This window comes from Octopus sinensis, linkage group LG1 (genome assembly GCF_006345805.1).
Source record: "Octopus sinensis linkage group LG1, ASM634580v1, whole genome shotgun sequence".
Classification (NCBI taxonomy): domain Eukaryota; kingdom Metazoa; phylum Mollusca; class Cephalopoda; order Octopoda; family Octopodidae; genus Octopus; species Octopus sinensis.
In genome coordinates this window covers 197482876-197553027 of record NC_042997.1, presented here as the reverse complement: position 1 = coordinate 197553027, position 70152 = coordinate 197482876, and the positions used below count along the sequence as shown (strand labels likewise).

The 70152-nt window shown below is 39.3% G+C and overlaps 2 protein-coding genes across 2 annotated transcripts in view; both read left to right on the top strand.

Moving 5' to 3' along the window:
* Positions 1-11082, top strand: part of LOC115218310 (actin-related protein 8) — a 23046-nt gene extending 11964 nt beyond the window's left edge. The window contains exons 7-13 of the mRNA XM_029788064.2: positions 834-944; positions 2014-2129; positions 3184-3337; positions 5009-5248; positions 7508-7781; positions 9082-9245; positions 10823-11082. Coding sequence (XP_029643924.2) covers positions 834-944; positions 2014-2129; positions 3184-3337; positions 5009-5248; positions 7508-7781; positions 9082-9245; positions 10823-10966 — 1203 coding nt within the window. The 3' untranslated portion in view covers positions 10967-11082. The remainder of the gene's footprint in view (positions 1-833; positions 945-2013; positions 2130-3183; positions 3338-5008; positions 5249-7507; positions 7782-9081; positions 9246-10822) is intronic.
* Positions 11083-20132: 9050 nt separating this feature from the next.
* On the top strand, positions 20133-46574 carry LOC115217173 (mannose-1-phosphate guanyltransferase beta). Its single transcript, XM_029786803.2, has 10 exons — positions 20133-20328; positions 30804-30945; positions 31772-31852; positions 34912-34960; positions 35516-35658; positions 38113-38271; positions 40296-40374; positions 41778-41905; positions 42665-42847; positions 46033-46574. The coding sequence occupies exons 2-10, from the start codon at positions 30817-30819 to the stop codon at positions 46162-46164; spliced, it is 1083 nt and encodes a 360-aa protein (XP_029642663.1). The 5' UTR covers positions 20133-20328; positions 30804-30816; the 3' UTR covers positions 46165-46574.
* Positions 46575-70152: the final 23578 nt, after the last annotated feature.

Here is a 70152-nt window from a genome sequence, read left to right as displayed (position 1 = left end):
TCGTTGTCCTTGCTCCTCCTAGGAGGAGTTAACGGACATAAAAACGTAACAGACAGAAAAATAACTCAAATTTATAATATCATCAGTGTCGTCATTTGACGTCCACTTTCCATGCTGGCATGAGTTGGACGGTTTGACTGAGGGCTGGCGAGCCAGAAGGCTGCACCAGGCTCCAATCTGATCTGGTAGTTTCTACAGCAGGATGCCCTTCCTAACGCCAACCACTCTGCGAGTGTAGTGGGTGCTTTTTACGTGCCACCTGCACAGGTGCCAGGGGAGTCTGGCATCGGCCACGATCTGTTGGTGCTGTTAACGTGCCACCGGCACGGAAGCCAGCCAAGGCAGCACTGGCATCGACCACGTTCGGATGGTGCTTTTTATGTCCCACCGGCACAGAAGCCAGTCGAGGCAGCACTGGCATCGACCACGTTCGGATGGTGCTTTTTATGTCCCACCGGCACAGAAGCCAGTCGAGGCAGCACTGGCATCGACCACGTTCGGATGGTGCTTTTTATGTCCCACCGGCACAGAAGCCAGTCGAGGCGGCGCTGGCATCGGCCACGTTCGGATGGTGCCTTTTATGTGCCACCGGCACAGGTATCACAACTGCTATTTCCATTGATATTTATTTCGATGTTCATGTACTTGACTCAACAGGTCTCCTCAAGCACAGCGGGATGTTCTGGAATATATAGTTGCAGACTGAGATTGAAGCCTCTATCTCTACACAGGACTAGTAATTAAATTACCAACCCTTTTACCCATTGAGCCATCAAACCATGCATTAATTAAATTATAGTTCATTTTTGTTTTCTTTATTCTTTTTCCTCCAGGATTATAGAGTTGTGTTACTGATTCCAGACGTCTATGTCCATAAACACATAAAGGCATTGATGAATATTCTTCTCAACAATCTCGGTTTCTCTGCAGCTATTATTCACCAAGTAAGTAATCCGTAATTACACTCTGTCACCTTCTCACTACCATCATCATCATCTTCCTGGCTACTCCCATCCACACTTAAATAATGCTGGGCAGCCATGTGTTGCCTCTATTACAAGATACCTATTTCTTTACTACCCACAGGGGGCTAAACACAGAGGGGACAAACAAGGACAGACAAAGGGATTAAGTCGATTATATCAACCCCAGTGCGTAACTGGTACTTAATTTATCGACCCTGAAAGGATGTAAGGCAAAGTCGACCTCAGCGGAATTTGAACTCAGAACGTAACGGCAGACGAAATACGGCTACGCATTTCACCCGGCGTGCTAACGTTTCTGCCAGCTCGCCTATTACAAGATACCTGTTCTCGTCCTGCTTTTATACTTCATTCTCTCAATACCTGGCATAAAGCCAAATCACTCTCTATTACAATCTCACTCAGTCTGTCTTTTTTTTTTCTCCCTTGTGCTTGTGTCATGAAAAATACCCTTAATATATTCTTATTTCATTAAGTGGAGGCGCATGGTTTAGTGGTTAGGGTGTCAGCATCATGATCGTAAGATTGTGGTTTCGATTCCTGGACCAGGCGACACGTTGTGTTCTTGAGCAAAACACTTCATTTCAAAAATGAGTAACGCTGCGATGGACTGGCGTCCCATCCAGCTGTAAAAAGACCCATGGAGAAAAAAGTTCTGTCTTTAAGTAAATGGTGTAAAACAGTCATTTCAGAGTGCCCCCTATAAACTAACATAATCATTATCATCATCATCATTGTTTAAAGTCTGTTTTCCATGCTGGCATGGGTTGGATGGTTTGACAGGCTCTGGAGAATTGCTCCAGGATCCAATTATCTCTTTTTGCAAGGGTTCTACAACTGGATGCCCTACCTCACACGAACCATCTTACAGATTGTATTGGATACTTTTTTTACATGGCACGAGCACAGGTGCTCTTTGTGTGGCACCAGCACTGGTGACCTTTACATGACACCAGCACACTTTGCAAGCTCTTTATGCTCCCGTTAGTATTAGACACCAAAACAAAATTTTGTCTTAATTTATTTCCAGGAATCTGTTTGTGCCACGTTTGGTGCTGGTGTAAGTAGTGCCTGTGTGTTGGATGTTGGAGATCAGAAGACAAGTGTTTGTTGTGTAGAAGATGGATTATCTCATAGAAATACTAGGTAAGTAGGTATTACTTGAGAGAACATGGTTGCTTAATATGTTTGCTCTTCAGCCTCATTTTATGTTTTATCCCAGAGGCTCAATACGATATCTTAATTTTGACATGAGTAGTGTAATATTTCTACACTATACCATATGTGAGGCAAAGATCACATAGGTAGTGTTAGAGACTTATGTTCCACCATGATGATATATAAAGGGCACACGAGGTGCCTACCTGCTGGAAAGTGGAGTTAAAACCCTCAGCTAAACCACCAATAACACTGAAAACTTCAACAGATAACAACAGTGGTTGGGCAAACAGGTAAAGAATTTAAACAGACCATCACAGCTTAATGGTATATAGTTTGGCATTTGCATACACTTGCATCGTGATTTTCAGTTCTGGCAAAAATGTCTTAACTCTCTTCAGCAAGTTTTACCAAATGAAAAAATTCAGCTTGTCACGTTGAAGTCTGCCTGAATTCTGAATTGTGCCCTTATGATAAATACAAATTTTAATTCTATAACTATCTAATGCTATTTAATGCCTGCAGCCACCTATGTTATTGTCGTTGTTACTATCAATTATTTATATTTAAAGCAGATAATAGTAACAATAATAATATCTACTAGCACTATGACCCGGCAACGCCGGGTCATAGTGCTAGTGCATGCATATACAGCTGCATGCGTGCGCACGTACACGCGAGTACTATCCAAACCTCCAACCAATCACATACAGCTAGCTGGCATTCAATTGGCGTATCAAGTTTCGGGCATTTTGATTGGGTTTTGGATAGAAAATTCACAAAAAAGTCACTTCTATTGATCTTTTAATGGTTTTGCGGGGTGACTGGGAAAATGTAAAGATGTGTGCGAGCCCTCTAACTGAAACATTGTGGATTTGTATAAAGGATACACACACACAGACATTTTGCCGTTTATATATATATAGAGATATAAATATTCGCTTTTGAATATTTGCCCCTTGTGTGTGTGTATATTTGTTTGGTATAACACAATATAGCCAATTAATACTATCTTTCTTCCTCATCTCCCTTCTCTAATTAGAATTGTTATGGACTATGGAGGCAGTGATATTACAAGGTGCTTCCAGTGGTTACTTACAAAATCTGGATTCAACCCCCAACACCTGAAAATAACTGATATTGTTGATACAAGGCTCATACAGGAATTCAAAGAAACTTATTGTCACATGGATCAAGTAAGATTTTGTTATTTAGTTTCCAGTTATGTTGATCTAAGAAAGAGATTTTGAACTGTCTTTCCTCTTGTATAATTTATACAATCTGTCTTTAAACCATCTTTAAACCTATAATAGCTACAGTGATTATATTTCGTAATGTATGAAGGTGTCCTTCATTGAAGATAATTATTTGGAAACTTCCTCAATACATATATATATATATATATATATATATATATATATATATAAGTTAATCCAAACAAAAAAACACAACGCAAGGTCGTGGAACAAATAAGGTATTATTGGACGCTCAGGAAAGAAGAGAAGAAAGAGGGTTTAACGTTTCGAGCGGAGCTCTTCGTCGGAAACATAGAAGGAAAGATCCCGAGAAGGGAAGACGGAGGAAAAACAAATCGCCAGTGGTACTCACGAGGTCACATCATCAGGTCATCATTCATTATCATTTTAGCATCCGCTTTCCATGCTAGCATGGGTTATATATACACAGGGTGGACCAAAATGATCTGATACATTTGGAGGCTTAAAAGCACAAAATAAGAAATAATGAAAAGAAAAATTTTATTTTCTGAATGTACATATAATGCCATTTTATTTCATTAAGTTTTTAAAATTAAATCAGCTAAATGCTTCCCATCATTGTCAACACACTGTTGGAGACGTTCCTGAAAGTTATCGATAACTCTATGGATCATTTCTTCTGGAATGGTTGCTATTTCTACACAAATTGGCATGTTTTAATTCATGAATAGATCGAGGACGATGACTGAATACTTTTGATTTTAAATATCCCCACAAGAAGAAATCACACGGGTTCAAATCAGGAGATCTTGCAGGCCAACCAAGATCACCGTGCAAAGAAATCAAATGATAAGGATATTCTGAAAATAAATAAAAATAAAAATTTTTAAATATATAAATACATTTTGGTGTAAATAAAATAAAATGTATATATAATATATCGTTTTGGGATTTGGTTTGCAAGAGGCAAAACTATTGAAAAGGTTGCAAAACACAACGAAAATTTTAGAAAAATAAAAAAAGGGATAAGTGGAATTTTACCGGTGAGTGTGTTAAATTATAGTTGTAAATGAGTGTCACTGTTATATTAGCAGTGTCATTAATTCTCAATATTCTATGAAAATGTCTGGCCATTGGGAAAGATATTGGAATGTGCGGCAGCTGCTGCGACGGCCAGTATGCATTGGTCTCAGTCTAATATTTGCACCGCAACCAATGCGGAAGGCCGACCGTATCATCGCGACCGGAAGGCACGAGCACGGGTGCACCACCCCGGACTGGCCAAGCGAACGCCGGCCGCGCCGCCGCCGTTTTCGAGCCCGACGCCCGGGTGCGACCTGCGATCGCGGCTTCGGTTGCATGTATTAGCTCTAGAATTGCCACAGTTATCCACTCTCCTCGCGGTGGAAGAATAGGGTCCCGAGGATTAGGTCCGGTTCCTGAGCCATTCGCGGTTTCACCATTCGTTTACGGCATGAACTTACACTTGCATGGCTTGGAAACGGGTAAAGTTTGGCAACAAGAAGGGAAGCTAGTCATAGAAAATCTGCCTCAGTATATTCTGTCCAACTCATGCATGGAACATTAAATGTTAAAATGATGTTGATCTATAATTTTTTCTTTTTTTTTTTTTGTCTTTTGCCATTTTAGCAACAAGACGGTGTGTATGAATACAACATACACATTAAAAAACCACAAAGTTTGATCATCAAATATAATTCTGTGAAACTTGGAGATGAGTGTGTTCTAGCACCGTTGAGTTTGTTTTTCATTGATATGTTGGCGCTGCAAGGTTCCCAACTTTGTCACACACAGCAAAGGTATGAAGGAGATTCAGATGACCCTCATGATGATTTTTACTTATTACAGACCCAGAGTCAGCAACAACAAGTAAGGAAACAAATTTGTTGATAATACACTTCTGTATTTAAGGGATGAGGAATTAGGTACATTATTTACATTTGACACATATTTGTCCTCATCTTGTTTGTTGTTAACACGTTTTGGCTTATTATACCTTCCAGCCTTCATCAGGTGTTTTGGGGAAATTTTGAACCTGGGTTCTCATTCCTAAGGTAGTTTTCGATGTTATTGTTATTATTCAGGTCACTGCCTGGAATCGAACTTGGAATCTTGAGGTTAGCAGCCCACACTCTTAACCACTATGCCATATGCTCATGGGCATATGGCATAGTGGTTAAGAGAGCAGGTTACTAACCCCAAGAGTCCAAGTTCGATTCCAGGCAGTGACCTGAATAATAATAACAATAACATCGAAAACTACCTTAGGAATGAGAACCCAGGTTCAAAATTTCCCCAAAACACCTGATGAAGGCTGGAAGGTATATCAGCCGAAACGTTGTGTTAACAATAAATAAGATGAGGACAAATATCCATCAAATGTAAATAATGTACAAATTTGTTGTTTTTATTTCTTCTCCCTCTCTTTCAATTTTTCATTTCTCAACTTATGGTGGGTAAAAGGACAAATACGCACTACATTTTCTACTAATTAGAATTACATTTTTTTTTCTTTTTAAACCCTCATCTGTTCTTTAACCCTTTCGTTACTGTATTTATTTTGGGATGCTCTGTGTTTCTTTCAATTAATTTTAAATATAACAAAGAATTTAGTAAAATATCTTTGATATCGTTAAGCTAGTGTTAGGAACATAAAGTGTGACTAAGGTTTGATGGAAGATTTTAATTCAAAACTTTTTAAAACAAGACATTTGCACTCAGAGCCAGAGGCGGTTTCAGCCGGGTTGGTATCAAAAGGGTTAAGCAACATTGTCAAGATTTATTTAGAATTCTCTTGGCAGGGAATTTGTATCAGAGAACTAGGTTGATTATCAAAAGGGTTACACTTTTTTTTTTAAATTTTTAAGTAGGAGTTCCAACAATGTTTCGTGGTTTGCTACTTCAACAGCTTCTTTATAGGATCCAGTGGCTTAAAATATCATCAGGAGGAACCACATCCGGTTTCGGCCCCTACTCATCTACTGTTTTCACCGTGGTGCCCTCCTCTTTCAGCTCTGGTGTTGAGTGCGTTTCTTCTTTCTCCTTTTCTCTTTTGTTCTTTCATTTCTTTGATGCAATATCAACAAATGTCAGTGGGGCAAATGACCATCCTGCCACATTTCCCTTTAAATACCCACCGGTAGGCTCCAGCAGCCAGCACCAGCTAACTGTCACATGACACTGCTGAAGCTTCAACTGACCAATGGAGGGGAAGGGCGCATAGTTTTAGCCTTTGACTAACATTTTCCTGTGACCACTTGATATGATTGAGCAAAATTAGACTTCATGTACTGATGCGTACGGCCGTAAAAACTATGCCAAAACAGACCTTACTGGTACCATGTGAAAAGGACCAGTCCACTCTGTAAGGTGGTTTGCATTAGGAAGGGCATCCAGCTGTAAAAACCATACCAAAACAGACTGGAGCTTGGTGCAGTCCTCTGGCTTGCCAGCTTCTGTCAAGCCATCCAACCCATGCCAGTATGGAAAATGGACATTAAATGATGATGTATATATATGCACACCATACGACTGTGATCGTTGACAGAGCGGCTAACCGGCTTCCGTGCCAGTGGCTCATAAAAGGCACCATTCGAGTGTGATCATTACCAGCGTCGCCTTACTGGTACTTGTGCCTGTGCTAGTAGGGTGCCAAGAGCACCATCTGAGCATGATCGTTGCCAGAGCAGCCAACTGGCTTCCGTGCCGATGGCACGTAAAAGGGCACCATTAGAGCGTGATCGTTACCAACATCACCTTACTGGCACCTGTGCCAGTACTGCCTGACTGGCCCCCGTGCCGGTGGCACATAAAAAGCACCCACTACACTCTTGGAGTGGTTGGCATTAGAAAGGGCATCCAGCTGGAGAAACTCTGCCAAATTAAGATTAGAGCCTGGTGTAGCCATATGGTTCACCAACCCTCAGTCAAAATCATCCAACCCATGCTAGCATGGAAAGCGGATGTTAAACGATGATGATGATGATGACAAATCAGATATATATATGCACACTTGTACATACACACCCATTCACATGTGTGTATATATTTTTAAGCCAGTGATTGCTTTCTTTGTTCTGTAAGTCCTTATTTGATAACTGAAAATTTTTCTTCTTGTTTGTTCTACAGGCGGCTCGTTTGAATGCAGCTCGGAAGAAGGAGAATGTCGAAGCAAGTTTAAACCAGCTGGACACCTCGTTTAGTCAGTATGAAGACACTAACCTGAGCCATCCACAGCTGGTAGATGAAGACTCATATGATGGTCCGGACAATTTCTCTGGAAATGACACTTACAAAGGAGAGAGGAAACTAGATTTGGAAGAGGAGGAACCTCAAGACACTGGACCTTTATTACAACTTATGGGCATTGACCAAGCTATTTTACACAGCATTAATAAACTCAGTGAGTTACTCTTTCTTCCACAAGTCTGTAAAATGTCGTCCAATTTCCATGGGTTTAATTCTGTTTTATAGATTTTATAGTTGCATGTTTGGCTTGTTGGTTAAGAATATTCTTTAGGGATGGTGTTGCTGCATCACTCAGCAAGACCTTTGTCTGCCGTTCAAGAATTTGAACCTGGAGATCTCCATTTCCAGTGACTTCAAGGGCCACCTCCCAGTGGTGTTGGGCGTCAACAAAAGCCCTTGACTACAACAAGACGACCAAAGTTTTTTTTTTCCAAGGTCTGGGGTCTCCCACCCCTAAGCCCTAGACCATCACCTAATCACCCTTACCCGTCTTGTTGCTTAACATCAACAACAACAACAACAGACCTTTGTCAGCTGCTCTCCAGCTATCTATTTAAGGCTGTGTATGGCTATGGTGCGGCCACACTTGGAATTTGCATCACCAGGCTGGAATCCCTATCTTGCTCAGGGCATTGACCTTCTGGAAACTTCAGAGATGTGCAACCAAGCGAGTACCCTCCATCAGTCATCTACCATACTCTGAATGCCTTGTTTCCCTAGGCATAGATACATTGAAGCTCCAACGTCTGGCAGCTGACTTAGTAAACACCCACAAAATTATTAGCCATCACAACAATAACCACCCTGAGCACCTTTTTGAGCTCCATGTGTCTAACACACGTGGGCATACCTACAAAGTCAGAAAACAGCACAGCTCCCATGACTTTTGGGAACATTTTTTCACACTCTGAGTTGTTGAAGCATGGAACAAACTACCTGCATCAGTTGTTAGTTACTGAGACATTACATCCTTTAAAACCTTCATGCTTCCTGAAATTCGCCAACACTACACCTGATATCCTTCCTCCCTCCATACACACACACAAACATATACACACATATACATATATATATATATCATATATACGACGGGCTTCTTTCAGTTTCTTTCTACCATATCCACTCCCAAGGCTTTGGTCGACCTGAGGCTATAGTAGAAGACACTTGCCCAAGGTGTCGCACAGTGGGACTGACGCCGGAACCATGTGGTTGGTAAGCAAGCTATTTAACACACAGCCACTCCTGCACCTAAAAAAAAAAGAATTTAATATCACATTATTCAGGCTTCTATTTAGACTTGTTGGTCATGGAAGCAGTTGCTGTTATACTCAAATTACCCATGATGCCATCTGACTCAGAAATATCTTTTGTACACAAGTTTTCAGTTTCCAGTAAACTCAGCTTTTTGCTATGTTCATGAATATTTATTTTGAAGTTCTTTCATTTCATTTCAGGTAATGATGAAGTTAAAAAGAAAATGTATAGCTGTATTCTTGTAATTGGAGGAGGGTTAAACATACGTGGTGTCCAAGGCTGGATTCAGCATCGATTGTGGTCCCAAATGCCTGTTCAGTTCAGGTTTACTTTGGAAGGAATGGATGTTATTACTAGAGCTAAGGTATGAAGAATTCCCATTTTTTTCTCCATGACATCCCCTACTCTCCCTTAGAAATCTTGTGAACTTGCTCATCCACTCACCAAGCCCCAGCCCATTTTGCTCTATGCACTTCTCTATAATTTAAGTGTATGGCCCCTGCCTATCACATCTTCATTTTTCTCTCCTCCCTCTCACTTTCTCCTTACCTGAGGTAACCACGTTTCTCCTCTAATGCAAGACCCCTTTTCTGTCCCTTAATAATACCTATTTCTTTATTGCCCACAAGGGGCTAAACACAGAGAGGACAAACAAGGACAAAGGGATTAAGTCGATTATATCGACTCCAGTGCGTAACTGGTACTTATTTAATTGACCCCGAAAGGATGAAAGGCAAAGTCGACCTCGGTGGAATTTGAACTCAGAATGTAGTGGCAGACGAAATACTGCTAAACATTTTGCCCGGCGTGCTAACGTTTCTGCCAGCTCGCCGCCTTATCTGTCCCTTAATAATACCACCCCAAAAAAGACATTAGATATTGGCACAGTCCTTTGGTTTGCTAAATAATGTTTCCTCTCAATCATATAGAACAACACTTCACTGAATTTCATGTTGAATAACTTTGCAGTATTCCAGAACCAATGGGTGCTGCACTTGTTGCACACACAGAAAGAGCCCTGCAGTGCATCACATCCTGCTTTGCAGAGGCTGCCTATCGAGTCATCAGTTTGATTCTCATTGTTCACTTTGCATATAAAGATTTACTAAAAGTTACCAAAATCTACTAAAATCTACTAAAAGTTACCAAAAGTGAACTTGAGAATATGGTTAGCTTGATGTACTTCATTTTTGTAGTGTCTGGGGAGAGTCATTCTCTTTTAGTGCCTTATTATTTAACACACTCACCGGTAGAATTTCCACTTTTTTTTCTTATTTTTATTTTCTAAAATTTTCGTTGCGTCTTGCAACCTTTCCAATAGTTTTGACTCTCCCCAGACACAACAGAATATGCTTCAACACACAAACTCATATAAAGAATCTTGCAAACCAAATCCCAAAACGAAATATTTCATTTTTGTTTTGGTCTTATTATTATTATTATTATTATTAAGGTAGCAAGCTGGCAGAATTGTTTGCACACCGGGCAAAATGCTTAGCAGTATTTCGTCTGCCGTTCTAAGTTCTAAGTTCAAATTCCGCCGAGGTCGACTTTGCCTTTCATCCTTTCGGGGTCAATTAAATAAGTACCAGTTATGCACTGGGTCGATATAATCGACTTAATCCGTTTGTCCTCTCTGTATTTAGCGCCTTGTGGGTAATAAAGAAATAAGTATTTCGTCTGCTGCTATGTTCTGAGTTCAAATTCCCCTGAGGTCGACTTTTCCTTTCATACTTTCGGGGGATTAATAAATTAAGTACCAGTTAAACACTGGGATCGATGCAATCAACTTGTCCCCTCCCCTAAAACTGCTGCCTTTGTATCGAAATTTAAAGCCATTATTATTATTATTATTCTTTTGAGATTTTTTTTTCTTGAATTTGTTCATGTTATACTTGTGTAAATATAATGGCTGATATGAAGAATTTTATCCATTGTCAGGATATGGAACCAAATTTAATACCGTGGAAAGGTGCTTCTGTACTCTCCTGTTTAGACACAACACAGGAACTTTGGATCCGACAAAAAGAATGGCAGCAATGGAGTGTACGCATACTAAGAGAACGGGCACCATTTATATGGTAAATTTAGTTCTATTGGAAAGTAATCTCACTTCAAACCATATTGCTATAAATTTTTATTTTTTTATAGCTCTTTGTAAAATTTTCTCATGTCAAAATAAACATTTTTAAAAAAACCAACCCTGTTTTTCAAATGGTCTTTTTGTCATCATCATTGTTTAATGCCCACTTTCCATGCTGGCATGGGTTGGACGATTTGACTGAGGACTGGCAAACCAGATGGCTGCACCAGGCTCCAATCTTGATCTGGCAGAGTTTCTACAGCTGGATGCCCTTCCTCATGCCAACCACTCCAAGAGTGTAGTGGGTGCTTTTACTTGCCACCGGCACAAGGGCCAGTCAGGCGGTACTGGCAATGGCCATGCTCAAATGGTGTTTTTTACGTGCCACCTGTACAGGAGCCAGTCCAGCGGCACTGGCAACGACCTCGCTTGATTGTCTTTCATGTGCCAGTAAGGCGACACTGGTAATGATCACGCTCGAATGGTGCTTTTTACGTGCCACTGGCACAGAAGCCGGTTAGCTGCCCTGGCAATGATCACGCTTGGATGGTGCTCTTAGCGCTCCACTAGCACGGATAACAGTCACCGAATTTGATTTCAATTTCACTTGCCTCAACAGGTCTTCGCAAGCAGAGGTTAGTGTCCAATGAAGGAAAGGTATGCATAAGTGGGCTGGTTACACCCCTGGCATAGGCCACAAGGTTATGGTCTCAGTTGGGCTTGCCGAGTCTTCTCAAGCACAGCATATTTCCAAAAGTCTCGATGTTTTAATATTTTATTTAAAATGAAGCTTCACATTTTTCTTAGATAAACAAACATGGCTATGTAGTTAAGAAGTTTGTTCCACAGTCTGAAGGATTCAGGTTCAATCCCAATGCATAGCACACTGGGAAAGTGTCTTCTGCAATAGTCTTGGGTCAAACAAAGCCTTATGAGTAGATTTGGTAGAGGGAAACTGAAAGAAGCCTGTTGTGTGTGTGTGCATTTCTGTCTCCTTTTAGCTATTTCTCCACAGACTGAGAAAAAAAAAAAGATGAACAACCTTAATTATTTTCAAACCTTATTTGGTTCTCATCAGAGGCATCCGCATCACTTCCACAAATCTCCACAGAAACAAGGAGCCAAACTGTTTATATACTCAACAAATGCAGCAGTTACTCTATGAAGAGGTCCCTAATTTGCATAACAATAGTGTTTAATACTCCATAAATGGAAGCACTTCGTCGGTTACGATGACAAGGGTTCCGGTTGATCCGAATCAATGGAACAGCCTGCACGTGAAATTAACGTGTAAGTGGCTGAGCACTCCACAGACACGTGTACCCTTAACGTAGTTCTCGGGGATATTCAGCGTGACACAGAGAGTGACAAGGCCGGCCCTTTGAAATACAGGTACAACAGAAAAAAGAAGTAAGAGTGAGAGAAAGTTGTGGTGAAAGAGTACAGCAGGGATCACCACCATCCCCTGCCGGAGCTTCGTGGAGCTTTAGGTGTTTTCGCTCAATAAACACTCACAAAATACCAATGGCCTGTCAACAGGGATCATAGTCCACACAGTATAAAGGTATGATATAATAAATATGTAACATATGGTATTATTATAAACAGAGAAAAAAACAGTTAACTATTTCTGTTACTACAGCCATAAAAATTTATGGCCTTGTACTAAAATTGGAAATAACTACTATGTATTTCATATTTATAAAAATAATCTACAGTTAGGTGCAGAAGTGGCTGTGTGGTAAGTAACTTGCTAACCAACCACATGGTTCCGTGTTCAGTCCCACTGCGTGGCATCTTGGGCAAGTGTCTTCTGCTATAGCCCCGGGCCGACCAATGCCTTGTGAGTGGATTTGGTAGACGGAAACTGAAAGAAGCCTGTCGTATATATGTGTGTATATATATATATATATGTATGTTTGTCCCCCTAGCATTGCTTGACGACCGATGCTGGTGTGTTTACGTCCCCGTCACTTAGCGGTTCGGCAAAAGAGACCGATAGAATAAGTACTGGGCTTACAAAGAATAAGTCCCGGGGTCGATTTGCTCGACTAAAAAAAGGCGGTGCTCTAGCATGGCCGCAGTCAAATGACTGAAACAAGTAAAAGAGAAAAGAGTAAAAAGAGAGGGCAAATTTTAGCCATTTCTCTGCAGACTGAAAAAAGGAAGAACAGCCTTAATTGATTTTCAAACCTTATTGGGTTTTCGTCAGAGGTGTCCACATCATTCTGACACTCTCCAGAGAAACAAAGAACCAAACTGTTTATATACACATACACACAGTCATTTTTGATTTATTAGTATATGAAATCTCAGTATACTGTTAACAGCTTATTTATGCTGGTTGTAGAGGCGGCGAGCCGGTAGAAACGTTAGAACGCCGGGTGAAATGCGTAGCTGTATTTCATCTACCGGTACGTTCTGAGTTCAAATTCCGCCGAGGTCGACTTTGCCTTTCATCCTTTCGGGGTCGATAAATAAAGTACCAGTTACGCACTGGGGTTGATATATATTTCTTTACTGCTCACAAGGGGCTAAACATAGAGGGGACAAACAAGGACAGACAAAGGGATTAAGTCGATTACATCGACCCCAGTGCGTAACTGGTACTTTATTTATCGACCCCGAAAGGATGAAAGGCAAAGTCGACCTTGGCGGAATTTGAACTCAGAACGTAACTGCAGACGAAATACGGCTACACATTTTGCCCGGCGTGCTAACATTTCTGGGGTCGATATAATCAACTTAATCCGTTTGTCTGTCCTTGTTTTGTCCCCTCTGTGTTTAGCCCCTTGTGGGTAGTAAAGAAATATATTTTTATGCTGGTTGTGGGCTTATCTGTCCCCACTGGCTAACTGAGGTACTCCCAAGCACAATGTGAACTATCACAAAGTAATCTCCTCCAATGCTCCAACAATTCTACCAATCCTTTACCTGGATTAACATTTATTGATCTCAGAAGGCAAAGCTGACCTTAGTGGGATTTGAGTTCAAGAAGCCAAAACAAACAAGCATTCTGTCTAACCAATTCTCCACTGTTTATCTTACAACTTATATAAGTTTGAACTTGGCTGTTTGCCTGTGTGTAATGACAGTTGAAAGTGGGAGGAGTCAAGAGAGTAGGAGGAATGAGGAGTGGTAGTAAGAAAAACTTCTCCCTCTCTTTATTTGCTATATCATTTTCTTGGTCTCATATCTCTCCGTCACGTACACCTTTTCTTGCTCCCATATCACTTCTCCTCCTCTTCTTTTCTCACCCACGTATACATGGTTATGTCGACCATTGATTTTTAAGCCAAAGCTCTTCGGAGAGAGTCAAATCATTTCCATCTTTGCAATTCTGAGTAAATGACAAATTCTCACTAAGAAAATATTTAACAATTATAAAATAATTGTTCAGGTTTGTATTCGTTTCTTTATTACCCACAAGGGGCTAAACATAGAGGGGACAAACAAGGACAGACAAAGAGATTAAGTCGATTACATCGACCCCAGTGCGTAACTGGTACTTAATTTATCGACCCCGAAAGGATGAAAGGCAAAGTCGACCTCGGCAGAATTTGAACTCAGAAGTAACGTTTCTTATTTTTTTATTGCCCACAAGGGGGCTGAACATAGAGGGGACAAACAAGGACAGACAAAGAGATTAAGTCGATTACATCAACCCCAGTGTGTAACTGGTAACTTAATTTATTGACCCCAAAAGGATGAAAAGCAAAATAGACCTCGGCAGAACTTGAACTCAGAACGTAACGGCAGACAAAATACGGCTACGCATTTCACCTGGTGTGCTAACGTTTCTGCCAGCTTGCCGCCTTGTTCAGGTTTATATCATCATCATCATCATTTAGCATCCATTTTCCATGCTGGCATGGATTAGACAGTTTGATTGGAACTTGTAAGCTGGAGAGCTGTACCAGGCTCCAATCTGTTTTAACATAGTTTCTATAGCCGAGTGCTCTTCATAATGCCAACCACGCTAGAGAATATACTGGGTGCCTTTTATGTGTCACCAGCACTGGCCATGGTCATAATTTCACTTAAGTTGATGTGTCTTCTCAAGCACAGGAAATTGCAAGAGGTCTCCGTCCCTTGTCGGTCTCCTCCTTGAAACTCAACAACCAAAGACCATATTTCATGACCTCATCCCACATCTTGGGCATGTGCCCCGCTCAAGAAAAGAACTGTGCCCTTCTAAATATTATTATTAAGCCCTTTTCTCCCGGAATTGTATTCCCTTCTGACCTTGTGCCCTCCCTTCGAAAAATTCCTGGGACTATGCCTGGTGTATATATATATATATATATATATATATGTATGTATTTGTGCATTTGTATTTGTCCCCCCACTATTGCTTGACAACTGATGTTGGTGTGTTTACATCCCCTTAGCTTAGTGGTTCAGCAAAGGAGACCAATAGAATAAGTATTAGGCTTACAAAGAAAAAGTCCTGGGGTTGATTTGTTCAACTACTAAAGGTGGTGCTCCAGCATGGTCACAGTCAAATGACTGAAACAAGTAAAAGAATTGGCCCCCGTGCCGGTGACACGTAAAAGCACCATCCGTTTTGTGGCCGTTTGCCAGCTCTGTCTGGCCCCCGTGTTGGTGGCACGTAAAAGCACCATCCGTTCGTGTCCGTTGCCAGCCTCGCCTGGCCCCCGTGCCGGTGACACGTAAAAAGCATCCACTACACTCACGGAGTGGCTGGTGTTAGGAAGGGCATCCAGCCGTAGAAACACTGCCAGATCTGACTGGGCCTGATGAAGCCTTCCAGCTTCACAGACCCCAGTTGAACCGTCCAACCCATGCTAGCATGGAAAACGGACGCTAAATGATGATGATGATGATGATGATATACACACACACACAGTAGTACCTTGGTTTTCAAACAACTCTGATCTCGAATAAATCCGGCTTTATATATATTGGTATAGATATAGATAAAGCACAATTTATTCGTGATCAGAGACATTCATAAACTGAGGTACTATTGTATATAGATATATAGTTATGGTATATTCCATTAGGAATGTGGTAAAGTACAGTATAAAGCTCGTCCACCCTCAGAATTACCCAGTACTGTCTGGTAGCATTATTATATACTTCCAAGTTTACATTTTTATTCAATTATATATATATATATATATGAAGGTTACAGAGAGGGTCATAAGCCAACTAATTAGAGAGAGAGTTAGTTTAGATGAGATGCAGTTTGGTTTCGTGCCAGGGAAAAGTACCACTGATGCTATATTCCTGGTAAGGCAGCTGCAGGAGAAATACCTAGCCAAAGATAAGGCCCTGTACCTGGCTTTTGTTGACATGGAGAAAGCCTTCGACAGGGTCCCCCGATCCCTCATATGGTGGTCAATGAGGAAACTAGGAATAGAAGAATGGTTAGTGAGAGCTGTGCAAGCCATGTACAGGGACGCTGCTAGTAAGGTGAGGGTTGGAAATGAGTACAGTAAAGAATTCCGGGTAGAGGTAAGGGTCCACCAAGGCTCAGTCCTCAGCCCCCTCCTATTTATCATGGTCCTCCAGGCAATAACGGAGGAATTCAAGACAGGATGCCCCTGGGAGCTCCTCTATGCTGATGACCTTGCTCTAATTGCTGAGTCATTATCAGAACTGGAGAAGAAGTTTCAGGTGTGGAAGCATGGTTTAGAATCGAAGGGCCTTAGAATCAACCTAGCTAAAACCAAAGTCGTAATAAGTAGGAAGGTAGACAAATCACAAACGCCTTCAGGTAGATGGCCCTGCTCGATCTGTAGAAAAGGTGTAGGTAGAAACTCTATAAGATGCACCAAGTGTAAGCTATGGACACATAAGAGGTGCAGCAATGTCATAGGAAGGCTAACTAGGAAGATGGTTTTTGTATGTGGCAGATGCTCGGGAGCATTAACCTCTGAAAATCTGCAGAAAACAACTTCCGTCACTTTCCAGGGGGAAAAACTAGAAGTGGTTGATAGCTTCCGTTATCTTGGTGACCAAGTCAGTAGTGGGGGTGGGTGTGCTGAAAGTGTAACGGCTAGAGTAAGAATAGCCTGGTCAAAGTTTAGGGAGCTCTTACCTCTGTTGGTGACTAAAGGCCTCTCGCTCAGAGTAAAAGGCAGACTGTATGATGCATGTGTACGAACAGCCATGCTACATGGCAGTGAAACATGGGCCGTGACTGCTGAGGACATGCGTAAGCTCGCGAGAAATGAAGCTAGTATGCTCCGTTGGATGTGTAATGTCAGTGTTCATAGTCGACAGAGTGTAAGTACCTTAAGAGAAAAGTTGGACCTAAGAGGAATCAGATGTTGTGTGCAAGAGAGACGATTGCGCTGGTATGGTCATGTGGTGAGAATGGATGAAGATAGGTGTGTGAAAAAGTGCCACACCCTGGCAGTTGAGGGGACCTGTGGAAGAGGTAGACCCAGGAAAACCTGGGTCGAGGTGGTGAAGCACGACCTTCGAACTCTAGGTCTCACCAAGGAAATGACCAGAGACCGAGACCTATGGAAGTATGCTGTGCGTGAGAAGACCCGGCAAGACCAGTGAGAACAATCAAAATCAAATCATATATCAGAAAGCAGGGGTTAAGTGACCCATCTGTTCGTGTCCGCTGTCAGCCTCGTCTGGCACCCGTGCCGGTGATACGTAAAAGCACCATTTGCTCATGGCCGTTTGCCAGCTCTGCCTGGCCCCGTGTCGGTGGCACGTAAAAGCACCATCCGTTCGTGTTCGTTGCCAGCCTCGCCTGGCCCCGTGCCGGTGACACGTAAAAGCACCGTCCGTTTGTGGCCGTTGGCCAGCTCTGTCTGGCCCCGTGTCGGTGGCACATAAAAGCACCATCCGTTCGTGGCCGTTTGCCAGCTCTGTCTGGCCCCGTGTCGGTGGCACGTAAAAGCACCATCCGTCCGTGTCCGTTGCCAGCCTCGGCTGGGCCCCGTGCCGGTGACACGTAAAAGCACCATCCGTTCGTGGCCGTTTGCCAGCTCTGTCTGGCCCCGTGTCGGTGGCACGTAAAAGCACCATCCGTCTGTGTCCGTTGCCAGCCTCGGCTGGGCCCCGTGCCGGTGACACGTAAAAGCACCATCCGTTCGTGGCCGTTTGCCAGCTCTGTCTGGCCCCGTGTCGGTGGCACGTAAAAGCACCATCCGTCCGTGTCCGTTGCCAGCCTCGGCTGGCCCCCGTGCCGGTGACACGTAAAAGCACCATCCGCTCGTGGCCGTTTGCCAGCTCTGTCTGGCAACCGTGTCGGTGGCACGTAAAAGCACCATCCGTTCGCGTTCGTTGCCAGCCTCGGCTGGCCCCCGTGCCGGTGACACGTAAAAGCACCGTCCGTTCGTGGTCGGTTGCCAGCTCTGTCTGGCCCCGTGTCGGTGGCACGTAAAAGCACCATCCGTTCGTGTCCGTTGCCAGCATCGCCTGGCCCCGTGCCGGTGACACGTAAAAGCACCATCCGTTCGTGGCCGTTCGCCAGCTCTGTCTGGCACCTGTGCAGGTGGCACGTAAAAAACACCCACTACACTCGCGGAGTGGTTGGCGTTAGGAAGGGCATCCAGCCGTAGAAACACTGCCAGATCTGACTGGGCCTGACGAAGCCTTCCAGCTTCACAGACCCCAGTTGACCCGTCCAACCCATGCTAGCATGGAAAACGGACGCTAAACGATGATGATGATGATGATGATGATATCTCTTATGATAAAAGGCAGATTTTCTCTGCCTGTTCCCATGTTCCTTTTTAATACAATTCTACAATATAGAATTTCTTCAATTAGAATTTACCTATGATTTTTCGAAGTAGATTCGATTGGGTCATGGCACATAAAGTTTTTTCAATTTGACCCCCAATTAAGCAAAAATTTGAAAAAACTCAATATTTTACGATTTGCCTCTCTCATTTCTAGTATATATATATACATATAACACCATTGAGCGTGGCTGTTGCCAGTACCACCTGACTGGCCCTCGTACCGGTGACACATAAAAGCACCCACTACACTCTCGGAGTGGTTGGCGTTAGGAAGAGCATCCAGCTGTTAAAAAGGAAACTTATATTATTCATGCTGACTGGTTATTCCACAGAGAAACATCTTTTATACCCAGCATTCCTATGATACAAGTTGACTCAGAAATATTTTTTGTGTTTCTGAAATAAACGCCAAATCTCCCTAAATTCATATCCTACCGTTTTATCGAAAGCATGCCATACGTATAACCTATGAAGGGGTCCCAGCGAGGTAATTAGATTTGATAGCAGCCATAATAGTCCTCAAATCATTAGCCTACTGCTTTATGTGTTAAGAGTGATCTCTTAATGGCAACAAGACCTCGCAGAAACAGCAAAATTTCTTCCTAAATACACGTTGCTGTTGTTATATGTATACATGTATGTATGATTTAGACAAATATCTCCAAGTATGTAATACGATATAGTGAAAATAGTAACGAAATCACTCTCCAATGTATTATGTTACTTCGCTACAATAACTAGACATTGCTGGGTACCTCTGCTGCGTATATATATGTATGTACAAGGCGGCGAGCTGGCAGAAACGTTAGCACGCCCGGGCGAAATGCTTAGCGGTATTTCGTCTGCCGTTACGTTCTGAGTTCAAATTCCGCCGAGGTCGACTTTGCCTTTCATCCTTTCGGGGTCGATAAATAAAGTACCAGTTCGCACTGGGGTCGATGTAATCGACTTAATACCTATGTCTGTTCTTGTTTGTCCCCTCTGTGTTTAGCCCCTTGAGGGTAGTAAAGAAATAGAAATAGGTATTTCGTCTGTCGTTACGTTCTGAGTTCAAATTACGCTGAGGTCGACTTTGCCTTTCATCCTTTCGGGGTCGATAAATAAACTACCAGTTCGCACTGGGGTCGATGTAATCGACTTAATCCCTTTATCTGTCCTTGTTTGTCCCCTCTATGTTTAGCCCCTTGTGGGCAATAAAGAAATATCTATGTGTATCTGTAAATGCTTCTGTTTTTCTGGTTTTTCGCATCAAAAATAACAGATCCGGTGCTCAACGAGCGAAGTCGTTTACGAAAATAAAGTCCTCCTCATGAAGGTACTAATAGTTCCGTTGCCATTCTTACTGTTAGATATGCTGTAAACCAGATATTGACCGGTTGAAATCCCATAACAAACAGCACTGTTTAGAAACCGTAGTATAAAATATAAATATACAAAGCATAAAAAAAAAAGAAAACACCCCACAACAAATAAACGCGAAATTTAGTTGCCAAGTGATAAGGTCGCGGGTCCATGTTGACAGGAAAGTTTAATCCAGCCTCGTTGTGATGTTACTCGTGGCAGACTGCTGCAAAACCATTTCCTACACAGAACAGAACGAACTGGTCCTCCTCACAATATCAAAGGTTTGGCTTTATATTTACTCATCTATGATATATATTTATTGATCGATCCTCTTATAAAAATCATCTATTTAAATGGGGGAAATATATTAAATATAAATGTAGTTGTATGCGTATTTGTTTTACTAATTGCCGGCTTTGTAGCCCGGCCCTCTTAACAACCATATCAACAGGACCCACGCCTCATTAGCAATCATTTATCATGTTACAACAACCACTCTTTCTATTTTAGATTTAATTAAGGGATACTATTTCTCACCCTCTTCCTTTGTATTTTCTATGTACTCGTTCGGGGTTCGATTCCTAATTAATGGATAAATTTCTTTTAAGCTTTTAGTTTTGGCGACGTCAAATTAGAGTTTTCCTTTGCCTAAATTATTTCTTAGGTGCGTCATGTTAATCATTCGACGATTCGCTCTAGTTTTCTTTCATAATAGTATCCCATAATATCCAATGTGAAAAAGTTTTGTTGCACTTTTCGGGCAAATCGTTGACAGTGCTATTGCATCATTTATCAGTGACAAGTTGCAGAAGTGCGACAAAACTTTTCAACATTTCATCTTTGCAACTGTTAAGAAATAAACAAAAATCCATGTATTCTAATTTTTTAATTGGCTCATATAATTTTACGATGATGTGATTGTTTCACTTTCAAGTAATTTGCCAAGCAAATACAACACTGAAATAATATTTTAGTTAAGCTAAAAGCCAGTATGTTACTATTTGGCCTTTGATTTCCGGATTTTGCTGTCGAATTTTTAAAAAATTATATCTATGCTTATCTCTTTATTTTTATGTTCTGTGTTCAAATCATACTGAGCTCTACTTCCTCTTTTATCCTGGGATCGATAAAAATTAACTTAAATATCTGCCCCGAAGTTAATTCAGTTAATTTGTTAGTCCAGTGTCCGGCAAAAATCTATACGTCACCATCTGCTTTATTAGATTTCGTTTTCTTTTTAATCTACGTGGACATCAGGGACTATTTGTAGTTGTTTAGTCTCAGGTCAAATCTGAAAATCTTTTGGTTGACTTGGTAATTGGGGTACCGGTAATTGGTTCATTTCGTGAAAAGTGTAGCCATATATGAATATATGTGTGTGTGTGTGCTAAATATTTAACCTTATAGCTAATTACTTGGGGGCAAACTATTGACAGATTAATCGAATACAATATATATCCCTCTTCATTCTTGTGGGTCTACATACCCACCCAGCCGTCCTCAATTTGATTCTCAGCCCCTGTTCTCTCTCTAGTCACCTTGTATGACGTGTGTATACAGTGACACCTCATCTCTACCAGCCTTTCTTCCTTTCCTGCTAGGGTAGCCATATCCTACTTTAGTCTCCGTAATCTTGGTACTCTGTTTTGCACCACGATCGTCTAGAGGTCTTGTCTTGTAAGTTACTTCGTGACCTGGTGCTGGTGCCATGAAAAAAATCACCCAGTACAGTGTCAAGTGGCTCGTATTATGGACAGCAGCCAGCCATAGATATTTTACCCAAGAAAACATTAGAGACTATCGTAACCCTCAGACTAGTCATATTTTGTCTGTCAAACCCTCCCGCCCATGACAACATAGAACACAGTTAAATGACGATGATTTATATGCTTGCAGTAGATTAGACAAGGCTTAGCGAAGCAGCTTCTCTGTGAATGAATGTATTTTTCCTGTCATTAGACCTTGTTATCAGAATAAACTTGTTTCATTCCACTTGTCTTTACATATCAAAACCAATGAAATTATCAAACTTTTGTTTACTGGAGAATAAAAACAATGTCTCCACTTTTGCTCAAGCAGTTTTAATGAAGACTTACAAAAACATATTTGTACACAAAACACCAAAAAAACGGATGCTTTCATTGAGATGCAATCTTCCATCCATCTCGATCAGTGGTTCTCATAAACATAGATACACATACACACATGTTCTTATATGATGGGCTGCTTCAGCATAACTTTCTTCAACTAAATAGAGTTTACAAGGTATTGGTCAAGGCTTGGTTCTCTCCTATACATCACAGAAAAGTCCAAGACTGGTTGTCCACAGTTACTCCAGTATACTGATCATCTAGTTCTCATAGTTGAATCTATAGTGGAATTAGAGACAAAATTCCAGGCATGGAAGCCAAATCTAGAATCAAGAGGTCTCAAGTTTTTGTTTTTTTTCGCCTGTGGACCCCTTTGATTTCTGTTTTACATGGGTGGACCCTCAGCCATTTGATATTTAAAAAAATCCTTTTATATTTTTATACTTGAATATTATAAGGAATTGTATATAGGCGTAGGAGTGGCTGTGTGGTAAGTAGCTTGCTTACCAACCACATGGTTCTGGGTTCAGTCCCACTGCATGGCACTTTGGGCAAGTGTCTTCTACTATAGCCTCGGGCCGACCAAAGCCTTATGAGTGGATTTGGTAGACGGAAACTGAAAGAAGCCCATCGTATATATGTATATATATATATGTTTGTGTGTCTGTGTTTGTCCCTGCCCAACCTCACTTGACAACCGATGCTGGTGTGTTTACGTCCCTGTAACTTAGCAGTTCGGCAAAAGAGACCGATAGAATAAGTACTAGGCTTACAAAGAATAAGTCCTGGGGTCGATTTGCTCGACTAAAGGCGGTGCTCCAGCATGGCCACCCTTTTAAAGCCTAGCTAGGCTCATGGGCCTGGTTTCCCAGTTTCAATGGCGTATGTGTTCCCCGGCTAAACAGGACACCAGTCCATTGCAGCGTTACTCATTTTTGCCAGCTGAGTGGACTGGAGCAACGTGAAATGAAATGTTTTACTCAAGAACACAATGCGTCGCCCGGTCTAGGAATCGAAACCACAATCTTACAATCATGATGCTGACACTCTAACCAGTAAGCCACACGCTTCCACAGTAAAATAATAGAAACACATATTTATTGTATGGTCTACGAACATGACCTTTTATTTTTGCTTAATTACTAATGACATAGCTCAGCCCATAATTTTTTTTTATCAGCTGGACAAAAAGCTAAGCTGTCGTATGTGTAGGTGTGTAATTCTAATGGATTAATCATTGGTTCGCTGCGTTATTTGTGGCTGGGTGTGACAAGGAAGTATTTATATCTTAGTTGATTTTGTTCAAAGTGCACTGATTTCTTGTTGTGGTTTATATCTTTGTTCAACATGTGGCAAAATATATAATACTAGTATTATAACCTGATTTCATTCAGGTCTACTCAGGCCACATTTGAAAGACGAGGAATTTTGCCCTAGAGGCCATGCCTTTCAATTGAGCAAACTGAAAGTTGCCATGCAAACTCCCCAGCACTTTTAACATAGGTGTGCAAATTTTCAGGTCAATCCGACCACATTTACTAACACTTTTGCCTGTACAACTGCTTGCGAGACAATGTCCACCCTTTCACAAATATATAGAAGATAATATACATACTTTGGTACAAGTGTGGCTGTGTGATTTAGGAGTTTGTTTTGCAACCGTTTGGTTTCTGGTTCTGTTGTCTTCAGGTATAACCCTGGACCAATTAAAGCTTTGAGAATGAATTTGGAAGATGGAAATTGAGAAGAAGCCTGTCATATATATATGTGTGTGTGTAATGTATGTGTTGTGATGAGAGTCATTGATACCCCTGGGGATTGGAAGAACAGACTAGCCGAACTCTTATAAAGACTAACATATTGGTTGAGATGACGGGTCGGTAGAAGTCATTGAGAGTGCGTTTTGGAGTCTCACGAGTCTCACATTGATCTTACCTCCGCTCTGTTAAATTCTATATCCAACATTCATCTAGGATATGGCACATAAAAAGCACCCACTACACTCTTGGAGTGGTTGGTGTTAGGAAGGGCATCCAACTGTAGAAATCATGTTAAAACAGACACTAGAACACCATGCTGTTCTTGGACCTGCTGAATTCTGTCAAACTGTCCAATCCATGCCAGCATGGAATACAGACATTAAATGATGATTGTGGGACGTAAAAAGCACCATCCGAATGTGGCCAATGCCAGCGCTACCTTGACTGGCTTCCGTGCCGGTGGCATGTAAAAAGCACCAACTGATCATGGCTGTTGCAAGCCTTGCCTGGCACCTGTGCCAGTGGTACGTAAAAAGCACACACTACACTCATGGAGTGGTTGGCATTAGGAAGGGCATCCAGCTGTAGAAACTCTATCTCAACAAACCTTGTATGACTTGTGCAAACATGGAAAAGTAGATGTTAAAATGATTATGATGATGATGATGATACATACTATTTAAATAGATATGAGCATGTTTAAATATGCAAGTATATGCATGAGAATACATATGTAAAACATACAAATCTGCACGTACATACATACATACATTTATTAATTCATTCATCCGTACAAAAATACCCTGTTGTTGATGATGCAATTCCAATGAAGGAGTCTTGGATCTGGGTTAGAAACTGATTCTTTCTCTCTATTTGCAAGAAATCTTGAAATAAAACTGAATAATTACATACATACATACATACATACATACTGTAGGCTTCTACACAGTTTCCATTTACCAAATTCTACTTTGATGTATTTGTTAACCTAAGACTATTGTAAAAAAATTATAAACACTCACTCAAGGTACTGCAGTTGTACCCAGAGCCATGCAGTTATTAAGTGAACTTTGTACCCAGATAGCTCTGCCTGCTCTTGATCGGTTCTTTACCTTCACACCTGCCACTTCACTTGGCCTATCCTTCTTTAAACAAACAAACATTATGCAACAGCAGGTTATTGACACTTTGTAATAAAATTTTCTTTTTTAAACAAGTTCAAGTTCAGAAAACCTGTTTAGTCTTATTAGAAAGCTATCACCATGGATACCAGTTAAATCTTTAACCTATTTCTTTATTGCCCACAAGGGGCTAAACACAGAAGGGACAATCAAGGACAGACAAACGGATTAAGTCAATTATATCGACCCCAGTGCGTAACTGGTATTTATTTAATCGACCCCGAAAGGATGAAAGGCAAAGTCGACCTCAGCGGAATTTGAACTCAGAACGTAGCAGCAGACGAAATACTGCTAAGCATTTCGCCCGGTGTGCTAATGTTCCTGCCAGCTCGCCGCCTTAGTATATAATCTTTTCCTGTTAAATCTTTAACCCTCATGGCTATGACTTCACTTAATTGTGTCATCTAGATCATCATTGCCATTTAACATCCATGTTCCATGCTGGCATGGGTTTAACAGTTTCTCAAGATCCAATGGTCCCAAGTACTACATTGTGCTCCAGTATCTACTTTGGCATGGTTTCTATGGACGAGGCCTTTATACAGCTTGCATGACTATGAACCTCAAGGAGAAGGGGTAGTTCATTTTTATTTAAACTGGCCATATCTGGCCCAAATATTCTACCTATTTTAGATTCAAACTGGCCAAATCCAACCTTTCCAGAGACCTCTCCAGGCCATCAATGTGACAAATTTTACATAAGACACTTGCCTGCTCAAAGAATTTCATGTTTTCTGCAATATTTCTAGCCCCAAATGTCTTATTTTTTATATCTAGCGCTATGTCTTTCTCCATTTCTAAGTTAAGGGTAAAAATAAAGCAACCCCGCAAAACACAACTGATCTTTATACACAGACGCACAGAATAACAGCAATCGAATAACGACAGCGGAGTGCACAACAAACATCAGTGCTCTGACTGTCGCCTGTATACATATATGTATATGTATACATATATACGATGGGCTTCTTTCAGTTTCCGTCTACCAAATCCACTCACAAGGCTTTGGTTGGCCCAAGGCTATAGTAGAGGACACTTGCCCAAGATACCACACAGTGGGACTGAACCTGGAACTATGAGGTTCCTAAGCAAGCTACTTAACACACAGCCACTCCTATGCTTATAAATTAATAATTGGAGAATCAAGGCATGATTAATGCATGATTAATTCAAAATAATGTGAATAAATAAGGATTACATTTGACAGAGTAATCTGAATGCTAAAGGGTCAAACAAACAGACATTCAAGAGCAGGTTGTTGGTCTTATGCTATAAAACCTTTTTATTTAAACAAGTGGCCATTGCCAGCCTACCCTGGCACCTAAAAAGCACCATCCGTATGTGGCTGATATCAGCGCCGCCTTGACTGGCTTCCGTGCTGGTGGCACGTAAAGAGCACCAACCAATCGTGGCCATTTGCCAGCCTCCCCTGGCACCTGTGCTGGTGGCACATAAAAAGCACCAGCCATACGTGGTCGATGCCAGCACCACCTTGACTTGCTTCCGTGCCGGTGGCACGTAAAAAGCACCAACCGATTGTGGCTGTTGCCAGCCTCCCCTGGCACGTAAAAAGCACCCACTACACTCTTGGAGTGGTTGTCGTTAGGAAGGGCATCAAGCTGTAGAAACTCTGCCAGATCAAGATTGGAGCCTGGTGCAGCTTCCTGGCTTCCCAGACCCCGGTCGAACCGTCCAACCCATGCTAGCATGGAAAACGGACGTTAAATGATGATGATGATGAAGTTCAGGTTCAGTAAACTATTTAGCATAGTCAAAGGCGGCTAGCTGGCAGAAACGGTAGCATGCTGGGCGAAATGCGTAGCCATATTTCGTCTGCCGTTACGTTCTGAGTTCAAATTCCGCCGAGGACGACTTTGCCTTTCATCCTTTCGGGGTCGATAAATTAAGTACCAGTTACGCACTGGAATTGATGGAATCGACTTAATCGCTTTGTCTGTCCTTGTTTGTCCCCTCTATGCTTAGCCCCTTGAGGGTAGTAAAGAAATAGAAATAGGTATTTTGTCTGTCGTTACGTTCTGAGTTCAAATTCCGCCGAGGACGACTTTGCCTTTCATCCTTTCGGGGTCGATAAATTAAGTACCAGTTACGCACTGGAATTGATGGAATCGACTTAATCGCTTTGTCTGTCCTTGTTTGTCCCCTCTATGCTTAGCCCCTTGAGGGTAGTAAAGAAATAGAAATAGGTATTTTGTCTGTCGTTACGTTCTGAGTTCAAATTCCGCCGAGGATGACTTTGCCTTTCATCCTTTCGGGGTCGATAAATTAAGTACCAGTTACGCACTGGAATTGATGGAATCGACTTAATCGCTTTGTCTGTCCTTGTTTGTCCCCTCTATGCTTAGCCCCTTGAGGGTAGTAAAGAAATAGAAATAGGTATTTTGTCTGTCGTTACGTTCTGAGTTCAAATTCCGCCGAGGACGACTTTGCCTTTCATCCTTTCGGGGTCGATAAATTAAGTACCAGTTACGCACTGGAATTGATGGAATCGACTAATCGCTTTGTCTGTCCTTGTTTGTCCCCTCTATGCTTAGCCCCTTGAGGGTAGTAAAGAATAGAAATAGGTATTTTGTCTGTCGTTACGTTCTGAGTTCAAATTCCGCCGAGGACGACTTTGCCTTCATCCTTTCGGGGTCGATAAATTAAGTACCAGTTACGCACTGGAATTGATGGAATCGACTTAATCGCTTTGTCTGTCCTTGTTTGTCCCCTCTATGCTTAGCCCCTGAGGGTAGTAAAGAATAGAAATAGGTATTTTGTCTGTCGTTACGTTCTGAGTTCAAATTCCGCCGAGGACGACTTTGCCTTTCATCCTTTCGGGGTCGATAAATTAAGTACCAGTTACGCACTGGAATTGATGGAATCGACTTAATCGCTTTGTCTGTCCTTGTTTGTCCCCTCTATGCTTAGCCCCTTGAGGGTAGTAAAGAAATAGAAATAGGTATTTTGTCTGTCGTTACGTTCTGAGTTCAAATTCCGCCGAGGACGACTTTGCCTTTCATCCTTTCGGGGTCGATAAATTAAGTACCAGTTACGCACTGGAATTGATGGAATCGACTTAATCGCTTTGTCTGTCCTTGTTTGTCTCCTCTGTGTTTATCCCCTTATGGGTAATAAAGAAATATATTTAGCATAGTCAGCCTTCTTGAGACTTGTCACAACAGATGCCAGCTAAGTCAATCATAATACTGAATATATTTACATTGGAACATAACCAAAAAGAGATTTTTTAAATTTTATTATACTTCAGTCTTGATTTGCTTATTTGCTTTATTTTTTTCTTTTACATTTCTGTTTTCCTGCTGATGTGTCCTGTATGTTATTTTTTTGTTAGTTGTGAAACCTGTCATGATTTATTCGTTAAGTCAGCCGATTAACAAATCGGTTGCCAAGCAATGTTCATGTCACCAATCTCACACACATTTTGTTGGTTTGATTATTAAGCTGATGATGGAGCTTTTATGTGGTTGTCCAATATACTAGACATAGCAGCCACATCACGTTCTAATGTCTTTGGAAAATTAATAAATAAATAAGGCATAGGAGTGACTGTGTGGTAAATAGCTTGCTTATGAACCACATGGTTACGGGTTCAGTCCCATTGCGTGGCACCTTGGGCAAGTGTCTTCTACTATAGCCTTGGGCTGACCAAAGCCTTGTGAGTGGCTTTGGTAGACGGAAACTGAAAGAAGCCCGTCGTATATATGTATAGATATATATGTTTGTGTGTCTGTGTTTGTCCCCCCCCAACATCGCTTGCCAACCGATGGTGGTTTGTTTACATCCCTGTAACTTAGCAGTTCGGCAAAAGAGACTGATAGAATGAGTACTAGGCTTACAAGGAATAAGTCCTGGGGTCGATTTGCTCGACTAAAGGCGGTGCTCCAGCATGGCCACAGTCACGTGACTGAAACAAGTAAAAGAGTAAAAGAGATAAATAAATAAAAAGACCTGGTTGACAATATCCTCATCATCATCTTCATGTCCACTTTTCCATTGTTGCTAGGGTCAGACAGAATTTATTGAGGCAGATTTTCTACAGCCAGATATTGTTGTCAACTCCTACCCATTTCCAAATAAGGGAATATTTTCCCATCGCAAGATATGCTTCCACAGAATAGTCTTCTTGTCTTGACATGACGTAGTTGTTGTAAATAAATGTCACTCATCATCATCATCATCGTTTAGCATCCGTTTTCCATGCTAGTATAGGTTGGACGGTTCTACTGGGGTTTGTGAAGCCAGAAGGCTTCATTTGACTGGGCCTGATGAAGCCTTCTGGCTTCACAGACCCCAGTAGAACCATCCAACCCACGCTAGCATGGAAAACGGACGCTAAACGATGATGATGATGATGAGTGACATTTATTTACAACAACTATGTCATGTCAAGACAATAATACACAAACATGCATACTCTCTCCCACCCCAACACACATATTCAGGCACACATTATATATATGTATCTGTATATATAAAAGGCAGGATGTGTGTGTGTGTGTGTGTACGTGAATGTAATTTATGCACGTCCACAAATTAGCACGCATGTCACTCCAATTTTAGGAGGACATTCGTCATGACCCTAGCTGTATTTTCATCAACTTATTTTTCCCAGAGACATCAGCGAATAGCAGTAAAAATAAATTTTCAACCAAAACTTTTAACAATTTTCAAGTCAGAGAAATCACCATTGTTTGCAAACAAGAGTTAGGTCCCCTTCTAGAGTAAGTTTTTTGTTAAGACTTTTGTTGTTTTTTTACCATCGAGGAAAAAAGTGTTTTGTTGATATACGGGCAACACATACACACACATGAACATGTATGCATACAAAAAACATGTATGCAATAGGTGTACATACGTACGTGTTTGTATGTGTGTATGTGCTGCATTTGCTGTTTGTATAAATATTTGCTTGTATGTAATCTGTTTTTATGCTGACTACTTATTTAGATCCAGTTTCTTATTTCTCTTCAGAACTTAAACACTTTCTTTTTATGTCCTGTTCTTCTCTACGGCTTTTATATCGATTAGTGTAAAATATGAAGGGTTTTGCCAGAGTCTGAGATTAATAGGCAACTTCTGGTTGCTGTGAAGTCCCCAGATGAATGCCCAGATTTTTGCGTTCTGGTAAATGGTGCTGAGTTGAAATGGGTATTCTTTTATTCCGAGGTCGACTTTGCCTTTCATTCTTTTGGGGTTGATAAATTAAGTTCCTTTCCATACTGGGGTCGATCTAATCAAGTGTCCTCCCCCACAAGGTTTTGAGCCTTGTGCCTAGAGTAGAAAAGAATATTGGATTTCTATGAAGGCAGCAAGCTGGCAGAAACATTAGCCAGGCGAAACACTTAGTGGTATTTCATCTGTCTTTATGTTCTGAGTTCAAATTCCAGCGAGGTCGACTTTGCCTTTCATCCTTTCAGGATCGATAAATTAAGTACTAGTTGCATAATTGAGTAGCCCCCTTCCCCCAACAATTCGAGCCTTGTGCCTAGAGTAGAAAAGAATTATACTTTTTAACTTTATTCTAGAAATTTATAAAATGGGAGGTGGTGATAATTTATCAATGACTCCCAAAATGGGTCAATGATTTAAGAAGCTTCCTGACCCATGGACTAAACCATTATTTTCAGGGTTTTTTTTCATATGTATAGTTACGAATATAGTTGTAAGTAAACCTTGTGTAATTGCTGTTCCTTTGCTGTTTCAGATTCCTTGCAGCAATGAAGGCCCTTATACTTGTTGGAGGTTATGGCACCAGGCTCCGGCCTCTTACTTTGAGCCATCCGAAACCTTTAGTTGAGTTTGGAAACAAACCAATGCTGCTGCATCAAATTGAAGCTCTTGTTGAGGTAAGTAGTGTGTGTGTGTACTGTGTGTGTGTACTGTGTGTGTGTGCGTGTGTCTGCACGTGTGTGTGTACTGTGTGTGTGTGTACTGCGTGTGTGTGTGTTTGTATGTGTACGTGTACAGTGTGTGTCTGTGTATTTGTGCTGTGTGTGTTTGTGTGTGTGTGTGCTGTGTACTGTGTGTGCATGGACTGCATGTGTTTGTGTGTGTGCACATATGATTGCATGCAAGCACTATGTGTGCTTTTGTTTGTATGTATGTGTGTGTCGTGTATGCTGCGATGATGTCTATCATCTGCCTCTTTATTCATTTACCAGATGGGTCTCAAGACCCTAACTGTGGTCAGGTGTTGAAAAATCAGTTAATAAAGTGTGAAAATGTGAATTAGTTTGATGCAAGGTTGATGGGAATTCTTAAAAGAGGGGAAAAAAAGATATTTTATCATAGAGCTAAATGAATCTAAATGAATAGATTTGTATGTGTATGTGTAAGGGAGAAATGTTTTGGTTGAGCTACAAATATCTGCTTAAATTCATTACCTCCTTTTATTTTCTCACTTCTATCTCCCTATGAGAGGGTGCTGACAAGTTCCTGGCTTTAAGGGTTTCACGAAATGCCTGGCTGAAGGCCCAAACTTCTGAGTTCTTTTACAGGGCTTAGAAAAACTGAAGGGCCACTGCAATAAATGTGTGAATCTGAGAGGAGAATACGTTGAATGAAATTAATGGTGCAAAAGTAAAGATGGCATAAAATAGGCTTGGTCGATGGAAGCAAGTATTTTTGAATTCCTCATTTTTGAAGTCTTTATTTTCATTTTAACCAATTCAGGCTGGTGTGAGACATATAATTTTGGCTGTTAGTTACAGAGCTGATCAAATGGAAGATGAGTTAAGACATTTAGAAAAAGTGGTAAGTAACATATGGCATTTTGTTTATTATTATTATTTGCCAGATCAGACTGGGCCTGATGCAGCCTTCTGGCTTCCCAGACCCCAGTTGAACCGTCCAACCCATGCTAGCATGGAAAATGGACGTTAAATGATGATGATGATGATGATGATGATTCTATGTTTGACTTTTGCTTTATATTTGTACAAGTTGGCTCCAAGTCTTACCCAGAGACCTATTATTATTATTATTATTATTATTATTATTATTATTATTATTACTACTACTACTACTACTACTACTACTACTACTACTATTATTATTATTATTATTTCCTCCATTATTATTGTTGAGAATTAAGATTTTTGGATTCACTTGTTGTACATTAATGAATGCCTAGCAATGGCACACATTAATGCCATCGCTAGGAATTCAGAAGACGTATGAATCCAGATTTGAGCTGGGAATGTATATTTCCTCCTTCTCCTCTTCCGCCTCCTCCTCCTCGTTATCATTGTCATCACTGCCTTCAACACTATCATCAATATCATCATCATCATTATAGTCTATATGCGAGAGGTTCCTCATCGTTGGACCTGGTGATGGTCCTGTCACACATCCCATTTCATCAGCAATCTTGACTCCCCTATTCTCTATCAGGGTCTCAAGCCATAATTTTGGAAGGATATCTATAGTTCATCCTCCTACGGTTCCCAGATCATGGGATGGGTTTGACTTTCATGTAATTCTAGAAGTTTTGTTTAGCTCCCTACGCCTCCACTCATGCTCACACTCAGCTGAGTTGAGAGTGTCTTGTCTTGAAAGTTATTTGGTGAACTACTTCACTGGTACCAGTACAATAAAAGAAGCAACCAGTACATTTTGCAAAGTGGTTGGCATTAGGAAGGGCATGCAACCATAGAAACCCTGTTGTGATAGCAACAGCAGCTGTCACATTCTTTGTTGAATGCTAATTTCTATTATTGATTAACTTACATTCCAACTAAAAAGTACCATCCGAACATGGCCGATGCCAGTACCCCCTGACTGGTTCTTGTTCCGGTGGCATATAAAAAGTATCATCCGAACATGGCTGATGACAGTACCCCCTGGCCAGCCCCCATGCTGGTAGCACGGAAAAAGTACTACCCGAACGTGATCAATGCCAGGCCCACCTGACTGGCTCCTGTGCTGGTGGCACATAAAAAGCACCCACTACACTCTCGGAATGGTTGGCGTTAGGAAGGGCATCCAGCTGTAGAAACACTGCCAGATCAGATTGGAGCCTGGTGCAGCCTTCTGGCTTGCCAGCCCTCAGTCAAACTGTCCAACCCATGCCAGCATGGAAAACGGACGTTAAACGATGATGATGATGACTTTCTACTGTTATCTTTTATCTTTTACTTGTTTCGGCCACTAGACTACGGCCATGCAGGATGGTACTTATGCTATCAATCTCTTTTGCTGAACTGCTAAGTTACAGGAACGTAAATACATGCACACACACATACATGCACAGGGCTTCTTTCAGTTTCTGTCTACCAAATTCACTCACAAGGCTTTGGTCAGCCCAAGGCTATAGTAGAAAGACACATGCTGAAGTTACCATGCAATGGAACTGAACCCAGTACCATGTGGTTTAAAAGCAAGCTTCTTATCACCAGCCACGTCTGCATCGAAGCAAGGGAGAGCATGGAAGCATCTCTGTGACTCCCAACACTTTTATTTAGTTTTTTTTTATCTGCGGAATCCTAATCAGTTTCCTACTGAAAATAAAATTAATTTTTTTTTCTTATTAGTTGTTCTTTAAAATATTTAATCTTTTATCCTTTCGAACGATATACAAATATCATTATTCGACTAATCAAGTTTTATTCATATCAATTAAAAAGAGACCCTTGAAACCACTCCTTGATGGTTTTACTTGCAAGTTTGACCCTTAATTGCTAAAGGGTCATCATCTTAATTCTCAATGATAATAATGGAGGGAATAATAATAATAATAATAATAATAATAATAATAATAACAATACTGATGATGATGATAATAATAATAATAGTAATAATAATAATAATAATCATCATCATCCGGCCAAAACTTTTTTTTGTTCAAAGCAACCTAGTCTGGCCTCTCACACCTACTCTACAATATCATATTAAAAATAATCGCATTATCTAAATCTCAAAGCTAAATCCGTTTCTTAATGAAAATAAAATATTTTTTCTTCTTATTAGTTGGTCTTTAAAATATCTAAACTTTTATCCTTTTGAAGGATATACAAATATCATTATTCAATTAATCAAGTTTTATTCACATCAATTAAACCATTTTAAAAATAAACAATCACATTATCTAAACCTCAAAGCTATGAAATTGTGTATGATTAATATTGGGTTGTCTGGAAAGTTTGTGCTGATTTATAGTAGCTTACCTTTCGACTTATTTTAGAACCTGGTTGAATCCATAAAATAAGATTTCACTACACCTCCATTTAGAGTACAGTTTAAGCTATCTTTTCGTGGAAGAAGGTTTATGTTCCTATAACCTGTGTTAATTCTGTAACCCTTTAAAATGGAAGATAAGAACATTCATTTTCAGCACTTGATGCTTTGGGAACCAGACAAAAATTGCTGCAGCTCGGCTGGGATGTGTTACCCCACCCTCCATATTCACCAGATATTGCTCCTTCGGATTTCCACTTATTCAGGTCTCTGCAGAATAGTCTTAATGGTAAAAATTTCAATTCCTTCGATGACGTAAAAAGATACCTTGATGAATTCTTTGCCATGAAACCACCTCAATTCTGGGAAGAGGGTATTTTCAAGTTAAAGGAAAGATGGAGACGCATTGTGCAACAAAATGGTTCATATTTAGCTGATTAAAAATGTAATGGCAAGTATTTATTGACCTTTTTCTTTCCTTTAAGAATCGGCACAAACTTTCCGGACAACCCAATACAAACAATGTAGATAAATAAGCATTTCATTTGAAAGAGTGGTCTGAATGCTAAAGGATTGATTTAATGACTCTTAAACATTTTGCCTTGTTCATCTTTAAAATATACATTATCTTCTAATAGATGGATATTCGAATCACTATATCACAAGAGAAGGAACCGTTAGGAACAGGTGAATATGAGCAGTTTATATAATCTTCATGAATTTTATACAGTTTCATATAACAATTTTTTATTGATTAATGTAAATCAATTAGTTTTTATTTTGCTTTACTACTGTTGTTTTATAAGATCAGTTTTGGGAAACTATCAGTAATGAAAGGGTAAATAAATGATCTTCATCATCATCGTTTAACGTCCGTTTTCCACGCTAGCACGGGTTGGATGGTTCGACCGGGGGCTGGGAAGCCAGGGGCTGCACCAGGCTCCAGTCTGATCTGGCAGAGTTTCTACAGCTGGATGCCCTTCCTAACGCCAACCACTCCGTGAGTGTAGTGGGTGCTTTTTACGTGCCACCTGCACAGGTGCCAGGGGTGTCCGGCATCGGCCACAATCGGTTGGAGCTTTTAACGTGCCACCGGCACAGAAGCCAGCCAAGGCGCGGCGCTGGCAACAGCCACGTTCGGATGGTGCTTTTTATGTGCCACCGGCACAGATCTTGCAAATATAATTTATACTTTTTTTCCTCTGCATCTTTTTTTAAACTGTGTGTTTTTTCTTTGTACAGCTGGGCCTCTAGCTTTGGCACGTGAACACTTATTAGAAGATGACCAGCCTTTCTTTGTCCTCAATAGTGACATCATATGTGACTTCCCATTCAAAACAATGATACAGTTTCACAAAGACCACGGTCGAGAAGGGACAATTGCTGTGAGTATTAAGACAGTTCTTCTGGCCATGTATTTATATCCATGTCAATATTGGTTTGTATATAATTGATCAAAGTGTATAGATTGTTGTACTTATAAGGTAACTCTCTCCTTCTTTCTTTCTTTCTCTCTCTTACTTGTTTCAGTCATTTGACTGTGGCCATGCTGGAGCACCGCCTTTAGTCGAGCAAATTGACCCCGGGACTTATTCTTTGTAAGCCCAGTACTTATTCTATCGGTCTCTTTTGCCGAACCGCTAAGTGACGGGGACGTAAACACACCAGCATCGGTTGTCAAGCAATGCTAGGGGGACAAACACAGACACACAAACACATACACATACATATATATATATATATATGACAGGCTTCTTTCAATTTCCGTCTACCAAATCCACTCACAAAGCATTGGTCGGCCCGGGGCTATAGCAGAAGACACTTGCCCAAGATGCCACGCAGTGGGACTGAACCCGGAACCATGTGGTTGGTTAGCAAGCTACTTACCACACAGCCACTCCTGCGCCTAACTCTCTTCAAATATTATTATTATTATTGTTAGCATGCTGGGTGAAATGCTGAGTGGTGTTTTGCCTGTCTTCATGTTCAGAGTTCATATGCCACAGGGTTCAACTTTGCTTCCATATAGTCAGTCATCATCATCATCATCATCATCGTCGTTTAACGTCCGCTTTCCATGCTAGCATGGGTTGGACGGTTCAACTGGGGTCTGGGGAGCCCGAAGGCTGCACCAGGCCAGTCAGATCTGGCAGTGTTTCTACAGCTGGATGCCCTTCCTAACGCCACATAGTGGTTTAATATCTGCTTTCCATGCTGGCATGGGTTGGACGGTTTGACTGAGAGCTGGCAAGCCAGGAGGCTGCACCAGGCTCCAATCCGATCTGGCAATGTTTCTACAGCTGGATGCCCTTCCTAAAACAAACCAGTCTGAGAGTGTAGTGGGAACTTTTTGCGTGCCACTGGCATAAGGGCCAGTCAAGCCTGTACTGGCATCAACCATGCTTAAATCGTGCTTTTTATGTGCCACTGGCATGGGGGCCAGTCAACCTACTAAAAACAGCTACCAAATTTCATTTCTCTCAGATCACAGTGTACCATCTTTGAATCATGGAATGACACTTTACATCTGTAGTTTCTCAATCTTTTTCTACCTATATAACAAATGAATTCCTTTATGGAGACCTGCTGAAAGTTATCAAGAAGATCAGGCAAAGGTGGCTCCGACTATCTGGCCACAGTGTGCACCACCCTGAACTACAAGCATCCAAAATTGGTCTTGTGCCACTCACTTCTTGGTGATGTGAGAAGAGGAACACATCACACATGGACGACTTGATTGCAGACACTGGCCTGGAATGTATCCAGGAAATGGAAGCAGTGATAATAGACCAAGAAGTGTGGCACATAGACTTTGTTACTGTGACCCGGGTTGGAACCCAGCTATAATAATAAGGATAATAATAATAATAATAATAATCCTTTCTATTGGCGGCACAAGACCTGAAATTTGGGAGAGGTGGGTTAGCCGATTACATTAACCCCAGTGTTTCACTGGTACTTGATTTATCGACCCTGAAAGGATGAAAGGCTAAGTTGACCTCTGCTGAATTTGAACTCGAAATGTAGCAACGAGTGAAATACCATGTTTCATCCCTTGATCTAATGATTCTGCCAGCTTGCCACCTTATTGTTATAATAATAACAATAATAATAGCTCCTTTGATTCTTATTTTACTCTGCTAGACCCTCATAGCTGTTCAGTGTTTTAAAAAAATCCTGTAATATTTTTATAATTAAATATTATTAGAAATTGTATAAAAAAAAAAAATTGTTAAAATCTTTTATGTATTGTAGAAGGTAGGCGCCGAGTTGGCAGAAATGTTAGCATGCTGGGCAAAATGTTTAGTGGTATTTCGTCTGCCATTACTTTCTGAGTTCAAATTCCGCCGAGGTTGACTTTGCCTTTCATCCTTGCGGGGGTCGATAAATTAAGTACCATTTACGCTCTGGGATCGATGTAATCGACTTAATCTCTTTGTCTGTCCTTGTTTGTCCCCTCTATGTTTAGCCCCTTGTGGACAATAAAGAAATGAAAAGTATAAACAATTTATTGCACATAAACTTTAACTAAATCTCACGTTGACCCAAAGGGTCATAAATGAACCCTGGTTGGGAACCACTTCTTTAGATGATGTAATTCTTCCTTTCTTGCATCATCAGGTCAATGAATAAAGTCTTATGATTTCCTTGACATGTGCTATGTATTAGTCATAGAATTTTCCTATCCTTACAAGACACTGTCTTCTTGGTTAGATACAGACAAGTTTCTTATAAGCACTGACACAGACCATCACTAATTTTCTAATTTCTTTGGCTTGTATTTTTTTTCTTTTCCAAAACCTCACCTCAGTTTTTAATGTATTTTGTTTAATCAATAGGTTACCAAAGTGGAAGAGCCATCCAAATATGGCGTTGTGATTTACGATGGAGAAACTGGAAGGATACATGACTTTGTAGAAAAACCCCAAGAATTTGTATCCAATAAGATCAACGCCGGAATGTATGTTTTTAGCACGTCAGTATTAAAGAGAATTCAGGTATGTTAATATCTTTAATCATCATCATCATCATCATTGTCGTTTAGCGTCCGCTTTCCATGCTAGCATGGGTTGGACGATTTGACTGAGGGCTGGTGAACCAGATGGCTGCACCAGGCTTCAATCTTGATCTGGCAGAGTTTCTACAGCTGGATGCCCTTCCTAACGCCAACCACTCCGAGAGGCGGTACTGGCAACAACCTCGCTTGAATCTTTTACACATGTCACTGGCACAGGTGCCAGTAAGGCGATGCTTGTAACGGTCACGCTCGAATGGTGTCTTTTACGTGCCACCAGCACGGAGGCCAGATAGCCGCTCTGGCAACGATCATGCTCGGATGGTGCTCTTAACACCCTACTAGTACGGGGCCTGAGTGCCAGTATGGCGATGCTGGTAACGGTCACGCTCGAATGGTGTCTTTTATGTGCCACCGGCACGGAGGCCAGATAGCCGCTCTGGCAACGATCACGCTCAGATGGTGCTCTTAACACCCTACTAGCATGGGGCCTGAGTGCCAGTAAGGCGATGCTAGTAACGATCATGCTCGAATGGTGTCTTTTATGTGCCACCGGCATGGAGGCCAGATAGCTGCTCTGGCAACAATCACGCTCAGATGGTGCTCTTAACACCCTACTAGCATGGGGCCTGAGTGCCAGTAAGGCAACGCTGGTACTAAACATCTTCAGTTTTTCCATACTTGCATGGGTTGGACAGAATTTGTTGAGGCAGATTTTCTATGGTTAGATGCCCTTCTTATCATCACCAACCCTCATCTGTTTCTAAGAATGGTAATATTTCCCCATGACCAAACATGTGTTTCTTTATAGATGACTGGAAACAAGCACCATCACTTGTATGAAGTCGTTTTACAGCCACCTCATGATGTCAAGACAAGAATACACACTAACAGACACACATACATTTATATGATGGGCTTCTTTTAGTTTCCATTTACCAAATCCACTAACAAGGCTTTGGTTGACCCAGGACCATAGTAAAAGACACTTAACCAGGGTACTGTACAGTGAGACTGAACCCAAGACCACATGGTTGGGAAGCTAGCTTCTTAACCACACAGCCACATCTGCAGCTATTCATCATCATCATTTAACGTCCGTTTTCCATGCTAGCATGGGTTGGACGGTTCGACCGGGGCCTGGTAATCCAGGAGGCTGCACCAGGCACCAGTCTGATCTGGCAGTGTTTCTACAGCTGGATGCCCTTCGTAACGCCAGCCACTCTGTGAGTGTAGTGGGTGCTTTTTACGTGCCACCAGCACAGGGGCCAGAGAAGGCTGGCAAACGGCCACGATCGGTTGGTGCTTTTACGTGTCACTGACACAGATGCCAGTCAGGTGGCGCTGGCATCTGCCACGTTCGGACGGTGCTTTTATCGTGTCACCAGCATGGGTATCTTAACTACAATTTCCATTTGATTTTCATCTGTGTATAAATTTTGTTGTTCTAATTACTTTAATGAAATAAATTGAAAGTAAATCAAGGATCTTTTCGGTTTGAATGTCAGTTTTTAACATAATTTCTAGGAAACTAAAAAATTTTTAACTTCGTATACTGGTAGGATGTGTTTATAAAACATCTTTTTCTCTTGGCTTTATTGAGAAAATTCTATAGTTTGTAAGATATTGTTGTTTTTTTTCTTCAATTTCTGCAATTTCAACCAATCACTGACGTCTATTGAGGTAAAAAACATTCTGTGCCATATGAATATGTCCCTCGTTTAAGAAACAGATTGGGTTTATTTACATTTGTGAAGGAAAAAAGATACCCTTCTCCCCACCCCTAACCCTAACCAACCCTAACCCTAAAACAGGTTGAACTACAATAGATCGATACTAGGGTCATAATTATGGGTGACAATTTCATATGACACCGCTAGAAAAAACTGCCGTTCAAACCGAAAAGATCCTAAATGAAATTAAAATATACAGACCAAGTTTGCTCTTTAAGTAAAATTTTTGCTACACTACAAAATTCTGAGTAAAATTTTATATTCAACATTTTAGCTAAAACCAACCTCTGTAGAAAAAGAAGTTTTCCCCTTTATGGCCAAGGATGGGAATCTTTTTGCTATGGAACTTGAAGGTTGGTTTTCTCTTTTTTTTTATTATTTCTTCATTAGTTTCCATTGAGTGGCTAATAATGGCCAAAGTGTGAGGAGATGGTGAGCTGGCAGAATTGTTAGCACACTGGACAAAATGCTTAGTCACATGTTGTCTGCTTTTACATTCTGAGTTCAAATTCCGCTTAGGTCAACTTTATCTTTTGACCTTTTGGCGGGGTCGATAAAGTAAATATCAGTGAAGTGCTGAGGTCAGTGATGTCAACTAGCTTCTTCCCCTGAAATTTCAGGCCTTGTGCCTATGGCACAAAGACAAAGTATTAATAAATAGATGTCCTAGGGGGAGCTATTTGATTATTTTAGCACCAGTTCTCAAACTGACAAATATCAGTCCCCTGCCCTCCTCTTGCAAAAATATATAAATATATATATATATATATATTATATATATATATTATATATATATATATATATATATATATAAATATATAAATATATATATATATTCTTTTATTTGTTTCAGTTCTCAAACTGACAAATATCAGTCCCCTGCCCTCCTCTTGCAAAAATATATAATATATATATATATTATATATATATATATATAAATATATAAATATATATATATATATTCTTTTATTTGTTTCAGTCATTTGACTGTGGCCATGCTGGAGCACTGCCTTTAGTTGAACAAATCGACCTCGGGACTTATTCTTTGCAAGCCTAGTGCTTGTTCTATCGGTCTCTTTTGCCAAACTGCTAAGTTATGGGGACGTAAACACACCAAGTCATGGGAGCTGTGCTGTTTTCTGACTTTGTAAACATGTCCACGGGTGTTAGACAGGTGGAGTTTGAAAAGGTGCTCAGAGTTATTGTTGGTAAGATGGTTAATAATTTTATGGGTGTCTGCCAAGTCAGCTGCCAGACGTCGGAGTTTCAATGTATCCATGCCCAGAGAAGTAAGGCATTAGAGCAATGTGAAAGGAAGGTGTTTTGCCCAAATAATGATAAGAAAAAAAAATCTCTATATCGTGGCTGTGTGGTAAGAAGCTTGATTTCCAATCACATAGTTCTGGGTTCAGTCCCGTTGCATGGCAACTTAGGCAAATGTCTTCTACTATAGCCTCGGATTTGGTAGATGGAAACTGAAAGAAACCCACTGTATATGTCTGTGTGTGTCTTTGTGTCTGTCCCTCACCACTGCTTGACAACTGGTGTTGGTTTGTTTATGTTCCCATAACTTAGTGGTGGAATAAGTGCCAGGCTTTAAAAAAATATTTAGTACTAGAATCAATTGGTTTGACAACAAAATTTTTTCAAGATGGGGCTCCAGCTTGGCCACAGTCTAATGACTGAAACAAGTAAAAAGTATAAGGTAATGTGTGTTGAAAGTTTAATTATCAAATTTATTTAATTATTTTTGCAGGATTCTGGATGGACGTAGGTCAACCGAAAGATTTTCTGACTGGAATGTGCCTTTACCTTAGCTCTCTGAAACAGAAAGCTCCCGAAAAACTTTTTAATGGAGAAGGAATTGTTGGTAATGTACTAATTGTAAGTAATTTTGTATTTTGGTCAACTTTTCTTTTGTATTAAGGTCTTGGTATACTCTCTCTCTCTTTTACTCTTTCACTTGTTTCAGTCATTTGATTGTGGCCATACTGTAGCACCGCCTATAGTCAAGCAAATTGACCCCCAGGACTTATTCTTTGTAAGCCTAGTACTTATTCTGTCAGTCTCTTTTGCCGAACTGCTAAGTTACGGGGATGTTAACACACCAGCATCGGTTGTCAAGTGATGTTGGTGGGACAAACACAGACAAACAAGCACATGCACGCATATATATTTATTTACATATAAACAACGGGCTTCTTTCAGTTTCCATGGACCAGATCCACTCACAAGGCTTCAGTCGGCCTGAGGCTACAGTAGAAGACACTTGCCCAAGGTGCCACGCAGTGGGAATGAACCCAAAACCATGTGGTTGGTAAGCACGCTACTTACCACACAGCCACTTCTGCGCCTCACTTTGATCTTTTAAGTATTCCTTCTTCTAATGACAATGGCTTGTATCTTATGGAGCTTGAAAAAGACAAAAATAAGGGATGAAGAGTACACTGGATTGTTGTCATGATTTGTGCCCTTCCCTTCAAATAAGGTGCCTTATACTTATGTTTGAAACTGATCATACTCATCACTGTTTTGTTGTTTTGTTTCTGCAAATATTATAAGTTCTTCAAATAATTTGAAAGTTTACATGAGCATGATACTAAGATTTTCATCATTATTTCTACCGAAATATTCTTTTTGCAGGATTCCACTGCCCAAATTGGCAAGAAGTGTAGAATAGGTCCAAATGTCACAATAGCACCGGGTGTTATCATTGAAGATGGTGTTTGCATAAAACGGTGCACAATTCTAAAAGATGCTCACATAAAATCTCATTCCTGGCTGGAGTCATGCATCATTGGTTGGAAATGCATCGTAGGACAGTGGGTAAGTCAGCATTTTATGTTCTATTGTCATTGTCATAGTTTTGAAGTCCACATTTCCATGCTTAGACGAAATTCGTTATGGCAAATTTTCTATGGCAGGCTGTCCTTCTTGTCACCACCCATCACTTGTTGCTCAGTAAGGCAATATTTCCCTTAGTCCATTGAATATGAACAGTCCAGGAGTGGCTGTGTAGTAAGTAGCTTGCTTACCAACCACATGGTTCTGGGTTCATTCCCACTGTGTGGCACCTTGAGCAAGTGCCTTCTACTATAGCCTCAGACTGACCAAAGCCCTGTGAGTGGATTTGGTAGATGGAAACTGAAAGAAGCCCATCGTATTATGTATATATCTATATGTATATATATATATATATCATCATCATCATCATCATCGTTTAGCGTCCGTTTTCCATGCTAGCATGGGTTGGACGGTTCTACTGGGGTCTGTGAAGCCAGAAGGCTTCATCAGGCCCAGTCAAATCTGGCAGTGTTTCTACGGCTGGATGCCCTTCCTAACGCCAACCACTCCGTGAGTGTAGTGGGTGCTTTTTACGTGCCACCCGCACTGGTGCCAGACAGAGCTGGCAAACGGCCACGAACGGATGGTGCTTTTTATGTGCCACCGGCACGAGGGCCAGGCGAGGCTGGCAACGGACACGAAACGGGGCGGTGCTGGCAACGGTCGCGAAACGGAAAGTTCTCTTACATGCCACCGGCACTGGTAACACATCTGCAATTTCCATTGATCGATTTCGATTCTGATCCTCACTTGCCTCAACGGGTCTTCACAAGCAGAGTTTTGACATGCCACCGGCACTGGTAGCACATCCGCAATTTCCATTGATCGATTTCGATTCTGATCCTCACTTGCCTCAACACGTCTTCACAAGTAGAGTTTTGTGTCCCAAGAAGGGAAGGTATGCATACGTAGGCTGGCTCCATCCCATGTAGAAGGCCACGGGTTATGGACTCACTTGTCCTGCCGATTCTTCTCGCGCACAGCACACTATATATATATATGTATGTATTTGTGTATATGTTTGTGTGTCTGTGTTTGTCCCCCCCAACCTTTGCTTGACAACCAATGGTGGTGTGTTTATGTCCCCGTAACTTAGCGGTTCAGCAAAAAGAAACTGATAGAATAAGTACCAGGCTTACAAAGAATAAGTCCTGGGGTCGATTTGCTTGACTAGAGGTGGTGCTCCAGCATGGCCGCAGTCAAATGACTGAAACGAGTAAAAGAGCCCAGTTGCCAGACATATTTCCTCAGAAGATTCTTGAAGAATGACACTGCTTCTATGACTGACATAAATTTACAATTAGCAATGTCAAAACAAAGGATCTTGAAAACACACCCACACCCACCATACACACACACACACACACTCACACATACATATGTATCATCGTCATCGTTGTTGCTTAACGTCCACTTTCCATGCTGGCATGGGTTGGATGGTTTGACTGAGGACTGGTGAGCCGGGAGGCTATGCCAGGCTCCGATCTGAATCTGGCAAGGTTTCTACTGCTGGATGTCCTTCCTAATGCCAACCACTCCAAGAGTGTAGTGGGTGCTTTTTACATGTCACCAGCATGGGAGCCAGTCAGGCAGCACTGGCATCAGCCACACTCGAATGGTGCTTTTTATGTGCCAGTCAGGCGGCACTGGCATGTATGATATAATATTATATAACAGCTAACTGGATTCTGTGCTGGTGGTACGTGATCGTTACCAGTGTCGCCTTACTGGCACTTGTGCCACTGGACTGACGCCTGTGCAGGTGGCACATAAAAAAACACCACTTGAGCGTGGCTATTGCCATTACTGCCTGACTGGCCCTTGTGCCGGTGGCACCACCAGTCTATTGCGTGTGGTGGGTGGATCTTCAAGTTGCCATATGCATCCTTAGTAGCTTAGAGTAGGCTCGAATTAGAGATTATTCTTTGTGGCTAATGGCGTGAGTCCTGATTGGAAGAAGAAGATGACGATGACAACTGCAAGAAAGATAGTTTTTCAGTAGATTTGAAAATTGTGAAAAAGCAGATGACAACCACTGCTGGATAAACTTGTTGCTGATTGGATGAAATTTGTAGCAGGGGAGTGGCTTTTGTTGTTACTGTTAGTGTTGCTGTTGTTGCAACATATATTTTACACAGTGAAAATATTATCTGGTTTGGTTCAGTGGGTAGATATATTTATTATATCAAACATTGGAAAGTGAACTTGTTAACCACTCAGCGATGCCAGCAGATGTTTTCCTAGGAAAATTGGAAGCGAACAACCCCACTTCTATGATAGTGATACTCATTTACAACCACCATGTCAAGACAAGGGTACACACGCACACACATGCAATTGGCTTCCACACAGTTTCCATCTACTGAATTCACTCAGAATGCTTTAATCAGTCTTGGGCTGTAGTAAAAGACACTTACCCAAGGTGCTGCACTGTGGAATTGAACCTGCGACCACATGGTTCTTCTCTTATGTCATGGCTGAATTGTTAGTAATAAGGAACAGTCAAAGACAAGTGCCCCAGCAATAAACCAAGCTTCTTAACCACACAGCCATGTCTGAACATCATCATCATCATCGTCGTTTAACGTCCGCTTTCCATGCTAGCATAGGTTGGATGATTTTGACTGAGGACTGGCAAACCAGTAGGCTGCACCAGGCTTCAATCTTGATCAGGCAGAGTTTCTACAGCTGGATGCCCTTCCTAACGTCAACCACTCCGAGAGTGTAGTGGGTGCTTTTTATGTGCCACCAGCACAGGGGCTAGTCAGGTGGTACTGGCAATGACCTCGCTCAAATCTTTTTACACATGCCACCAGCACAGGTGCCAGTAAGGCGATGTTGGTAACGATCACGCTCGAATGGTACCCTTTTAAGTGCAACCGGCATGGAAGCCAGTTAGATGCTCTGGCAACGATCATGCTCGGATGGTGCTCTTGGCACCCTACTAGCATGGGCATAAGTGCCAGTAAGGCGACGCTGGTAATGATCACACTCGAATGGTACCCTTTTACGTGCCACTAGCTGCTCTGCCAACGATCACGCTTGTATGGTGCTCTTTGCACCCCGCTAGTACGGATGCCAGTCATCGAATGTGATTTTGATTTTGATGTTGATTTCTCTTGCCTTAGCTTATCATGTTGCTGACAATGTCACTGTTTTCATTTCAGGTTCGCATGGAAAATGTGTCGGTGCTTGGAGAAGATGTAATCGTCAAAGATGAACTTTATATCAATGGTGGTCGAATTCTTCCACATAAAGCTATATCTGTGTCAGTTCCAGAACCTCAAATTATTATGTAAATCCAAGAACTGCTGGAGAGAAAGAATTCCATGCTGGACAACAACAGAATTTCCATTGAAAATTGTCAGCCTTTATTTTTTAATAGCAATAATTTTGTTTGTATTTTCATTTTTAGGATTATTTTAATTTCACTATCATTTCCACATCGGCTTTTTTTTTTTTTTTTTTTGTAAGAAATGTGTTCCCTTTTCTTAAACCTCTCAATATATTTCTTTCATATTAACTGCTGCTCTCGGGTCTAGAAGTATGTTGGGGAAAAAAAAAATCATTTGTTATACATTATAATTCAATTTTCACGGTGGAGCTTGAAGTAGATAAAGCTATAAAGCTACAAACAATATCTTGTAAATACAGGAATAAAAAACAAAAAACCCTTCAGACAGAAAAAGTTGAAGTTTTTTTAAGCCTATATCCACTTGATATTGTTTATAGATTTATCTTTTTCGATTCCCACTGTTAAAATTGAATTATCTCATGTCTCTCAAAGTTTCTGAATTTTACATTATACTTTTTAAACAAACAGCCCAATAGCCGTGAGGTTAAGGTATCTGACAACATAGGGAGCACACATTCACAAATTTAAGCATTTACTATAAACTTTGTATTTCTACTTTTAGATATGTTAATTTATGTTTAGGTATGTTAATTTATGTTTAGGTATGTTAATTTATGTTTAGGTATGTTAATTTATATTTAGGTATGTTAATTTATGTTTAGGTATGTTAATTTATGTTTTCCATTACCTGTTTTACAGACTTTGCATTACGGTTCTTCTCTTATGTCATGGCTGAATTGTTAGTAATAAGGAACAGTCAAAGACAAGTGCCCCAGCAATAAACCAAGATCCTAGTTTACAAGAAGAACTTGAAGTTGTCCACCAATATAAGACAGTGAAAATGAAGACAAATACACCAAACTTCTTGTTAGTTTAATTCCTCCCATATCCTTATTGTTTAGGTCAATCTTCTTCAAAGGTGTGAGCCATGTCCAATATTCAAACACAGTCTGTAAATCAATTATTACATTATTCAATACAATCTTGCTTTTTTAAGATAAGAAAGGAACCTGGCTGCTGTTTCTAGCATGCCTATTGACACTGTTGGACAAGGGTGGCTACTGCATGGCTTCCAATATAATATTGGGTTTCAGTACTATTTTGTCCTAAAACACTATTCTCTAGAGATGCAGAAACAAAAGGAAAGTTATAAGCTTTCTCTCTCTCACCATATATATGCAAAATACAGATTTATAGTTTATTAGTCATGTGTGAATTATTGAATGACAAGGGAACAGGAGATTTATGATTATGTAATTTCTGTTCTGTTGTCATTCAATAATTTGTATTACACTCTATATTAACTCTGTCTTGCCCAAATGCTTTATTGTAAAGTACATGTAAATTGAGTTCTAACAACAGGTTATTAGTGTTGTTATGCCTAAGTGAAATTTATATATATATATATATATATATAATATATATATATAATATATATATATATATATATATATATATATATATAAACAACTTATAAAAAAGGGCAAAAGAAAAAGATTCTAATGCCAAATATGCCGAAAATAGACAAATCGTCAATAACCATATAATTTATATGGTTATTGACAATTTGTCTATTTTCGCCATATTTGACATTGGAATTTTTTTCTTTTGCCCTTGTTTATAAGTTGTTTATAAATTTAACCTTTATAGGTATTTTTTAATATGCTGGCCATTGATAGAATGTTTTTTGAAAAATTTTTATCCTATATTAGATATATATATTTATATTTACATATGTTTTCCCATTTATTAGCTCCCATGTTAAGTTCTCAAATAGTGTCTGAATAGTAAAATGACGGGTAGGGATAGAGCATATATAATTTCTATTACATATTTATTAATAATTCTATCTGTATTTCTTAATTCTCTGGTGCAGACAACAGTAGATTGGGAACCATCCTTGTTCTGTTTGATATTTGAGAACCAGACTTTCTCTCCTGTTTACCAGTTAAGCAGAAGCACAATAACTAAACAATCAAAGACAGTGACAACCCCAAGGAGTTTGTACAGAAATTTTGTCTTCATATATATATACATAATTTTTTTTTATTCATTTTTCTGGTTTCAGTCATTGGACTGCAGCCATGATGGGAGAAATGCCTTCAAGAGTTTTAGTCAATCATGTTTTAACCTGGTACTTCTTTTTTTTATCAATCTCTATTTATCAAGTCACTAAGCCACATTGTTGACAAAAAAAGCCACGCAACTTAACACACTGGTAAACACTAACATACACACACACACACACATATTTATGCACATACCCATATCTATACAAAAGGCTAACACACGCTTCCCATCTGCCAAATTCTACTCACAATACATTCCTCAATCCAAGACTATCTTGGAAGACATTTCCACAAAGTGTCTCACAGATTGAACTTGGAACAACCTGGTTTCAAAGTGAACTTCCTTTCAAATGATTACACCTGCTTCAACTTCATATAATATATATATCTAAATATACATATTAGAGGGAAACCACTATGTGGACACCCATATGCTAGAAATAGATCCGCTATGGTCTTACCATTAAGAAATGTTCTCAAGAAAAATTTAGCAAAACAACCAAAACGTAATCGAGCAAGACAAAAGAAAAAGCAATAAAAATATGGATTATTCACATACATGTTTCACTATTAACATATTACGTAATTTTACTTACATAAATGTCCATAGATCATCGGTCTGACCGTCTAAATGAATGTAATTTGCAGTATTGCACAGTAGGACGTCCGCACAAAGTCAGACTTGTAAACAGTTCTACCCATTACATTCGTGGTTACTATTTCAAATGTCCTTGTTTTTTCTGCAGTATATATACATATATATATATATATATTTAAGAATACGCACACTACTACATATATGTTGTTGTTAATACCTTTGGGCTTGACAATGATTGTCCACAAGCTTCAAATTCTGTAACTCCACATGTGACTATGTAGGGCAATATAAAATCAACTAGACTGATCAGTTTGGGCATTAGCTATTTAGTAGAGGAAGAGGTACTCAGTTACTTTACACTACATTCTAAACCCTACACAACTGGAATATATATATATATATATATATATTAGAAGGTTTGGAGATGATGTACAGGTATTATATATTAGAAGAAATGAGGTACTCAGAAATCTGGATGGTTTTATATTTACAGATATTTATTAGTATGTTACATGTTTTTATAACACATGCTGTCTCTCACTTTCTCCCCATTCCTCACCCTCTTGTACTATCTTATATCTCTCCCCACCCCTACACACGCAATAATACTATAAAAAGAGACAAAATTCCTGCAAAAGTTCAATTTGAAAACTCCACTAGAGTGGACGAAAGCGCTAATATATGATATATGATTTATAAAAACATGTAATACACTAATAAATATCTCTAAATATCCAGATTTCTGAGTATCTCATTTCTTCTAATATATATATATATGTGTGTGTATATATATGTATATATATATATATATATATATTATATATATATATATATATATATTATATATATATATATATATATATATATATATGAGAATGGGCAGTTCAAGCATTGCTACATATGTTTCAATAGCCTGGTGGTTTATTTAACAATGTGTAATATATGGTATTACATAATTTTACATAGTTGCATACCCATACAATTTCATCAGGCAACATCAAGCCTTTTCTCAGCAGGATCAATTCAATCTATGCTGAATAAATGGCCTTGCTATTTAAATACATGTAGCAATGTTTTGGGTTGTTCATTCTTGTTTGCTTCCTATATTAAACACAACTTATGTTGCAACACCACATTGCTACATAAATAGATTTACAAGATGGTGAGAAGCATTCTACAACTGTATGATTATACAAGGACTGTTATATTGATCAATTGATTGATTGGAGATATTTCTGTAATCATTTGGAGTACTTTGTTTGCCTGAGACACGTGGAAGTGCAATCAGATTGTCATGATCTTTTAAGATAGATTTCCATCACTTAATACTTACATACAAACATGCAGACCTCTGTGTGTGTGTATACATATATGTCTGTGTATATATATGTATGTATGTACATATGCATGCTTATGTGCATATATATGTCTATATATATATATTATAATATTAGGGAGTATAACTCCAAACTTATATGGAAAAATTCAATTTAGTATTAAATCAAATTTCTCAATGTAAATATATAAAATATAAATTAGAGATAAAACCACTATTATGCAATATAAATTGAGTTGCATAATAGTGGTTTTATCTCTAATTTATATTATATATATATATATATGTTTAAGTTTGTTTATAGAAAACGTTTACGAGTGCACTCATAACAAGCTTCTATGCTATTTATTCTAGCCACCTCTTATTGTTTCCATCTTCCAGAGTAACTTATACTGGATGGTTATTGATGTGGTACTGCTATAACATAGGAGGAGGTAATAACAAGAACTTTGGGATGGAAATTCATAAATATTTTAATGTATTAAAGTATTTATGAATTTTCATCCAAAATTTCTCATTATTACTATATATATATATATATAGTAGAATAAGAGATAGAAAATCCTTGTGCAGTATTACATATTTGAAGAAATGAATAGATATGACTTTTCTGATAATTTTTTCATTTTAATAATTAGATGTTAATGGAAAAATTATAATAAGAAAAGCCATTTCTATTAATTTTTTTCATCTATGTATATATATATATATATATATATATATATTGGCATATCATAGGAAGGGCAGAATATTGAATTATCTTTGAATTTGGGTTTTTTCCTTAATTTGAAATATATGAAATATGCTATTGATTATTTTAGGGGAAAAAAATTGCTTGGGAGCAGTTTTTAAATCTAGGTAGAATCTTATATAAGAGGGCTGTTTTGATCCTTTGATATTCAGAATGCAATAAAAAAAGTATATATATTTACAGCACATTAACAATGTTGTACTAAAAGAAAAAAAACAAACATTTTAATATTTTTTTTTATCAATAATCAATGATAATCAATTCTGCCATCCATCATGTGATATGTATTTTACAGTAGACAAGAGCATATACATTCACTCTAATCCACATATGACTTAGGGGTTTATATCAATAAGACCAGTGACTGTAATGATGATGATGATGATAATGATGACTTTATCCATCTCTGTTTGTATCACTTGTTATTTTTCAATGAATTTTATGAACGATTTTTCTTTTCTTTTTGAAAAATCAAGTATTTTTTTTTCTTTTATAACGGGAATTTCTAATTGATATACAAATGGAAAAATAATAAATTATAAAATATTTTTCTATCCTTTTTGTTTAAATTTTTTGCATAATTTTGCTTGTTCATTCATTTTGCTTAACCCTTTTGATACCAACCCGGCTGAAACTGCCTCTGGCTCTTTAGAGCAAATATCTTGTTTTCGTAAGTTTTGAATTAAAATCTTTCTCCAAACCTTAGTCACAATTTATGTTCCTAACACTCGTTGAATGATAACTAAGTTATTTTACTAAATTATTTATCATATTTAAAATTAATCAAAAGACATACAGAGCATCTCAAAATAAATATGGTAACAAAAGGGTTAATCCTTCCATCACCTTTTTTTCTCCTACAGAAATCAGCTGCATTTGATTCAGTTAATTTTGAAAATAATGAAGAATTTTATAAAATAATTTTCTCATAATCAAGTTTGCTATCAGATGCAATGCACTGAACTATGAGTGCATTGCATTTTAAAGCAGAAACAGCTGCAAGCCAATGGAATTCATCACATAATTATTAATTTCTTTGTCATTTTTTTTTTTTACTTATTTCAGTCATTTGACTGTGGTCATGCTAGAGCACCGCCTTTTTTTAGTGGAGCAAATCGACCCCAGGACTTAAGCTTCTGAGTATATACGAAGACAAAATTTATATAACTTCTGAGGGCGTGTGGCTTAGTGATTAGGGGCATTCGGCTCATGATCGTAAAGTCGTGAGTTCAATTCCTGGCGATGCGTTGTGTCCTTGAGCCAGACACTTTATTTCACGTTACTCCAGTCCACTCAGCTGGCAAAAATGAGTTGTACCTGTAATTCAAAAAAGGGCCAGCCTTGTCACACTCTGTGTCATGCTGAATCTCACTGAGAACTACGTTAGGGTTGAGCATGTCTGCGGATTGTCCAGTCACTTGCATGCTAATTTCACAAGCAAGCAGTTCCGTTGATCGGATCAGCTGCAACCCTCGTCGTTGTAACCGACAGAGTGCTCCTTTCCTTTTCCTTTTACTGCTCTGTACTCAACTGATGTTTTGTTCTGAAGCATATGCATACTGAGTTCTAACACCAAGTTATTAGTATCACTATACCTAAGCAAAATGGATACAGGCACAAGGGTGGCTATGTAGTAAGAAGCTTGCTTCCCAATTGCAAGGTTCTGGTTTCAGTTCCACTGCATAACACTTTGGAAAAGTGTCTTCCACTATAGCTTCAGGCCGACCAAAGCCTTGTCAGTGGATTTCTGGATTTGGCAACTGAAAAGAAGCCCATAGTATATCATATATATGTGTGTGTGTGCTGGTGACACATCTGTGCCGGTGGCACCTAAAAAGCACCACTACACTCACGGAGTGGTTGGCGTTAGGAAGGGCATCCAGCTGTAGAAACACTGCCAGATCAGACTGGAGCCTGGTGCAGCCTCCTGGCTTCCCAGACCCCGGTCGAACCGTCCAACCCATGCTAGCATGGAAAATGAACGTTAAACGATGATGGTGATGTGTGTGTATGTTTGTTCCCCTCCACTGCTTGACAACCAGTGTTGGTCCGTTTACATCCCTGTAACCTAGTGGTTCGGCAAAAGAGACCTACAGAATAGATACTTGGTTTAAAAAACAAAAAAAAACTGGGGGGCTCAATTCATTTGACTAAACATTCTTCAAGTCAGTGCCCCAGCATGGCCACTGTCCAATGACTGAAACAGATAAAAGATATATGTGTGTAGATACATGTATGTTTGTGTATATATATATATACTAGCAGCTAAGCCCGGTTTCACCTGGTCTGTTTGGATGATGTGCCTCCGATTCTTTTCGGTTAGGCATAATCTATAACAGCGTTTCTCAACCTTATCATTTTGGGTCCCCTATTTCAATTGGAGTCTCCAGCTGTATGAAAATTTCCTGACTCCCCCACCCCTTGTCAGAAAACAGCTTCAGGAGTTGTAAAGAACGAAGTTGTACATAGTCTGTTTCTGAGAGCTATTCTATCGGACCTCTGTCTAATCATTAAAACCTCAGGCGATCTTTTGATATGGGAACACATGACTGTCACTTACAAATCACGTGTGTTTATTTACATTTTTATTCTTTCTCTGTTTATTTTCTCGTGTTCCTTTCTGTTGAAGAGCATAGGCTTGAAATATAAAAGACTTTTTCACCTTCCCGAGTGTTAAACTAATACACCTGTCTTCGTCTTTTGTTTTTTTGTAAATTCCAACTATATATATATATATAAGGATAAAATTATTAATTTAAGTTAAATAACGATCTTATCTAGTGGCCAGCATGGAAATAAAAACTTTCAAAGGTAATAATTGTTATTGAAATTATAACTTAGGGTATCTACGAGATACCGCCATGCTAAAAATAGCAGCCAGGATCTGACTCTAAAACCACCTTAAGTGTTCATATAGCACAAAGAGAGAAGACAAAATAAAACTAGTAAAAAATTACTGGATAATTCCAGATCCCAGATTTCTGGCTTTGCATTTAGGAATGCTTTGCCTCATCAGTGGAATACACGCAGAGAGAAGCAAATACATATATATATATAAATACAACATATGAATACTCACATATACGAACGTATACATACATATATATGCACGTATGCATCATGACCAGTTTAAAATGCCCGCTTTTTAATTCCATGTGAGATATGGTTAAAACATCACCGCAGTAAATACACACATACACACTCGTACACAAATCTATGTATTTGTATACATAAGCAATGGGTTTACAGTTTCTGTTTACCAAATTCTTTTGCAAGGCATACTCTTTACTCTTACTCTTTTACTTGTTTCAGTCATTTGACAGTGGCCATGCTGGAGCACCGCCTTTAGTCGTACAAATCGACCCCAGGACTTATTCTTTGTAAGCCTAGTACTTATTCTATTGGTCGCTTTTGCCGAACCACTTACGGTGACGTAAACACACCAACATCGGTTGTCAAGCTGTGGGACAAACACAGACACACATACATTATATATATATATATATATATATATTTATATATACGACAGGCTTCTTTCAGTTTCCGTCTACCAAATCCACTCACAAGGCTTTGGTCGGCCCGAGGCTATAGTAGAAGACACTTGCTCAAGGTGCCATGCAGTGGGACTGAACCCAGAACCATGTGGTTGGTAAGCAAGCTACTTACCACACAGCCACTCCTAGGTTTCTTAATATTATTATAGAGAATATGTGATGCCATGTTAAATTTTCAGAGGATTGAACCTAGAACCTAGTGACTTGAAAGTAGGAAAACTTCAAATGCTTTGTTATTATATAAAAAGGCAGAATTGACAGAAAGCCTCTCACTGCAATGTCTTTCACGTGCTCATCCTGCTGTTGACCTTAAAATGACATCACAGGTCAAGTGGTTCGCTTTAGCCTAACGTACTTCTTTCCGAAATTTTGTGATCTTAACATTCCATGTGAGAAATGTGTGTAGTCGTTGAGGATGTTGTTAATGGATGGAATTTGTTGTTGGTGGTGGTTGTTGTTGTTGTTAAGCAACAAGACGAGTAAGGGTGATTAGGTGATGGTCTAGGGGTTTACTCTGCTAACCCTGCAGCTTGTGTGTGAGAGCAATGGAGCCTACGAGCAAGTGTTTCTGATATTTCCAATAGTACTTTGTTTACCTATAAATTCTGCTTGAGTTATCTTTTTTCCTTTCTTTTTCTGAATTTTTCAAATTGTAACAGTAATTCATGGATACCCTGTATTAGGAGAGACCTGCTTAAAATTGATAGAACTCTAATTTATGAAGAACTAGCAGTATCGCCCGGCGTTGCTCGGGTTTGTAAGGGAAATAACTATATAAGCATTTTTAGAGAGTTATAGCCAAAAATAGCAAAAAAATGCATAAAAAATGGAAAACTTTTTTTAAAAATCGTTGACTCATCGTAGACATTTTTAGAGAGTTACTTCCCTTATATAATAGCAAAAAAATGCATTAAAATGGAAAAAAATGATGGTAATTTTTTTTTTTAATCATAGACTCATCGTAGACGCGCGCTAATACCCAGAAGGGCTCAATATGAATCACGACTATAAGATACCCGGTTTTGGTTAAACTGCACCGCAAAATGTGGGAGTAGTTAGGAATCTAAATCGTAGGAGACAGACACACAACTTCTCTTTTATATATAAAGATTACTCCGTAGATGGAGATAAACATCTCCAGTGTTATCATCTGAAGAAACATGGGTGTCTGTGACTGTGTTTTCTGCATTGTAAAGGATGAGTTTTATGTAAGACTGTTGGAAGCATTTCAGTGTTACCTTCTGCTTATTTGTTGCTGCTGCTGTTGTTGTTGTTGTTGTTAAGCAACAAGACGGGTAAGGGTGATTAGGTGATGGTCTAGGGCTTAGGGGTGGGAGACCCCAGACCTTGGGGAAAAAAAAAAACTTTGGTCGTCTTGTTGTAGTCGAGGGCTCTTCGTTGACGCCCGACACCACTGGGAGGTGGCCCTCGAAGTCGCTGGAAATGGAGATCTTCAGGTCCAAATTCTTGAACAGCTGTTGATGGTTGGGATGTTGATTGGGGTGAAGGAGAGCTGGTTGTGTTGCTGGCATTAGTATTGTTGGTCTCGGTGATGTTGGCGTTGTTGGTGATGGTAGTGGTGGTGGTGGTGCTGGTGTTGTTATTGTAGTTGTTGCCTTACTGGTACTTTTGCTGGTGGCACATGAAAAAACATTTGAGTGAGGTCATTGCCAGTGCTGCTGAACTGGCTCCTGTACAGGTGGCACATAAAAATCACCATTTGAGTATGGCCGTTTCCAGTACCACCTGACTAGAGAGAGAGAGAGAGGGAGAGATAGATAGATAAAGTTAGATAAGGTCAGTTTATGGGCTTACTCTGGGTCTCATGTCCATAAGGTGCTTAGCTTCACAGCATATTGTCAGATCCCAGACCTGTTGGAATCTCATGATCCACTGTAAAGCTAAGCACTTTATGAATGTGAAATCCAGGGCAATCCCATAAACCAGCCTTATCTAACTTCATTTATATAATATACAGCTCTATAACTTATTTCGGATTTATGTTTTATCAAAGATTTACATATAAATATGTAATATGCTTGGCTAATTTCTTCATATTAGAAACCTGTCTTACATTTATTAGAGGCCTTGTCTGTAATTTTTAATCTAAATCTGCTTAACACACCACAATAAAAATATGGTGATAGCAAAATGAGTTCCCATGTGATGATCTGGAGGACTATTATAAAGAGGAGGGAGCTGAGACTTGAACCCTGATTGACTTCTAGCTGCATGGTAAATTTATCACAGATGTCATTGCTGACTCCACTTCTCAATGAGGCTTGTAGGGTCCTCATAAGGAATTTATTCACCTTTGCTTTCCTCAGTGATCACTAGATTACAGAGTATGAAACCCTGTGGAAGACCTTCTCCGAGAGTGTAGCAGGTGCTTTTTATGTGCCACTGGTACAGGAGCCAGTCTGGCAGCGCCGGCATCGGCCATGTTTGGATAGTGCTTTTTACATGCCATTGGCACAGGAGCCAGTCAGGACGATGGGGGGTTGCATCGACCATGTTCAGATAGTGCTTTTTATGTCCCACCAGCACAGGAGCCAGTCAGGCCGAGGGAGCTGGCATCAGCCACGTTCAGATGGTACTTTTTATGTCCCACCAGCACAGGAGCCAGTTCGGGAAAGGGGGCTGGCATCAGCCACGTTCAGATGGTGCCTTTTATGTGCCACACAGGGAGTCAATCAGGTGGCACTAACAACGACCCATGCATGAATGTTGCTTATTGCATGCCACAGCACAGGAGGAGCCAGTCAGACAATAGAAGATGAGCCCTTGAAGGAGTTACTGTTACAAAAAGGGTGTTTGAATGAGGAGAATGTAAAGGAGAGAGAAAGAAAAAGAGGGAAAAAAATTCTAGGCACAGAGGCCTTATTCCAGGTGTTTCACTAGGAAGATGAAATTATTAGTCTTCTTACCGACACAAGACCAAACTGCAGCTCAGCTAGGCTAATTCCGTCCTTAATTGTGCTATAACCTTATTCAGAACCTTCGTAATCTGGTTCAACAAGTTGATAACTTTATAGATGTCCCTCTCTCTGGGGAATCAGCTTCTTTTGTTCAAGTACTAGCTGGCAATGATACTGCTACAACAGTTGTGAGGTATATATGACTTGCTTCCTGTCATTTGATTGTTTACACAAGTAACTACTGTGTCTGATAATTTAAGCACCACAACAATTGCCTCTACCAAATCAGTTTGTTAATTGTTCATGACCGCACAACCTACTTTAATGGCTACTGACTGTTCTGTATAATTAAACTAGCTCCTTCCTCTTTTTCTTTCTTTCTCCTTTACATTCTCCTCATTCAAACACCCTTCTGTAATTGTAGCTCCTTCAAGGTCATGTGTTCTATAGTCTGACTGGCTCCTGTGCTGCGACACGCAATAAGCAGCATTCATGTGTGGGTCGTTGCCAATGCCGCCTGACTGACACCCTGTGCCGGTGGCACATAAAAAGCACCATCTGAACATGGCTGATGCCAGCCCCCTTGCCTCAACTGGCTTCTGTGCCGGTGGCATGTAAAAAGTACCATCTGAACGTGGCTGATGCGAGCACTGCCTGACTGGCTCCTGTGCCGGTGGCACATAAACAGCACTATCTGAACGTGGTCGATGCAACCCCCCTCATCCCAACTGGCTCCTATGCCAGTGGCACATAAAGAGCACCATCCAAACATGGCTGATGCCAGCGCTGCTGGACCAGCCCCTGTGCCGGTGGCACGTAAAATGCACCTGCTACACTCGGAGTGGTTGGCATTAGGAAGGGCATCCAGCTGTAGAAACATTTCCAGAATCAGATTGGAGCCTGGTGCAGCTGCTGGCTCTCCAGCCCTCAGTCAAACCGTCCAACCAATACCAGAATGGAAAACGGATGTTAACCGATGATGATGATGATGATGATGTAGGCATGGTTGTGTGGCTAAGAAGCTTGCTTTGCAACCATGTGGTTTTGGGTTTAGTCCCACTGCCTGGCACCTAAGACAAGTGTTGTCTACTACAACCTCAGGTCAACCAATGCCTTTCTTTTTTTTCTTTTACTGGATTCAGCCATGCTGGAGCACTGCCTTTAGTCAAACAAATCGATACCAGGACTTATTCTTTGTAAGCCTAGTACTTATTCTTTCGGTCTTTTTTGCTGAACTGCTAAGTTACACGGACATAAACACACCAACATCAGTTGTCAAGTGATGGTGGGGGGACAAACACAGACACACACACACATACACATTTACGACAGGCTTCTTCCAGTTTCTGTCTACCAAATCCACTCACAAGGCTTTGGTCAGCCCAAGGCTATAGTGCCATGCAGTGGGACTGAACCCAGAACCATGTGGTTGGGAAGCAAGTTTCTTACTACATGAGGACAAAAAAAAAAACTGTATGGAAGCACATCATATATATATTATATATATTATATATATATATATATGTGCATTTACATATATGTATGTAAAAATGTATTTTAGTGTGTCCTTTTACTCTAACTCTTGACAACAGTCGTTGGTTTGTTTACATCCCTGTAACTCAGCAGTTTTACAAAAGAGGCTCATGGAGTAAGTATCTGATTAAAACTGAAAATAAATCCGGATGTCAATTTGTGTGATTAACCCTTTAGTCTTCAGATTACTTTGTCAAAAGTAATCCTTATTTATTCACATTAAAAAAAAATTAATCTTGTAGCTTCATGATTTGAAAGACGTAATTGTTTATTTTTAGAATGACATAGGTGTGAGATGCTGGTTCTGGCCAGTTTGAGCATAAAACAGGTAGAATATTAGGGCCAGAAACAGCCCCCAGTTTAAACACTAAAGGGTTAAACTCTTCAGGGCAATGTCCCAACATGGCCACAGTCCATTGATTGAAACAAGTAAAAGATAAAAGATATACTGGAGTTAATTTTTTCAACTAAAAACCTTGAAGGTGGTGCCACAGTCCAGTGACTGAAACAAGTAAAAGATATAAGATATAATGGGGTTGATTTGTTCAAGGAAAAACCTTCAAGGTGGTGCTCCAGCATGGCCACAGTCCATTGACTGAAACAAGTAAAAGATAAAAGATATACTGGGGTTGATTTGTTCAAGTAAAAAAACCTTCAAGGTGGTGCTCCAGCATGGCCACAGTCCATTGACTGAAACAAGTAAAAGATAAAAGATATACTGGGGTTGATTTGTTCAAGTAAAAACCTTCAAGGTGGTGCTCCAGCATGGCCACAGTCCATTGACTGAAACAAGTAAAAGATAAAAGATATACTGGGGTTGATTTGTTCAAGTAAAAAAACCTTCAAGGTGGTGCTCCAGCATGGCCACAGTCCATTGACTGAAACAAGTAAAAGATGGAAGATACACTTTGCCCCAACAATGTCCCAATATCTTCAAAGTACGCCGCCTTCCAATTTGCAGCTGCCTGTGTTACCAAACAAGTAATAAGAATGTCCTGTTCTACTTCTCACTTTGTTATATTGATCTCATCAGGATCTTTTATTTTTTCTCTCTTCTAATTGTTTCAACCTTTGGATCGAAATCAAATTCGACGACTGGCATCCATGCTTGTGGAGCGCTAAGAGTACCATACAAGTGAGATCGTTGCCAGAGCAACAATCTAGCCTCCGTGCCAATGGCACGTTAAAAACACCATTCGAGCGTGATCGTTACCTGCGTTGCCTTACTGGCACTTTTGCTGGTGGCACGTGAAAAAACATTTGAGCGAGGTCGTTGCCAGTGCCGCTGGACTGGCTCCTGTGCAGGTGGCACATTAAAAGCACCATTTGAGCATGGCTGTTGCCAGCGCCGCCTGACTGGCCCTCGTGCTAGTGGCACGTAAAAGCACCCACTACACTCTCGGAGTGGTTGTCATTAGGAAGGGCATCCAGCTGTAGAAACTCTACCAGATCAGATTGGAGTCTGGTGCAGCCATCTGGTTTGCCAAACCTCAGTCGAATTAGAAGTATGTAAATTATCCAATATCACTTGTGAAGTGGTGGTGGTGGGGACAAGGACAAATACAAAACACCCACACACATGTACATGTGTGTGCATGTATATATATATATATATACATACACATATATATATATATCATCATCATCATCATCATCATCATATATATACTACACATATATATACATATATACACACACACAGATATATATATATACACACACACACACACACACACACACACACATATATATATATATATATATAATATATATATATATATATGGTTGTTAAACAGGAAAGCAACCATTAAGCAAGGCAAACATCTCAAGTGGTATACAATGGAACACTGTCAGTTTCGCCGATGAGGTTCCCAGCTGATCTGATCAACGGAGCAGCTTGTTCATGAAATTAACATAAAAGTGGCAGAGCACTCCACAGACACGTGTACCTCTAATGTAGTTCTCAGGGAGATTCAGCATGACGCAGAGCATGACAAGGCCGGCCCTTTGAAATACAGGTACAACTCATTTTTGCCAGCTGAGTTAGACTGGAGCAATGTGAAATAAAGTGTTTTGCTCAAGGGCACACCAGGAATTGAACACACAACCTTATGACCATGTGTTGAATACCCCTAACCACTTAACCACATGCCTTCATCATGGCTGGTTTTTGAATTATTGGTACAACTCATTTTTGCCAGCTGAGTGGACTGCAGCAATGTGAAATAAAGTGTCTTGCTCAAGGAAACAACGTGTCGTCAGGAATTGAACTCATGACCTTACGATTGTGAGCCGAATGTCCCTAACCATTAGGCCACGCACCTTCACCGTATACAATATTATAGGAAGAAATTCTATAATAATAATCCTGTAATAATATCCTATAATAATAATGTATACAGCTTGAGATGTTTGCCTTGCCTTAATGTTTGCTGTCCTGTTTAACAATTATATATCCGCTGCAGAAATCTGCAATGGCTCCATTGTATTCTGTTACAGCACTTACCAGCGTAGCGAATCGTTTAGATCACTGTGAATTAAACCCCCATACTTTATGTGTGTATATAATATATAATATTATATAATACACACATAAAGTATGGGGGTTTAATTCACAGGTGATCTAAACGATTCGCTACGCTGGGTAAGTGCTGTAACAGAATACAATGGAGCCATTGCAGATTTCTGCAGTGTACATTTAAACACATTAAGAGGTATCCATCATATGACTCCCTTACGCTAGAAGAAACTTTAACCGTTCCTTCTAGCATAAGGGAGTTCTATGATGGATACCTCTTAAGTGTTAAATGTACACTGTATTATATATATATATATATTATGTCTACATACACACACATATATATTTAGTTTCAGTTCAAAGCTGTGGCCATGCTGGGGCACCGCTGTTTGCTAGACTGTTGTTATTGAGAGCCTCCTCTAATATGTGGTCTTTGGTGATAAGGGAGTTTGATGCAGCTACCCTCTTTTGTACCTCTTGCCATGAGATAGGTTCATCTGGGACTCTCGACAGGAGAAGAGATCCAGTTTTGATTTGAAAACACTTACATCCACTTTGTGTAGGTCTTGGTTTTTTTTTGATTTTTTTTTGGTGGGGGGGATTTACTATTTTATAATTACGACCATATATATATATATATATATATATATATACATATTATATATATATATAAGCAATAATAAATCTCTGACGAGATGTAAACAGTAACTGCTCGACAACGTAAAGTATACTAGCCATCTCAATATGGCTAACCACTAAGGTGGGTGTTACTGTAGCTTTTAGCCCCAGGAGATCATAATGGCACAGAAAGTGTGCCTAAAGCCAGCTGGAGACGATGATCTCCTGGGGCTAAAAGCTATGGTAACACCCACCCTTAGTGGTTAGCCATATTGAGATGGCTAGTATACTTTACGTAATAAATATATATATTTGTTACAAAAGAAAACAAACACCAAGGCAAGACATCGCAAGACATATGATATTATTATTAAAAATTATCAAGTAATTTTTAAAGTCTTACAGCTGTTTCTGGGATATCCCATCATTGGAGACAGATGGGATATTCCACATGTTTGGGGGATGTCTCAGAAACAGCTGTAAGACTTTAAAAATTGCTTACTCTCTTACTTGTTATACAGACACACACACACACACACACATTAATATCATCATCATCCTTATTTAATGTCTGTTGTCCATGCTGGCATGGGTTGGGCAGTTTGACTGGGTTGGCAAGCTGGAAGGCTGCACCAGACTACAGTCTGACTCAACATGGTTTTCTATGGGTGAATGCCCTTCCTAATGCCACCCACTCTGAGAGTGTAATGGGTGCTTTTGCATCAACTGCTTCTCTGGAAATGCCTCAACTTCACACCCAGACTGACCTTAGTACACATACATACATATATATATAATATATATATATATATATATATATATATTATATATATATATATATATACATATATATATAATATATATATATGTATATGTAAAAAAATACAAACTGGGACAAGAACGCAAAACATTTAGAAGACGATACAAAAAACATGGACGGGACATTCGAAGCCTTCAATCTTCAGTCAAGAACCGGATCATCCTCACAATTTCGGTTGATTAATCTTGAGATTGCTCCAACTTGGCCAGCCCCAAAGGAAAATCTAAGCCAAGCGCATTAGATTCCTTGTAAGAAAGCCTCGAATGTATACAAAACAAGGACGGAAAAACGGACGATGTTACACGAATAAGAATACAAAAATACGTAAAAACAATAATGATAGCACGAATAAGAATACAAAAATATGTAAAAACAATAATGATAATAATAATAACAAAAACAGGACATCACAGACAGGCGTCTTTTTGAAAGGACGAGTGAACTTTGAGCTGGCGCATTATATATACATAATTAATAATATCAGAGTAATAAAGATTTTAGAAATTTTTACTTCCAGTGGCCTAGTGTATAGAAAAATTAGTCAATAGACTATATATTATTCATATATAATACAGTGTACATTTAAACACATTAAGAGGTATCCATCATATGACTCCCTTACGCTAGAAGAAACTTTAACCGTTCCTTCTAGCATAAGGGAGTTCTATGATGGATACCTCTTAATGTGTTTAAATGTACACTGTATTATATATATATATATATATGTCTACATACACACACACATATATATTTAGTTTCAGTTCAAAGCTGTGGCCATGCTGGGGCACCGCTGTTTTGCTAGACTGTTGTTATTGAGAGCCTCCTCTAATATGTGGTCTTTGGTGAATAAGGGAGTTTGATGCAGCTACCCTCTTTTGTACCTCTTGCCATGAGATAGGTTCATCTGGGACTCTCGACAGGAAGAGATCCAGTTTTGATTTGAAAACACTTACATCCACTTTGTGTAGGTCTTGGTTTTTTTTTTGGTTTTTTTTTTGGTGGGGGGGATTTACTATTTTATAATTACGACCAACTGACCAGCCAAGGAGTTCAGTTCCCTGCTTGCGATCGTGACAGCCTGTTGCAGACGGTTTTGGGGTTGAACGAGAAACGATATAACTGGGTGAGACGAAAACTACTCTTTTACTTGTTTCAGTCATTTGACTGCGGCCATGCTGGAGCATCGCCTTTAGTCAAGGAAATCGACCACCAGGACTTATTTTTTGTAAGTCTAGTACTTATTCTATCGGTCTCTTTTGCCGAACCGCTAAGTTACGGGGACATAAACACACCAGCATCGGTTGTCAAGCGCTGTTGGGGGGGACAAACACAGACACACAAACATATACATACATATATACGACGGGCTTCTTTCAGTTTCCGTCTACCAAATCCACTCACAAGGCTTTGGTCGGCCAGAGGCTATAGTAGAAGACACTTGCTCATGGTGCCACGCAGTGGGACTGAACCCAGAACCATGTGGTTGGTAAGCAAGCTACTTACCACACAGGTCAGCATCTCTCCTTCGTCACTCATTTGTTTCACACTGACATTCTATTCACACTTGATTAATCTAATTGTCATGCCAACCACATTTATAGATCACCCTTTCTATCACAAGTCACACACCCTTTCCTCAGTAGTAATTTTACAAGGCTAAGTAGATCATCAACAAATGCAGAGTTGAAATTATATGGTGATTTTTCATTGATCTGATGTAGTTGATTTATATATTTCTTTATTGCCCACAGGGAGGATAAATATAGAGGGGACAAACGGATTAAGTCGATTACATCGACCCCATGCGTAACTGGTACTTAATTTATCGACCCCGAAAGGATGAAAGGCAAAGTCGACCTCAGCAGGATTTGAACTCAGAACGTAATGGCAGACGAAATACCTATTTCTTTACTACTCACAAGGGGCTAAACACAGAAGGGACAAACAAGGACAGACAAAGGGATTAAGTCGATTATATCGGCCCCAGTGTGTAACTGGTACTTGATTTATTAACCCCAAAAGGATGAAAGGCAAAGTCGACCTTGGCGGAATTTGAACTCAGAACGTAACGGCAGACGAAATACCGCTAAGCATTTCGTCTGGCGTGCTAACCTTTCTACCAGCTCACCGCCTTTTGTAAATATAACGTAAATATAACGAAAATAAATCATGTTGTTTGAAACTTCGCCTCTGAGTTACACACATTTCAACAAGAAGACATACTCTGCAAGAATCACCATCATCATCAGTTACGTCAGATAACTCCAACCAACACATCATTGTCAGATTTTCGGGCCTCTTCGTTACATATGTGTGTGTGTATGTATTGATAAAAATGGTAAGACAACAAAAGAAAGAAAGAGACCTCGATATTACGTAAATAGAGGAATTTATCTGTAAATGTAATATAAGACAATTATCATGGCCACCAAATAATTGTCTCATATTACATTTACAGATATATATATATATATATATATATATATATGCATATACACACATATATATATGCATATATATATATATATATATATATATATTTGAGTAGAAAAATGAAATATCTTTTTATGGATAATTCGTTTAACCGATACCTGGGTAGCAAATTCACATCAGTCACTGTGAGAGCAGTCAACTAAAAGTTTTTGTGAATCTTGATGTTGACATAAATTCCTTGTTTTTCCTGATGAGAAAGCGGCATAATGTACTCCTTATTCCTTTACAATTTAGGAATATGCAGCCTTCGAAACATGTGTCGAAAATAAAGGAAATTTGTTAATTTGTCGTTCAACTCCATTCTTTCATTTATTCATAAATTTTATATATATATATATATAATATATATATATTATAATATATATATATATATATATATAAATTTATGAATAAATGAAAGAATGGAGTTGAACGACAAATTAACAAATTTCCTTTATTTTCGACACATGTTTCGAAGGCTGCATATTCCTAATTGTAAAGGAATAAGGAGTACATTATGCCGCTTTCTCATCAGGAAAAACAAGGAATTTATGTCAACATCAAGATTCACAAAAACTTTTAGTTGACTGCACAAATAAGGTGTGAAGGCACATGGCTCAGTGGTTAGAGCGTCGAGCTTACGATCGTGAGGTTGTGAGCTCGAATCCCGGACCGGGCTGCGTTTTGTGTTCTTGAGCAAAGCACTTTATTTCACGTTGCTCCAGTTCACTCAGCTGTAGAAATGAGTTGCGACGTCACTGGTGCCAAGCTGTATCGACCTTTGTCTTTCCCTTGGATAACACTGGTGGCGTGGAGAGGGGAGGCTGGTGTGCATGGGCGACTGCTGGTCTTCCATAAACAACCTTGCCCGGACTTGTGTCTAGGAGGGTAACTTTCTAGGTGCAATCCCATGGTCATTCATGACCGAAGGGGGTCTTTACCCTTTATATATATATACATATATACATATATATAAATCAGCACATTTATATTTCTGTGTAAGTCAGACTATTTTATAAGCATACATATGTATATTTTTAGTATTAAATGTATTCAATATTTTTTGTATATCAACTTTCCTAACTTGCTTATCCTTACATTTACTTTCCCTACCTGCTCAAGTTTAAATCTCTTCAGCACTAAGAAGTATATTCTATATAGAGAATATCTGTCTCTAATCTACAAACTATATATGTTTATTTATAAAGTTAATCCAAACATGAAAACACAACAACGCGAGGACGTGGAACTAATATAGTATTATTCGACGCTCAGGAAGGAAGGGAAGAAGGGTTTAACGTTTCGAGCGGAGCTCTTCGTCAGAAACATAGGAGAAGGAAAGATCCAGAGAAGGAAGACAGAAGAATATATATATTATATATATATATATATATATATATATATATATAATATTATATTTAACTTTTTTATACTTTTTGGTTAGTTTAAAAAAAAATTAAAAGTTAAAATTTTTTTAATTTAAAAATTTAAAAAATATAAAATTTTATAAATATAAATTAAAAATTTCAAATTTTAATAATTTAAATTTTAAATTTTATATTATAATATATATTGTATATTATATTAATTATATTTATTTTTTGTTTTTTATGTTTTGGTTTATGTCTATCACGGTTTGAGTTGCCTAATAGTGGCTTTATCTCTAATATAATTTATATATATATATACACACACACACATACATATATCGTCTGTAAAAAACATAAATCCGAAAGAAGAAGCACACTCTAAGATGTAGAGCAGTATATATCATATTAAAAATAGGGAAGGCCAGTTTATGGGATTACCTTAGGTTTCCCACCCCATAAGGGATATTTTTAAAAGGTCTTGGGCCAACAGGTTTTGGGATCTGATGATATACCATAAAGATAAATTGTTTATAGATGAGAAACCTAAGGCACTCCCATATACCGGTCTTTCCTATTTTAAATATAATATAATATATTTAGTTGTGTCTGGGGAGAGTCATTTCCTTTTTGTGCCGGTAAAATTTCCACTTTTCTCTTATTTTTATCTTCCTAAAATTTTCGGTGCATCTTGCAACCTTTTCAGTAGTTTTGACTACGAAAATTTTAGGAAGATGAAAATATGGAAAAAGTGGAAATTTTACCGGTGAGTGCGTTACATAATAAGGCACAAAAAGGAAATGACTCTCCCCAGACACAACAGAATATGCTTCAACTCACAAACTCACATAAAGAAACTTGCAAACCAAATCCTAAAACGAAATATAATATATTTATATATCTATATCTATCTATCTATCTCTCTCTCTCCTCTCTCTATATCTCTATCTATATATATATATATATATATACACTTTTTTATGTACATTCCTTTATGTACGCTGATTTGTTCTGCTTTTTATATTTAACCCTACAGTCTCTTATGTGGTGGTTTAATAAAGTATATGATTGAGTATTATCTGGTAATTGATATTTGATTTAGATATATTTCTCCATTTTCTTATCTTGTATATATATATATATATATATATATATATATATAAATTAGGTACATAAATTGAGACACTTTGTTAGGTCAGAATAATATACACACACAACAATATTATGTAAATATCAAAGTTGATACATTAGTACCAGCCGGATGATATTCTTGCAGTATAAGTAGGTAATCAGACACAGCTGAGTGACGAAATCCCGCTCTTGAGCTGTTTAGACATGTACACTACATTAAATATACAGTCCATAATAATTAGGAAGGGCAGATTCCGAGACAGGTGAATAAATATAAATGAGTAACAATAGAGGTACAGGTGTCAACCTATAGGAAGTGAGCAGGTGTCACTACAAATCCATTATCGCTATTTCTAAAGGGAGGCGCAATGGCCCAGTGGTTAGGGCAGCGGACTCGCGGTCATAGGATCGCGGTTTCGATTCCCAGACCGGACATTGTGAGTGTTTATTGAGCGAAAACACCTAAAGCTCCACGAGGCTCCGGCAGGGGATGGTGGTGATCCCTGCTGTACTCTTTCACCACAACTTTCTCTCACTCTTACTTCCTGTTTCTGTTGTACCTGTATTTCAAAGGGCCGGCCTTGTCACACTCTGTGTCACGCTGAATATCCCCAAGAACTACGTTAAGGGTACACGTGTCTGTGGAGTGCTCAGCCACTTACATGTTAATTTCACGAGCAGGCTGTTCCGTTGATCGGATCAACCGGAGCCCTCATCGTCGTAACCGATGGAGTGCTTCCTCCTATTTCTAAAGACTCCTTTACGTTTTCATCAGATGAATTCTTGAACTTCAAAATAAAGGACATTCGAAATGATTGGTTCTTTTTGGTTTGAACGGCAGTTTTTAAAATTAATTTCTAGGTAACTAAAAAATTTTATACTTTGTATACTGGTAGAATGTGTTTATAAAACATCTTTTTCTCTTGACTTTATTGAGAAAATTCTATGGTTTGTAAGATATTTGTTGGGTTTTTTTTCTTCAATTTCTGCAATTTCAACCAATCAATGACGTCCATTGAGGTAAAAAAACATTCCGTGCCGTATGAAAATGTCCCTCGTTTAAGAAACAGATTGGGTTTATTTACACTTGTGAAGAAAAAAAGATACTCTTCCCCCCACCCCTAACCCTAACCCTAAAACAGATTGAAATGCAATAGATCAATACTAGGGTAATAATTATGGGTGACAATTTCATATGACACCGCTAGAAAAAACTGCCGTTCAAACCGAAAAGATCCTATGTTTGATCAGAACAAAGAAATTTAGAGGTTCGTAGAGTTTTTAGTAGGGGGATAAAAATAGACTTGTGGAGCCACACGCTCCTCTCTTGTTAGAAGTAAATATAAATGGATCACTGGAGTCTATTATTTCTTCTCCCTGAAGGAACCATAATTGATACATGAATTTGGCTAGAAGAAGCAGATTCTTACAAAGAAATCAATTAATGCCAAATCAGTTTTGACATGACCTGGCTATTCTTACCACTAACAAATTTTTCTGCATATAAGGATATTATCCTATTCATTGCATTACTCTGCGCTTGAAATATTATCTCCATATCTGTATATCTCAATCCGTCACAACACCTCCTACAAGCAAACCTTGTTTACCACACACACACACACGCATGTATATATATATGTATGTATATAATATATATATATATTATATATATATTATATATATATATATAATATATATATATATATGTATGTATGTATATATATATATTATATATGTACAATTGAGATAGGGGTTGTTAATGCAACCCTACATGGGATAACATATATCCAATATACTGCTAGTGAAGTACCCAACAAAGTTAATACATAAATGTTTATGATTGCGATGCAATCAATTCATTTACGGTATTATATGGCAAAGGTAAATGATTTACCACAAATTACTAATAAAAGATAAGAAAATGAGAAATACATCTAAATCAAATATCATTACCAGATAATACTCAAATCACATACTTTATTAAACCACCACAAAGAGACTGTAGGGTTAAATATAAAAAGCATACAAATCAGTGTACATAAAGGACTGTACATAAAAAAGTGTACATAAAAGAGTAAATGTTGTATATAAGTAATAATATATATAAAAGATAATATAAATATAGTAATTGTTCTGCTTTTTATATTTAACCCTACATCTCTTATGTGGTGGTTTTAATAAAGTATGTGATTGAGTATTATCTGTAATTGATATTTGATTTAGATATATTTCTCCATTTTCTTA

Coding starts and splice junctions, on each gene's coding strand:
- LOC115217173 (XM_029786803.2), top strand. CDS start 30,817: ATGAAGGCCCTTATACTTGTTGGAGGTTATGGCACCAGGCTCCGGCCT. Junction 31,853..34,911: donor TAAGACATTTAGAAAAAGTG/GTAAGTAACATA, acceptor ATCTTCTAATAG/ATGGATATTCGAATCACTAT. Junction 38,272..40,295: donor CAGTATTAAAGAGAATTCAG/GTATGTTAATAT, acceptor TCAACATTTTAG/CTAAAACCAACCTCTGTAGA.